The sequence below is a fragment of the Porites lutea genome, chromosome 3 (genome assembly GCF_958299795.1).
Source record: "Porites lutea chromosome 3, jaPorLute2.1, whole genome shotgun sequence".
NCBI lineage: Eukaryota > Metazoa > Cnidaria > Anthozoa > Scleractinia > Poritidae > Porites > Porites lutea.
In genome coordinates this window covers 42,996,485-43,056,071 of record NC_133203.1, presented here as the reverse complement: position 1 = coordinate 43,056,071, position 59,587 = coordinate 42,996,485, and the positions used below count along the sequence as shown (strand labels likewise).

At 39.1% G+C, this 59,587-nt stretch overlaps 1 protein-coding gene across 7 annotated transcripts; it reads left to right on the top strand.

Annotated features, from left to right (window-relative positions):
* Positions 1 to 13,965: 13,965 nt before the first annotated feature.
* LOC140931183 (uncharacterized) lies at positions 13,966 to 45,618 on the top strand. 7 transcript variants are annotated; one of them, XM_073380940.1, is made up of 19 exons: positions 13,966 to 14,111; positions 15,805 to 15,973; positions 24,659 to 24,753; positions 26,401 to 26,592; positions 27,777 to 27,875; positions 28,772 to 28,889; positions 29,060 to 29,135; positions 29,423 to 29,482; positions 30,403 to 30,546; positions 31,118 to 31,238; positions 31,986 to 32,093; positions 32,684 to 32,751; positions 33,477 to 33,610; positions 34,985 to 35,314; positions 36,243 to 36,308; positions 37,211 to 37,494; positions 40,753 to 41,681; positions 43,846 to 44,025; positions 45,153 to 45,618. In XM_073380940.1, exons 3-19 carry the CDS (start codon positions 24,673 to 24,675, stop codon positions 45,178 to 45,180), a joined length of 3,018 nt encoding a protein of 1,005 aa, XP_073237041.1. In that variant the 5' UTR covers positions 13,966 to 14,111; positions 15,805 to 15,973; positions 24,659 to 24,672; the 3' UTR covers positions 45,181 to 45,618. The 7 variants fall into 7 exon arrangements, with proteins under 7 accessions (XP_073237041.1, XP_073237043.1, XP_073237045.1 ...); XM_073380942.1 differs by lacking the exon at positions 13,966 to 14,111 and adding an exon at positions 14,771 to 15,077 and having other exon boundaries at positions 30,406 to 30,546; XM_073380944.1 differs by lacking the exon at positions 13,966 to 14,111 and adding an exon at positions 14,771 to 15,077 and having other exon boundaries at positions 30,406 to 30,546; positions 43,846 to 44,057.
* The last annotated feature ends 13,969 nt before the right edge of the window (positions 45,619 to 59,587 follow it).

Genomic DNA, 59,587 nt, shown 5'->3' with positions numbered 1-59,587 from the left:
ATAGAAAATGATGTTTTCATTAACAGTTCCACAAATTTAATTATAACGAAGGTGATTAATGCGAAGATTAACTTGTATTGGTTTTCCTCCCTCCTGCTTTCTTTTTTGTGTTTATAATCTAAATAGCGTACACGTACATCGAAATTTGTTTGGATAGTGTTTTGTAGTGTTTTCTTAACATGGAATTTGTAAACTTTTTGTAGTATTTTTGTTTTCAGTATTTACTATCTAAGCGTTAACAATTCATAAAAGCCCTTTTGTGAGACGCACTCCACCCGCTTCTTGTCATGCAACGGGCTTCTCGTCACGCAACGCTCCCGTTGCGTGACACGACACAGGACGACTACGGTAGCTGCGTAGGATTTGAATTTTTTTCCGTGTGCGCCCACCTTAGCAATATCAACTGACTTTAGTTACTTCCCATGGAGTTCTTACATATTTTGTTGCATCACTTCATAGCAGAACAATGGTGCCCACGGAAAATAACGTATTTTCTCAAAATAGCAAGAAAGTGGTATGCTCCTTAAACTGACAATAAACAAACTCAAAAAAGTCATAAAAACTCAAAGTCATAAAAACGTAGGTTTATTAGCTGTCAAGTGGTCCCAGCTGGTTATTCTTGAAACCCGGTTAAATTCACTGCCGATCAAATTATTGTGAGTCATTTTCTGTTGTGAGTGAAATGACGGGGAGTGGGCGCCTTGATTATCCGAAGAAGATTACCCACAAAGGAAGCGATTATTCAAGGAAGTGATCGCTTGAAGCGAGATAGGGAAGTAACTCATCCAGTCACTTCCAACTTCATACCCGCGCTATACATCAAACAGATGTAGAAACTCGGGGCGAAGGATCTGGAAGGATGGTCTTTTTTATTTATGTGCGAGCTGCGATGAAAGTCTTTCATTTTTGAAAGCTCCAGGACCTCCAGCTGTACGGAACAGGAGTAGTAGCCCTAGAAGAATTGAAGGAAATAATTCCTATCGATTTTTAAAAGGATACCTCTCAGCCTATGTGGTTTTTCGTGCTAATTGCCCTGATGACCACTGAGTAGATGAGGAAGAAGAGCAAAAGAGATAAAAAGGTAAACTGGTATAGTATTTAACAATTATTCCTCGAGCCCAAATGGCCTCTGAGTCAATAGCCCATGGGGCCGAAGGCCGAATAGGCTATTGACTCAGAGGCCATGATGGCGAGAGGAATAATTGTTTTAGTAAAATCCAACTAGTTGGTCAAAAATATCGAGACCAAACAACTTTAGCTAGCAAAACGCGATTTAGCCGCCATTGTTTTGATTTGCAAAGCCGACTCTGTTCGCTACAAGTGGGCAAAAATATTTAGCCTAGTAGTAGCTCAACCAATCAGAACGCAGCATTGATAATAGACCACAAGCTGGACAGTATAAAATGGTCTAAAATTATGGCGTTACTTTAAAGGGGCTATGGTGAGTTCCACATTTTTGTGAAAGCTGAGCGAAGATTAGAACTAAGTATCCTCAGTCACTTTTTTACGTACTTTAAACTCTATACAAAAGATACTCTAATGATAGAAAAACAAAAAATGACCAGTGTTTTGGTCAGTCTGTTTGAAATTTTGTTCAAAAGTGTAATACTAATCATAACAGGTTTTAAGAGATAAATTAGAACAGCGTTGTTGACAACAAACCAAACTATGGAATACATGTATAAGACAAAGTCATTTTCGTCCCCAGAGCCTGCCTTTTCTTTTGGTCACGAGGTATACAAATGAAGCCGAGTGGCCCTAGGGACGAGAATGGAAGAAAGTGACATTCGTTCTCAGACGCAGAATATCGACTAAATCATTAACACACTAAGCATAAGAAAAGCGAACAAAGTAGCCACGAGCCAAATTCCTCGAATTGGGTGGTGGAAGGTGTGGAGGGGAAAGGTAACTAAAAGAATGCTCCCTCTCCCCGTTTTCCCCGCCCTCGAGGCCCTCGAGAGAGTTTCCTCGCAGGCTCGAGCATACGGACTGGACGGGTTCAGGTTTGAGACAAGTCACTGAACCTCATGAATGCCAGCACAAAAATTATTGTGACCCAAACCTAGAGTTTGAAGAATTTGTCATGTTTACCGAGTATTTTACATTAACCCAAGAGTTCAATAAAAGCAAATTTAACAACAACAACAACAATAAAAACATTATAAACAAATAGTCCCGGTTTTCTCGATATCACCCGATGTAGAAAATGTGTTATATTTCATCTCGTTTCTGTATATTCATTTACAGGCAGTATGAAAATATGTACATCAAGTAAGACTGACTGAAGCTATCTTAACTTGACCAAAACTTTTAATTAATGATTTATGACTCTTCGTTCGCTGTTACTTTTAGTTTAAACCAAGAAAGAATGAGGTTGAGGTCGTGGCTGAAGTAAAATAAATTACGGGCGGATAAACATAAGAAGGGAAGGAATTTTAGAATAAACTTTAAAGGGTATAGGTATACATATACAGACTAATCAATTCACTTACAGGGTTTCAAGACTTAAGGACATGCATATTACTTAAATTTTTCAAGGGGGATAATTTTTAACGGTAAATACATGGTGAATATCACCTCCATTTCCGTGGACGAAGAAAAAAATCGTTTTTAATTTCCAAATGGTATATCACAAAATCACTAAAAAAAGACAACTCACCAACCGGACATTAAACAAGGACAGCCAACGATCGAAAGTTTCTAAATACGTAAGAATTATCTTAAATGGTTTTCTCTATGCTTTAGAAGCCTGTTTAATTTGGTTAATTCGTCGCTGCTCTGAAGAATATTTATCTGTTTGGATGTCTTGGAGGAACTTTGGTAGTCTCGAAAGTTTTAGGTAGCCTTTTCGTTCCATGCGTCCGAAAGTATTAGCCCCTTTTGATGGGTGTGGTCGAAAGTTCGAGGACATAGAGTAGCCATGGTTTCCTTAGAAAACTCTGGAGGACGTTTTACCTTTACACTGAAATTTTCATAATCGCAATTTCTTGGTGATAAAATGGGAAAAACACAACCTCCGAAAACCCTAAGTAAGTATGGAATAGTCATTCAGAAATTTTAAGCCTTTCTCTGACTTTAGACATTTCTGGGCAATATTTGCTCCTTCCAAACGCTGTTCAAATCTTTTTCTAATGGTCAAATCCACCAACTGCGCAACAGGCAACCTTCCTTCAAGTCTGTGAACTCAGTCCCTCCACATCCGGCACCTAGTCAACCAAAACCTGTAGGAAAATTTAAAAAGAAAGGCATGCAATAAACGCAAGCTATGTTAAAGACTCTTTTATGATGATTATAGCGTGCAATTTTAAGCAGCGCGGTTTTAAGCCTACACGGTGAAATGAACATTCCACCAGCGGAAGGCTATCGAACAGTAAACACTTTACAGTGACTAACTGTATACTGTGCTGTGTGTGAGGTAGGACATCCCTGAGTATATATGACTATTCAAATGAAAGCTATAAATCTGAACTGTAGTTTCCTGTAGTATTTGCCATTAATATGTTTGAAAAGTGTTTCTGATGAGTCTTTAGACGGCGAATCCCTAAGTATAACTACGTCGATTGAAAGCTTGAGTTCACAATAGGTGTTCATCGCCCCAAATATGCCCCAGAAGCCTTTTTGTACTTAGATTATCCTATGCACAGTGCTTAAATGGGAATTCGAGTCTGTAAATGAGTCTGTGACCATTCAGATGAAAGCTACCACGACTTACTGAGCAATAGTTTCATGTGATATTATATATTTTGCTGTTCATTTGTTTCTGACTTTTGAGACCGTATAAACGACATGCTAAACAGTGTGACAACTCGAATGAAACAATGTACTGAAATTAAATCAGCATGCAATACTTTCCCGGGGTAGGTTATTATGTAGCCTGAATTTCAGACGATTAGTAATCCTCTGAAATTCAGGCTAACTATTATGCATGATATATGCTGCATAAAGCGGTTCTAACCTTTGTTCATTTTTGTGGATGAAACCGCAAACATTCAAATGCAAGCACGTCGGTCTTTGGAAGGGGAAGTTACTCTGTTTGCTGAGTGAAAATAAAGCAGGGTGGAATTATGTCCTCACTATGTTTAGGAACCTTGATGGTCCTTAGTCCCACCTAGGCAAACTGTTTAATTCTGCTACATAAACCATTAGATGTAAGCTGCTAGGCGGTAATTTCGGTCCTACGGGTTTCAAGTTAGCAAATTTATCATGTTTTATAACGATGTTTGAACTAAAGAGACCATTTATACTTTGACTCTATTTGTTTCTAGATATAAGATAAATTTTGGGCTGACTGAGCTGTCCTCGTGTTACCCTGCGAGCAGTGGTTTCTCGCAGGGTATCCTCGTGTCTGTCCCCTACTCTATGATGAACGAATCATTTCAGAACAAGACTAGCCTCAGAGAACAGCCGACATTTCGCGGGGAAACCAGTATGGCTGGCGTCGGGAGATGTTGGCTGTTTTCTCAGAACAAGACGAACTAGTTATAGTTCACAGAACAACGGTTAAAAGACACTTGAAACAGCTTCAAACAGTAAAGCAACCCTCGGCAAAATTAGTTGCAATGTCTACGATATTTTTGCAGGATTCATCAAGGATAAAGAAATAAAGTTTTTGTTTGATTACCTAGTATCCTTCAAGTCAATTCAGTCCTATGCGGTACCGCGATAGAGAAGGAAATCCATTACATAAACGTTCGATGTTAGAAAACTAATAAAATAAGCAGATCTTACAGACAGAAAGGAATCAATTCATCCACGGCAGGTTTTGGCTCCATGTTTCATGTGGCTGAAGGTGAAGTTTTTAACAAAAGGTAACATGGAGGCGAAAATACATGTACAAGTCTGGCACTCTCTGTCGCATACCAGTTAACAGCTGTGGGCCATTTTGGAGAAGCAATTATAAACAGCCTTTGGTATAGAAGTATAACAATTTAAAACCTCGACTAACGTGCCACACCGTTAGCTGTAAAGAAAAATTTCTTGTATAGTTATCGGCTATTGTTTTGTGTCCAATTTGCCATTATATCGCGTGTAAATGACTATCAAATTTGTGAACGGAAGAAATGACGCAAGAAAGGGTTCAGTGACAAGCTGACATAATAGAGAAGAAGCGGAACTTACTTCACTGAGTGATTTCTTTTGCCTCTGCGCTAAGGGCTAAAGCTGAGACGAAATGCGAACACTATTAAAGATAATGTATATTACAAGGTTAAATTCATAATTTAGTTCAAAGTCAGTTATTTTAAAATAGCAAGCAGTGTTCCTCGTAGCAATTTTTTCATATCGTGGTGGATGTAGTTCTTGGTACATTTTTCTTCGTCTAAAATATGGCTTTTCTAAACCTTAATAAACGGATAGCATACATTGACAATAAAAAAAATCATTCTGCGAAATATATTGAAATATGAAAAGTCCAATATATTCCATTTGATAGTCGAAAGTTTTAAAAAATTCGGTAATCGATAAAAGTGAGTTCGCTTTAAAAGAGCCACCCTATTATATTGCACAGTACGCTAAACCGAGGTTTAGACTAGTCGGCTCAATATTAAGGCCGAAATGATTTAGTTAAAATCACTTTTAGCTTTATTTCTGACAATGTCAAAGGAAAGTCCTGAGAGAGAATTATGAAATAATTTTCAATTGAACGGCGTCTGGACCAAGACTGATTATTAGATACACATCATGAAGGGCTTCGACCAATCTGAGATTGTATCACAAAGTGAAACTGAAGTATATGTCTCATGGCTAATTCAAAAGGTTTTTCTCAATAAACTTCGTTATTGCTATTCAGACATTTGGTTGGCTTTGGGAAAGTAACCTTTGCGGGGCCAAAAAAGGCGCCTGAAAACTGAGGAAGTCGAAAAGAGATAACCGTGAGGGGGAAGTTACAAGCGCCCACGCTTTTAGTCTTTCATCATCCCTGCTATCGATTTTGCAATAGGTCTTGCAAACAGGAATTTAAAGTTATCTTTCCTGGAAAGAAATTGAAAAAGATTACTGAAATTGTTTCAAGAAGTACAATGATTTCTAGTTACATATCAATGAATTAAAGCAAATGTTTCCCAATTTATACTGAAAACCCGGAAAAACTGTACAGAATCGTCAAACGGCCTCCCCTGATCGTTGTGTTTGTGGTTTAGATACAGAGTTGATACACGCCAATAATTTTAAAAAAACTTACAGGGTTGTGAAATCTCTACATTTAGAAACTAGTATCTTTTGTCGGTGCAGAAATGTAAGATTTCTTTAACATTTATAAAAGGATATGTATTTTAGTGAAATGCAGAATCTTTCGATTTCATGCCAAAATACAGTCAAGTTAGAAATTGCGGTCGAAATATACAAAAACTTCAGTATACCCAGCATAAAGATTCATCGGCCTTTTTTGCTGCAATTAAGTAACATATCAGTATAATGCCCCATTTTACAAGCTGATTTCCCCACGCCCTCTTTGCAGCAATATGAATAGTTTTTCTGTCAGGTATAAAATAAAAATTTCAACTAAAACACAGGTTCAAATGGAATTAAATTGGTTGGCAAATCAATTTCTCTTAGGCTAGAGTAAAATACTAACGTATTATAAAGAAAGAAGACCAAAATATCACCATTCTACATTCCCGGCTGAGTCATGTTGCCATATTGAAGCAAGGTATGAAAACGCTCAAAACCACAGTTATATGTTCCCTATGTCAAGGGATCTTTTGTGAACGGTTTCACTTGGACTATAGGTCGGAGTCCTAAATTGTTAACACACTTTTACCGTTATTAGGTACAGTCATCGGCCGTTACTTTGTCTAAAAAATTAATCTTTGAAGTTTTTTAACGGAACTGAATGCGATATCTAAGGATATATTCTACAGAAAATTTAGACTAACAGCAATAACTGAAAATGTCAACTCTATCTCTTAATCGGGTTCAGGTTCAGGTTCTTGAGAGATCTAAGGATAACTTTGAAGACTTCCATAGTTTTACCCAGCGCATGGTCTATCAGTGTCATCTACCAAATTTTGTAACATTTATAAGAAGAGAAATAATTGTATTTGAGCTCAGAATTTGAAAATGTCAACTGAAACTGTCAACTCCATCTCTTAGTCGGGTTAACTTGAACTTGTATTAGGTTCCCTGCTAAACTGAATCCTTCTAAGACGGAATGGCGAATGTCATTCTCAGTTTCATGCCAATAGAAAATAGGCTTCTTTATCTTGCTTGTACCTCAGTATCATACTAAAGTTTTTAGATATCCAGAAAGAACATCTAGATAACTCGATGGAAGCCCAATGGTTTGTCAAACTACAATGCTGGACAGGGGCACTCAACGACTGTTTTCTGTAAAATATCTGTTCGAAGAAGCAAATATTGCCTAGTTTTTTCTAGAAGTAAGAAGTTTATCGTACACTCCCCTGCGGGGTTTTTCAGTGATACAAGACAAAGGTATAATGCTTATAAAGGTTATATATCTACCTAAAAAAGAGGGAAAAAATTACCTACGTATTCCGTTTAAAATTCCTATGGCATAATAAAATGTTAAAACCTACAAAAAGCTCGCGGGATCAAGAAATTTCTGTAACAATGTTTGCATAAGTTTCAGTTTAAAATCCCTTCAGGGGCACCCAACGACTGTTTTCTGTAAAATATCTGTTCGGAGCCGCAAATATTGCCTAGAACTTTCTATTACTTGAGAACCGTCTAAAAATTTCTAGATGGCCGTTCCATTCATGTAAAATTTTCGAAGCTCATTTCACATTTCACTCCTTAGGTTTGATTATTTTTCGTAGCAAAAAGAAACCTTAAATTTTCGGATTCAAAAATGTGATGGAAAGAGGAATCAGAAAAGTTCTCTCCTTCGTAATACGTTAAATCTTAAATTTATCGCAATAATCCTGAAGCCCTGGTAATTTCGAGGGGACTAGCTGGGACTGAAGTTCCCCTAGGATGACAAAACCGATACCAATTTTATAGCGCTACTTGAGAATGCATCTCTAGAGATCTAAAAGTACTCTGGACAGCCCTAAAAAGAGTTTTCAATGTATTTAGAGGGAAACCATCATTGGGTGCCCCTGTCCCTTTGAAGCTTGAAGGGTGGCTAAAACTTTTCAATGATCGTTCCAGTCATGTACGATTTTCTTCGAAGCTTATCTAAGAAATTCCCTTCCATTTCAGGAAGTTTATTACTTCCCTCCTCGATAAAAAGGGAAACCTGAACAATTTGGAATTTGATAGAAAGAGGAATCAGAAAAAATTTTCATCTTCGTACAGCTTTAAATTGCAGCTGCTAAAATTTTCGGGAAAATAATATTGAAGCCCTAGTAAGTTCGAAAAGATTTCAGTTGTCCTAGGATAACGGAACAGATACAAATTTTACTGATGGCACCCCTTAAAATGTATTTCTAGAGATCTAAAAGTACTCTACACAGCCTTAGAGTCTTCACTGTATTTAGGAGAAAACTGCCGTTGCATGGGAGCCCCCGAGCTTAACCAGTCGACGAACATTGTTTCCGTTGTGCTCGGTCCTGTTTATATCGGCAGTAAAATTCAGAAATCCTTTCAGGTTCTTGAGAGATCTACGGATATTTTTGAAGGCTTCTATAGCTTTACCCAGCACGTTGTCTATCGGTGTCATCTACCAAATTTTGTAACATTTATAAGAAGAGAAATTGTATTTGAGCTGAGAATTTTTCGGCGCTATGAACTTGCACGTCCTGAGTACTAGAAAACTTTGAAAACTAACTTGACCATCTGATTGTCTGATCAAATGAAGTTTTAGCTTTTAAAAAAGTGATGACAAATTTTCATTTTCAAAAAGAACCATTAAGAGCGACCAGAAGTTCCCACTCTGCTAGAGAAAACAAGGAATTTTCCTACTTAACATTACACATCACAATAAGACGAACGAATGGAAAGGCCCTAAGTTGAAGTTATTTTTTGATTTCTTTTACATAGTAAGGAAAATATTATTGCGTCCGAAGTTCTTGGCAAAACTTTAGCTATACAGAGAAACCAGTTAAGGAAGAGGTAATCCGTAAGCGAGTACCTCTAGGCAAAACCGGAAAAATGGCCAATAATTACAAAGACTGGAGCGGATCTAACCTTTTTGTTTTCTAGTAATGTACAGTGTAAACATGGTCTAAACTTAAGTATTAAAATATTTTTTCGAACGTTCGAATCATCGCAAAGTTTATAATTGGATCCCGCAGCCAGTCGGCATAATATTTGAAGCATTTCGCCGTAGACATTTGCAGTAGCCGATAAAAATTCGTCCTCGTATGTGATAATAATAGACTATGTAAAGATTTAAAATATTCCTAAAGTCTATCTCTCTCTTCGCCTCCCTTTTTTCCCGCACTTTAACTCTATTTCTTAATGTTCCTCGCTATTCCGTCAAAAATTTCTGAACTACAAACTTTGTGCAGTCAGATCAAAAGCAAAGACTCGCCTGAGAAGCAAACACCCGCCCAGCTGAGGTCTTGCAATCACCAACCTATTTCATTGATAACAACAATGAAAAACATATTATCTAATAAATTTAACAATTTGGATATTCCTTTATCATTTCGTGACGGGAACAGGGCGTATATAAGAAGAAATTGTTTTGAAACGTAACAAAACGCCCTTGAGGAAGTGTATAGGTTCGATCAGCAATCATGGGCCGCCATTTTGTAACATAGAAATCATGCTGACAACGTCTCAATAGTTCAGTTTTATTCTTAAAAGCTTTCCGTTGCTATAACTGTCCATTGATATTGATTATGAAGACGAGACAAACCCAATTTTAATAGTCAGTAGTCAATAGAATCGTTTGCTAACGGTTACGATGTAGTATCAACCAACGTTTCTCGCATGTCAATTTTGAGGGGAACACACTGTAACCAGATTAACGGGATTCATTTGCCTTAGTGGAAGTTAAACTGTCCATCTTGCGATAGCAGGCTTTTCTAGTAAGCATTTCAAGTCGCATTACGTGTTGCTTTGTGTTATCGCATCGGTGGTGTTCAGAAGAAAAGAGCTTGCAGAAAAAAGAAATGGATATGAAGTTGAAATATGACGGTTAATCAGTTGCTCTTCTTCCAGCGGGCCAAATTCGCGGGCTGCGGCGGTGTGCACGTGAGTGCAGAGTCAGTTTTTCATCTCGTAAGTTATTTTCTCGTTTGCATGAAAAGGTGGGATTACAATTCATCGAACAGCTTTCTTAGTAAACTCTTATTTCGTTGCCCAGGGCAAACGGAAAATGATGAACATTTGACGAGCTGCCGGATTGAATAAAACTTTCAGGTTTATGCTACTTCGTGAAGCATTGGACCATGCTGCGCTTTTGCTTTCTAAAGAATACCTCCTTCATCTTCACTATTTTACAAGTTGTTTTCATAAATAACCATTTTTGAATATATAACAATCCCCACAGCCTACAGGGAAGCAAAACCGCCACTTTATTTTAGCAACACAAAATCTAAACGTGTAGTTCAACGAAATGCCTCAGTCAACTCACTGTCAAAACTTACTTGATGTTTCGTTAAAGCCCAAAATACAACAAAAGGATAGTATTGATGATTATTAGTACTTTATTGTAAAGAATTATCGTTCTATAATACGGCTAACTCACTGAAATGACTTTAGGTCTTATCCTGCTGGCCCCAATTTTCTGAGGACCTTTAGTCGGCCGGTAAGCTTCATGAACGCTCTGAGACTGAAAAAGGTTAATTTTCAACTGACATCAATATAGCAAATTTACCCCCATTAAAGGTAGGATAGGTAACAGGAGTTTAAACTTCAGAGCCGACTCAAACACTCAGGCATCGTTTTGAAAGCTAGTGGATTACTCAAACTTAAATATCATACTACATAGGTCGGCTTTGTTTGGTTAAAACTGAGCCAAAGTGAGCGATGCGAAAAACTGAGTGAACGCGAGTAACAAAAGAGAACACAATAGATGTAAATTTAAAGAGATTGGTCAAGGAGCTGAAGATTTGATTCGCTAAAACACCTAAAACATAAAGTTAATGTAGAAATAAAGGTTTAACCAAGTTTTTCTAAGTAAGGAAACAGTGAAGTTAAACCGAATTAAGGGACTCATTCGTTCGACTCAGTCCGACTTCGGTGCGTTAGGGAATTTCCTTTTCTATCCATGCAAAAACAGGAGCTTCTTAAAGCAACGAATACATCCTTAGAAAATTTGGAGGTGGAGAGTAACGAAGTCATTGTCACCTTTCTCCGCTCAATTTCAAGCCCGGGACAGCGGGCCTTCATGTCCATTGAACCGGCCGTTTCAACAGCATATCGAAAACAGAATGATGTTAACATCTGCATGTTACAAAGAAGCGTGGCATTTTGTTCGACACAGTTGTAGCATAAATCTGGAAAATTTTAAACACGACAAGAATGGTTGTCGAAAGACATCAGTGGTAACAAAATTTCCGCCTGCCAAGGCCGAAGGCCACCAAAATCCGATGTTCTATCATCTCGGTTACTTCGACTGTTTCAAGGCCAATTTGTTTCGGCGGTTTGTTAAATTCTATAGCTACATGCAATTCTGAATACACTGAATAATTGTGCAAGTTACAGATGTTCATTAACTTCTAAGACGCTTTGTACAATATCCAGACGTGAAAGTATAAAAAAGCGGTTGAAAAAAAAAGTGATACGGAATCTTCACATTTTTCGGTACTTAAACACTTTCGAGTCAACTTCGTGCGTAGTTGTCCACTCATGGAATACAGTGTTAGCAGAATTATTTAGTTAAAGCCGCTTCCATAAGAGTAGAACCCGTGACAAGTTTAGTAAATTTACCCAGCCAAGTTTCCATAAAAAAAAATTTGACTAACTGACACAAAGAGAGATAGAGGAAAAATCGAGCAACGTTCCATGCAGTGCCAGTTTTCCATGCCGAAACTTTCATTCACATGACGTTGAGTCTAAAGGATGAGGCACCCCATACAATATAAAATTTATAAAACATTTGCGGCTTTCAATCGCAAAAGACAGTAGCTGCCATGCAAAATTCAAGAAATTCAACTGAATTTAAACAAACACATAAGGAAGACTGACTGACCTCAGGCTCTAGACAAGCCTGGTACAGTTTAATACTCGCTGAATTTTCCACGTCAACTTCGAATCTATAGAAACTCTCTTTTTCCTCTTCTTTTTCTGTCTATTGTAATATGAAAATATTTTATACGAGTAATAAAAAGGATATGCAGCTATAATATAGTTGACTTGAAGAGAAGAAATCTTTTAGTTTTGACTTATTTTTCACTGCAACCGTGTCTGAGTCAAATTAGTAGAAACAGAGGCTCAGTTGCTGTTAATTGTAATCTATGTTTCGAGGTTTCTTGTATAGCAGACAATTTTACGGCAGACATAATAAAATGGAATGAACAAAATAAAGTAAATAGAAAACTTAAAGCCGGGCGGCTTTTGCATGCGAGCTAAAATGCCTCAGCGTTAGGTGCATATTGAATGTCATTTTACACAAATGTCATCCCGCTAATGTCGTGGAAAAATTTTCAAAGCTTGGTGTTTCTTGTCAACCAATGTTTCTGCAAAACATTTTGCTGACTAATGCGTTTGTCTCCTTATCTTCAGTTGCACTCTTTAGCTAATAACCTACAGAGATTAACATTTTTGAGAATATGCATTGCTGTTTAGCATGTCATCTCACGAACTGAGACCCCGCGGCTGGGCTTGCATCAAATATTATGTACTTTCAGCGCTTAAAACTGGGCAATCTTTTATTCTTCAAAAGCATTATTATTTGTCTACATTACCCGAAAAGGACGCCGAAAATCTGCTGCAGTTTCGAATTTTACTTTCTTATAAGAATTTGAGACAAAATTGAAAACGAGATCCGATCTTTTACAGTCTGTCACTCGAGAAAAATCATTATCTTAATGTTCCACGAGACGAAAAACACTTTTTGTTTTGCAAATAATTTTAAATATATGTCGGGAAAAACAATATCTTCTATATACTTTTCGCTTTTCAAAGGAAAAAATCCTATTTTACGAAGAAAACGTAACGAGTCGTTGATTTTTCTCGAAACATCACCCAACATTTCGAGAACCACGATTAAAATATTTATTTTCATGCTTTTAAAGGAAAAGCTGTGTGCGGTTTCATCTTTTTGCAATCTAGAGCATTTTCCACCTGCTTCGTGGCATCATGATTCTTCCTGAAACGCAAAAAAAAAAATTACATATTTTTTTGCAATCGCTTACCCGGTACAGTGTTCAAACCACCCGGAAAAATGGCTGTTTGTGACGCTCAACCTCTTTCCAAAATTAAAACCACCCACGCACGGCTAAATCGGGCAAAAATAGACGTACACCGAGGTAAAAATGCGTAGGATTTTAAAATGGATTTTTGTCTTCAGAAAATTATGCAACAACAGCAGACCTCGTAAATTATTTATGGTCGCCTGCCGATTGATTTCTTTTGAAATTTAGTTTGCGATCAATCAGCAAGCTCATATTTGGAAGTATTCTGTTTCACTAATTTCTTGCAAAAAAAAAACGATACGAAAAAGGAAAAAAAACCTGGCTCGTCCAAGGCCGATTTGGGTCGCTTCAGCGTGTTACATTCGCAACAAAAAAAATCAAGCCCCTTAGGGCAGAGGTTATTATTCATTTTGAGCATTGTCATTAACATGCACTTTTTTTTGATAAAAAAATGTTTTCCTTTCAACTCGTTATAGACGGGCTTTATTGTGTATTTATATACACAGACTTCAGATGACGTAACGCTGACGTCAGCGATAGGCCTTATCTAGCTCGTCGCACAATTGTTTCCAACAGTTCTTCTAGCTTGGTGAATATAATTTACGAGTCAAATTAATTTTAAGTTTTTTGGTCCACATAAAGACGTGTACGTATGCATTTTTATCCTGTCTTTCCGCCGGTGGGCGTACATTTGCTTTTTGTTTAGATCTGATGACGTCAAGCCCTTCGTCCAAGTCTTAGTGAACTCTTTCTACTAAGGTTTTCATTCCATGTTGCGATTCTTGAGAGGTAGGGGAAGATTACTGCGTTTGCGGTCAAGCGTGTCATTTTTTGTTGCTTTGAAGCAAAAAACCTTCAAGAAATAGTGCCACAGGCTCGTCGAACTTGATATCTTTTCATTTAGAGGTGAGTCGTTTTTTACTTTAATTTCTATTAAACTGGTATCTTTGGATGGAAGTTCCGCACTAGATTTGACTTCAAGTAAGATTTATTTTATTCATACACGGGCGTGGTGAATAGATAGATACTTCTACCTTGCTTGTATTCACAGAGGCTTATTTGCCCCCATAAATATGCACATAATAAGGAGTTAACAAGTAGTCCGTTTAACCGAAAAATATCCCTAAATGTACGTTTTAAAGAAAAGAATATATAGTGATCATCATATAAGTCTAATAAATTGTAACGATTTAAAGCAAAAATTTGCCCCTAAAACATCGATTTCAAATGGAAAGAAAAGCAAAGTCGAGCACTTTTTTTACGCAAGTAGATATCAAATTTCCAATTTCATTGTGTCATCAAAGTTGAAATTTTATAAATGAAAGAACCAAGCAACATTTTCCATAAAATACGCCTATTTTTACTGTCAACGGTTGCAGACGAAAAAATTACAGTTTCCTATACTCTAGAGCTGGCCAAACTATACATATGTCTTTGTTGTCGCATGTGAAATTTGAATTATTTTTTTGCCTTGCGTTCAGAGCGGAAGTCCTCTTTGAATTTTTACTTCCGGTACATTTGGACCGTTTCCTGTGACGTCAGTTACCCAGAAGTCTCGCGGGTGATTGATGATGCTCGTGTGGCCGGTTGTTACATTCTCTCTGTGTTCATGGCATGACAATTCGGCTGTTTTAAGGGCAAAGTTATATCTGTTTTAATTACCGAATTGACGACGCCTTCTCCTTCAAACCAACTGAAGACGCTGCAGCGCATTTGAATTTTCCGTTGCAAATTCGCGCCCAGAAGCCGTGTCCATTCTTCACCGAGAAATCCTCGACACAAAACCAAGTGCACTTCGGTGCATTTATTCGGCGGCCTGTACTGCCATCGCTTTTAGGAACGAAAAGAAAAACATGTCTTGTAATTTTTCAGGTAAGGTAAAGTGGCCGGCAAGTGGCATTCCCGGGATTTGTTAGTTAGACTCAAATTAAGCTCGCCCACGCTCTGAAATGTGTTACGAAAATATCATCGTGGACGAAGAGAACTTTTACCTGTGGTGCCGGGAATCTGTCGTCGATTTCATCTGCAGAGCGCCACCGATTGTATGAAGTTTGCGTCATATTGAGGCGGCCTTTTGTAAGGTTTTAGATCGCGCTTTTTCTTATTATGGGCGTTGTTCACCAACTTTGGTTTTTTTTTGGCTTTATCTTGTTTGGGTCTATGTTTGGAGGGAGTGTAGTTGAGTGGAGTGAATTATTAATTAACGTTTTTATAAGTAGTCGATTTCATTTCAAGCAAAAACATTTTCCAGGAGTTGAGCATATAGTTTGCCTTTGTACTTTTATTAATTTCATTTAACTTTCTTCTGGGTAACAAGAAAAGTTAATTTTGTGACTGAATCCGGCTCTAAAAGGAACGAATGTAGGTAGAATATTCTGTCAGAAGAAAGCTTCAGCTTACCTTTGGCTATTTATTTCCAGCAATATGTTTTATCTCTGTGCTTCTCTGTACGCTATTCGATACGTAAAATATATAATCTTCTGTTCCTGTTTGCAGGTTCCTGGCTATATTTTGGTCTCCTTGTATTGTATTGCTTTTTTAGCTTTAGGTTGGTTGGTTTTAAAAATCTAATCTCGTCTGCTTCTATTTCCCGTTTCAGATTTAAGACCGTGAATACGCCGGGACTGGTTTAGCGTTTCTGGGCGAGTTTTCTTACGTTTTTCTCGTCGCTTCACTGTTATCCATAACGTTATGATTAAAGGATTGCAAGTTTTCTCCCTCTGCAGCAACGATGATTGAACATGGACTTCAGCTGGATATTTTCTGAGGTAAGGTCTGTGGAGAAACGACTTTGTTTTGCTTAGGATTAAAATTATTAAAGGGCGAGCAGCCTAAAACAATAGCTGGAATAAACAGGTTGCAGCCCTTTAAGTTACATCCGTATTTTTATATCTTATTATCCCGAGCTTTTAAAGGCGAACACTTCCTCTCGTGGTCTTTGATCGAGCAGTTGTTTTGAAATCTCAGCCGGTTAAAATCTACCCACACTTTGTCGAAAAACATTCTGATACGTTGGTGTGAAACAGATTAATTTCATGGAGAAATTCAAACTGTTTTTAATGGTTGTCTGGAAGTTGACTTAAGCTTAACCAAAAGACTTAAAATGTTGTCGTAAATGACAAAATGAAATGTGAATTTTTGGTTAACCAAAGGCTACTTTTCCTGAATGGTGAAAATGTCTGACCTATTTTATATCTAGAACGGCAATATTCTGGACACAACCTGCTAATTACTTTATTTATGCCATAACCATCGTTTTCTGTCTCTTAATGCAACGTGTGAGATGAAAATAAACACTTAATGATAGGGCATAATCTAGCAATTTTTCTTTCAGAAGCTGCAATTTGCAAAATTTTTTCCAATTTCACAAATCTCAGATGAAATTATAAGCAAACTTCTTATGAATGCGAATCAATTCAGTTTTTGTTTGTACTGCTCCTGATTGCTCGTAGTCAAAAGATCCTGTCGGGCGGAGGTTTTGAATCCCTGTGGAGATATTCACATTATGTTGAATGTGTGGCTGCATTAACACAGTGTATGCTAGTGTTTGATTAGAAGTTTGAAGGTTTATCAAATAGGCTGCCATATCTAAAGTTGTTCTTCTGTTTTGCCCTAGTGTGGCTTACTTCCATTGGTCTTTTCATTCCCTGCTCATTCTGTACCTTTACAATATCAATTTTCTGCGTGCTAACTCTACTGAAAAGTAACCTTCACCTTGAAATCAAAACCACCCCTTATTTAATATTCATGGACATTTGCATTTTGTCAAATTCTTGATTGCATGCAATTACTGCAAGCTTAAGTGTGTAGTGTACAGTTATCCTTTGTTAGGATGTACAGATAAGCTCTATAAATTATGCTTATATAAGAGATTAACATTGTCTATAGTTTTGATACAGACAAAAACTGATTAGGTTTCCATGCCTTTTGAACAGCAGTGATTTGGTTGTTTTGTGGTTGAGGACTTGAAGTGTAGATTTTTAGTTTGTGATTGGCCCAGCTCTTATTTGGAAAGAGCCATGTTTAAAGTTTGCTACAATTCAGTTATTTATTTTCAAAAGATAACTGGCCAATTTGTGTCAATTTGTCCAAAAAGCAAATGTGTGTCTTAGTTCAACAAATACAGGCACATACACCTTATTCCAAAATGGTGAAGGCTTTATTATTCTTTTATATTTATGTTAATTAGCCCACGATGCCTCGATTCTAGCTAGCAATTCTTTTGAATTATCAAGATGCGATCAAGACATCGAGGGCCAATTAACATAACTATAAAAGAATAATAAAATTGTTGGCATTTTGGAATATGGTGTATTGAAATGTGGGAGTGGAGTTAGAATGGTGCAGTCAAATTTTATTCTTTGGAAACAAACCCTGAGTGTAGCCTGAAAGAAAAAAAGCCGTCTCTCCTCTCTCCGCACTGCTAGGGACATTTTGCTAGGAGGGGCATCTGTTCCTCAGCAACAGAAGAACCCATACTGATGACTTAAATCAATGTTTACATAATTAATTCAGTAGTTATGAGGTTCCAGATGTAAATTTTTTTGATTTTATGTTTCTCCTGATCAATTATTGTAATGTTTGTGTTCTTCTGCGAACGAGCTCCAGCAAAACTCCCATTTTTTTTTTTCTAAAGAAGAATATATTCCATGAATAGTTGGTTAATTGCATTTACTTTTGACCTTTGTGGCCTTTTGTCTTTTGTCTGTTATTCATGAACGACAGCAAAAACAATGTAACTACTACATTGACCAATCAGAGCCCCTGACCAGTTGCTGGACAGATTTTACATCATCAGTATGGAATTTCTATCACTCAGGTGCAGACATCCCTCCTGGCAAAGCAATGTATTTGTAGGCTACCTGAATTGGGTTTTTTGATAAAACTATGGTAACAGTGTGCATTATACTTTCTGAAACCTTGACTTTATTTGAGACCAAAATGTGTGATTTTCCCCACACTAGCCTTTTACACACCTCAACCATGGTGTTCAAGAGATAAATAAGAAAAAAATGCTTACAGACCCTGTTTCCATAAAATGCAAGGGTTTATAAACAAAATTTTACAGTAATATTGTAATTTGAAGCTTTGATGGTCTCTTTGTAAAACTTTGGGCTCTTTTTTTGCACAACTTTGGGTTTTGAATTTCTGTACTTCTAAGGTACTCATTTAAGCATTGCTCAAGATACAGACTGTAGAATGAAAGAGATCTAAAATGGTTCATACACCCAGAGATTTATCTTTTTTGGGGGGGGGGGGGGTCAGTTACTGTGACAAGTTTTTTATTACTGCCTCTACCGTTTTAGTTTATGGAAGAGAATAAAAAGGCCGGAAAAAGCACAATGGTATTTTTTTTATTGTTGGGTCTCCTCTTAGTCTTATACAGAGTTTTCAAATGGCTTGCTGCAGTTTTCCTGAAAGATAATTAGGTATGGTAGGAAAATTCTCTCTGCTGTCATTTGATGTAATGTGCATGAAATACATGTACAAAGGTATTATAATTGATGCACTTAGAGTATTTAGGCAATTTTAAGCCTCCTTGCTGAGAAGCATTTTGTATTTAAGAGATGACAATTTTACCAGAAACTTCCAAAAGCTGTTGGATTTGGTTCAAAACACATCTGAGGTTGTATTGAAAGGATTTTGTGAAAGAGATTCAAAGCTGTTTAATTGACCATCATATAAAAATTCCAAGGGTTATTTGTCCTTATCTACAGTAAGGTCTCTCAAGTGTTTATTAAAATAATGGTATATGGACTGCTTTTTTGAGAAGATAAGTGTACATTTATGTGTCATCCCATCACAATATTTTAATTCAAACCAAACAACATTACCGGTAATATTAGCATTCTGTTCCACCAAGATTATTTTCTAAAAAATTCTGTGCCTAAGGTTGGACATGTCTCTATTACTTATTTAAAATGTTAGAACATAGTCTGATTATCTGAATCATTTCCATTCTTCACTGCAGACATAAAAAAGATTGTCCGACATTTTAAAGTCTGTGCTCACTTATAACGTCCACAGTTTAATTTGATTTCTAGCCTGCTTCAATGGGACTTTGTTAGCTGAGTTGCAGATTATATTCATTCTCTTTTGTGGTACGTTGTTACGGTTTTCGCATATGTAACTTATTTTGGTTCTAAAGGTAAATAATGTAATAACATCAGAAGTACTTGTAGAAAAAATATATGGTAAAGCTAAGAGTCTAGTTTGTGCACAGTCACAGCATTTTAGTATTCTGTGGTATATATTCTTGAACATCTTCTAAGGATGTTGGCATAGGTCTCCCAAGATTTTTTTTTTCAAACCAAACATAATGTGTCACACCATTTGTCAGGGTAAAATATTACCGCGGTGCATTCACTTTGATAGTGTTTAACACTGTTTACAAAATTAATTGAACAGAGTACACTGTCCTATTTCCAACACTTTGTTCAAGGAGTTATCTATCAGATTTTACAAGCCTTCCAAAGATTTTCCTATTTTTGTAACATGTCTTAATTTAGTTGTAGTGTGTATGTACCTTTAATATGAGGTTACTGCCACCATAATATTGGTCAACATACTCTTAGTGAGCACTTACATCCCTGTATGTTGAAAGTAAGCTTTTAATTTATAAAATAAATATCGATATTGTTAAGGGTTTGTTATTTAAATCAGAGTCATCTATTATTATAAGGACAGTTGTCACTTCAACTTAGTTTTATGCCTTAAGTCACATGGCATGATCTTTCAAGATAGTGAAACCTCCCAGCTGTAAACCTTGTAAGGTATTATCTGTTATCAGTAAATTTACAGGAAAACATTGTGTCCTTTCTTGAAGCTAGCATTTTGGCACCCTACAATTTTGTAGCAGTGACAGTGTTCCATGTTGGGATGTTTGGTTTGTTGTCCATTACTGCCGGAGACAATCCTCTCCACAAAAACTACTTGACATTTTATTTTCTTAATCAGTAATTTAGTTACCCCTGCATCCTGCCTCCTGCATCCTGCATTCCCAACACATAAAATCCCTAAAGATGCAAGATAATTGAAAGTGCATGTCCTCAGCGTGCAGAGAAAGGCATATCCTATAGCCCAAGGCTGGTTAATTGTATGTTACAGGCTAGTGAATTCTGTTCTTTACTTCCCCGATGGGCTAGTGAATTTTTGGGGGGAATTGAAATTATAGAACTGTAATCAATCCTGCTCATCCAAAAATGTTTCCTAGCTGGAAATGCTGTAAAATGGACTTTCTTTGCTGCCTGGTCCACACAAATACTCCAAAGAAATCTTTGGTTTTTGGACTGGGGCTAGTGATTTTTCTTGTTACAAGTCATGGGACTCATCATGCAGCTGTAGCAATTTGAAATAAACATACTGCTCAAAACAATTACTTACTCAAACTTAAGGTTAGGTTACACCATGTAGCTGTAATAAAATACATTTGTAAGGTTTAAAGAGGTAGAAGTTTTGTTAGAAATGTTAGGCCCAGGTCAGTCAACGAACTTTTCATGAGCCAAACCTAATTCGAATTGAGGCCAACCTAAAATAATTATTTAGACCGGCTGAATTGATTCAGACGCCGATCATAATAGCAGCTGAAGTAAGTTCAAATGGTTCAAAAGTTCAAATGCTCATTTTGGTCAAACTGTTTACAAGATATGTTATAATAATTTATGCATTAGGTCCGGTACGTGAAAATTTCAGCATCTGAATTGAAGCCGTTCCAAAGACGCTCCAAAGATGCAATTCCCCGCCGGTGTAGGCAAAAGTAACAGCTGAGCTTTTCCAAATTGAAACAGGCATTCCTAATTGACTCAGACGCCGAACTTTTCAGGTACTTGATTCAATGAATTAGGTTCGGCTCATGAAAAGTTTGGCGTCTGAACTGGGCCTAAGTGGACGTCATGAATAATTTGCATACAGATTGTTCAAGAAATAAACATGACTACTGGAAGTTTATATGCCCCCCACCCCTTACCTCTACTCCTTTCCGGTCTGGACCTCAGTTGATGGGAAGTGTTAATGCTTGTTTGCATTTTGTTCTGGTATAGTGGCAGAATTAAGACCAATCCAAACATACTTAGACCTGTCTTACCAGCTATTGGTTTGTCATTAACCATAGCCCCTTATTCCTAACCTTGTTTGTCTATTTTGAGACTTCTACATTGTAGCTAAAAAGTGCATGCAAATTTTTGACATCCTGCCAGTTTCTGTATAATAAAGCGTAATTATCTTCTGCTTACAGCTGTATGTAAAATTTGGGAGGAGGTTGCTCTGTGCAAGTCTCACTATGAGTACACTGTATGCCTGAGATTATACCACTGTCTACCGATAAGACATCACTAAGAAAAAACAATGCAAAATAAAATGTATTTGTTACACAATAAGCTAGGTGTATCAAAGGTTTCACTCGAACATCAACCAAAGCACATGCACAAGTTACCAAAAGAGAAAAAACACAAAACATCAAATAACCAAACTTGTATGTTCATGTACATCCCGTTGAAAGGAGCAGAAGTGACGTGTGTCAATAGAGTCCTTATATTACTACAGTCATACCTTTGTACAACGGCCACCTTTGGGAAATGGCAAGGTGACACTTGTATACAGGGTGGCAGCTATATACAGGTCAACTTTGCAGAAAATATAAAGCATCTGAAAATTTTGGGAAGTTTTCTGGTGACTGTAAGATACAGGGTGACTGCTATATACAGGGCCGTTATATACAGGTTTGAATGTAGTGTGATCAATTTTGTCAGAAATAGTGTTAGGCAACACCCCATGAAAAGAGATTAGCATGCAAATGAGGTAGTTAATAAGCCCTCTGTACTCACTTTGCAGTTCTACCACCAGTGTACTTTTTCTATTCACAAAGTTTTTTTTAGGCTTGATTACCAGCTGTTGTTCGGGAAATGATTCCACACTCCTCCCACAAAAAGACGCTTGGAGGGGTGGGTTTGCTATTAGTAATTACCTATTTCCACCAACACTCATCCAGCCATTTCTTCTCTGGGAGGAACAAAACCCAACCCAAGAGAGTGGCAGAAAGTGAAAAGAAAACTTCTTGTTTTGCAAAAAAGATGTTATCAAAGTACAGAATTTTTTGCCTAAAATGTCAACTTCAGTGACAAAAACTTCAAGACATACCATGTTTGTAAACATATTCCAAGTTTCTGCCATCCATTAAGGAAAGAGACTAAATAGAGAATTTGTTAAAAGATCAATGGAAGCATTTTCTTGATGATCATTTCAGTATTTCTCATAACCATTTCTTTGATAATGTATCGCTATTGTCAGGAGAAAATTGATCTGTATCACTCTTGTCTTGGACCAGCAGGAACAGGCCCTTTGTAGGTGGTGAGTCATGTGGTACAAACTGCTATGCCAGGATGCTGAAATGCAGTGGAACAAGACTGACAAAGAAGTAGCCATAAATAATATATAAATAATAAATAATATTTTTTCTGGTTCACTTCTTGTCTGTCCTACAGTGTAGCATGGCATGCAGTGTTGTACCATGTGGCTGATCACCTGCTGGCAGGCACGTTGGTGTTTGCACCTGAACCAAAATGTTCTCTTTGTTGCCTGTTTTTTTTGTGTGTGTGTCTTACAACAAATTTCCAGGTGCTATAACTTAAGAGCACTTGTTAGCATTTTATTTGCTTGAGAAGTGTGCAACTGCCATGTTATTAATCTTCTAAGGTTGTAGAATTTTTAGTTGTGGCTTATATATTACATTGGCATCTGTGGTGTTTAAGGAGTTTCATTTAATCAAGATGTGAGTGACTTTCCATCATCACTAAAATGTCTTATTCCTTGTATTTTTTTTTCACTGTTTAAACATTTTATGTTAGGGAGTTAATACCATTTCCTTTCATTCATGGCATGCATCTCATAGGACAGAAAGATCGATCAATCAAACTGAAGAGGTTTTTGTAGAAGAATTTTGTGATTTCTGTGGCTGTTGTTTATTAATGATGCATTTATTTTAGTCTTTTTTGTGCTTTTAATAGAAAGACTATATTTCAATTAAATTATAAATTTTATATGTATATTAAACTGTAACATACGTAAAAGACCCAAGCATTTTCAATTTAGGACTCACTGTGTTTTGAACTGGGACTCATGATTTTTCACAAGAGGAGTCCCAGGACTCACCTTAACTACATGTATTTGTAACAAAATCACTGATCATTCTTACGTGGCTGACATGATTATGTTGAGTGTCAATGGTGCCTGCAGATGGGCTCTTAACCCATTCACCCCTGAGCCGCCCGTGCAGATCCACGTCCTTTCTACCCTTTGTGACGTCATCAGTTTTAACGGTCAAGGACAACTTTGCCCGCTAACATGTGCAGAGTGAAGAGATCTTTCAAACCATGCCAGAATGAGCACAATTCAGTCAAGGATACCGGAGAAAGAGGCAAAAAACCATGTAACATTGACCTGAAAATCTCCATGAAAATCTTGTTAAGTTGCCCACCTACCTTTCCTTTCACCTAATCCTAAGATCCTGAAAGCTTTCCTAAAAACTATTCCCACCAAAATGAAGCCTACTAAATGCCCAGCAAGAGAAAAAAAAAAATGAGGCAAGAAAAGCGAAAAAAGAGGGGAGGAGAGAAAGCGAAAAGTAAAAGTCAAGACTGCTGTGTCACTTTTAAACGCAAAAACTATGTCGAAATTTTGCTTTCTGCGCATGCCCGAACTTCGCAAGCTGATATTTTGCATCTGGATCAGAAGGCCGCGAAGTGTAGCTCTTTATAGCACGACAGCGACCAGAAAACCACTTGACTAGCTTCAAAACGCGTTTTTCGGCAAAAACTCCAGGAGCGAATGGGTTAAACAGTTTGCTTCATTCTTTGTTTTCCTTTGCTAAAGAATCAGAATAACTGATTTCCTGTCACAGAAAAAGTCATTAAGATGGCCAGTTTTCCATCCATGGAGGATGCTAAACTACCACTTCATGTACTACTGCTATTAACTACTTAGCCAACAATCTTTTTCCTATGAAATGTTGTGATTCACCAGTTATATTAATAATTTACTACTAGTACATGCGTATTTCAGCCTATGTACATTTACTCTAAGATAAATGAAATGTTTGAAAGTTGTTAATTTTTGCCACTAATATTTGCATAGATAGGAATGTGGAGATTTGCAATATTGTGGTGTAGGGTAATGAAATGTTTGAAAGTTGTCCTTGCAAGTTAAATCTTGAATCGCGATATTACTGCTGGTCAGTTGATTGGGTGAATGTTGCTTACAACAGACATCTTTTTTTGCTAAGAACTTGACGTGCAAGGTATTTTTTTGAAAATGACAAAATAACAACTTCGCATCAAACAAATATCTTTTCCAAAGCGTGCGTAATACAACTGTACATTCAGCAATTGCTTTTGGCTGGTTCCTAACACTAGTTTTTAAAGTCTTAATTTCATGCTGTGTTTTTTTTTCTTTTTCCACAGCATTGTTTTTTCAGATGATGGATGAAAGATTCCCTATTGATAATGGTACAAATATGACAAACCACCAGGAAGACGGCACCCATACTTCTGTTGAGGTCTAGTATTAATTTTCATGTTGTTGTGTGGCTTAGGGCTTGAACAGCCAAGTTAAGGTATTTGAACTGCTATAAAGTGAAAAATTGATCATGCTTATAAATTCGCTTATTTGAAATGTACTCTTAACCTGAACTCAAATTCCAAAAATGAAGCATTTTCATTAAATAGAAGCCATTAAAATAAAGGCCAAAGTTGGTATCTAAGAGCATTATTTTGGAAATATTAATAATCAAAGGGCTAAAATCTGAAAAGGTACTTTCCATTGTTGACAGAAATGATGCAATTTTGACAACCCGACATGCGATAAGGCATTATGAGTTTCAAGTAAGCTAGCGCAAGTTATAGCAAAATTTGCTTACATTCTGCGCATGCTTCCCCAAATAAAGTACATTCATTTTGATATTTCTAAATCGTTCCTATGGCTGTAAAAATCCTTCTAGAGACAGATTAGATAAATGATACTTGCAAGGTCGATGACAGATAACACCACAGTTAAGTGGCATATTATGCAAATTACTACGTTGCTAAGGTTTAAACATTGTTTGGGATACAATATTGAGAGTATGTCACGAAACAAGTTGAAAGGAAGATTTCCACATTTTCTCACCATATTTCTTACTACAATCGGGTCAGTGTTACAACAAACAATAAGAACAGCGGTTTACTCGAAAGAATTCTAGCTAAACAGTGAGGACAGTGCTTTGCAACAAAAATTTAAAGGCCAATTTTGCTGCTGTGTTGGACTGCACTGAAAACAAATTAATGTAAAAAGAAGAGGATTCATCATACCATGCTGAAACTTGCCAGGTTTATTCACATAATGTTAAGGAAAAACATCTTAAATACCTGCCAAAGGGGGAACAGTTTGGAATTTTTGGCGGCAGTCTGAAGTTACAGGGCATTACCAAAAAATTCCACCTCTATAACTCAGGAAAAAATTGCAAGGCACTGCCGGGAACTTGCAGGTAAATGAACAATCTAAGTATAAGTTAGTTCCAATTTTTTTATTCCTAGCTATCCAGGGAATGTCAGAAAATTATTTTATATGCAATTCTTGATTTTTTGAGCCTGCAAAATAAATCTGAAACAACACCTTAGGTGTGAAAATTAACACCTCATATATCAATTTTCTGAAAGCTCAACTCTCACTCGATAGATTATGTGAGAAAAAAAATTCAAATTTAAGAGTTTATAGCAGATCTGATACCTTAAGCTAACATGTTCCCACCATGCATGAGCCAATGCGAGGTCAAAGCTAACTACCACCATCTTTAGGCCACTGAAAATAGGGTTCCGCCTAGCTGTTTTGAATTATGAAATGATAAGTGTAATTTCTTTCGCCTGACAAGCTCCCAGAAATCACTCAACACTTAATAAATTATTATAAGTAACTCTTTGCTACTTTAGAAAAAGTTAGGATTTGTCAGTTTTGATTGTTCATCACTTGCCATGTGGCAACACCAGGCATTTGTGTGGTCATGTAAAAGTATCTTCGACCAGGAGGTATCAGGTGTTTTATAGGTTTGAAGAATGAGAAAATGAATGACTTTGTTCAGAAGAAAGTAGTTGTAATAACAAAGTGGTTGTAATTATGGAGTAGTTTTAGGGCAAGGTTCCTAGGTAATAATGTCCATCTCTTTTCTCAGAAATCTAAAACCCCAGTTGTTACCACTGCTGAGGTGTCCAGCGACGAGAGCACAAAGGCAGATTCCCCTGAGCAGCCTCAAGCTGTCACCATGGCAACACAACCCAAGGCTTCTTTGAGTACGGTCCATGTGCAGCAGAGTTTTCACAGTACGCGTACGTCAATTCCGGTTCTCACTCATTCAGTTTCTGAGGTAAAACTGATGTCATTTTAAAATGAGCATTTCAATAAGTGTATACTCGGGTGCCACTTTACAATGTACTGTACTACTCAAAAGTTAGCTACTACTCTCTTGTGAGAAGAGACTCTCATTACCAGAGATGAGTCTCATCGTAGCAGACAAAAGTCTATACCCCTGTGGCCATCCCCTTGTTTCCTCCATTTAGCGTTGTCTGACTGACCCAAATTTCTGGCATTTTCGAAAAAAGGCATTATGTAGTTAAACCTTTTTTGACTTTAACCCATTCGCCCCTGAACCGCCCGTAACCGCCCGTGCGGATCCAGGTCCTTTCTACCCATTGTGACGTCATCAGTTTTAACGGTCAAGGACAACTTTCTTCACTAACTTGTGCAGAGTGAAGAGATCTTTCAAACCATACCAGAATGAGCACAATTCAGTCAAGGACACCGGAGAAACAAGCAAAAAACCACGTGACATTGACCTGAAAATCTCCATGAAAATCTTGTCCCATTACCCACCTACCTTTCCTTTCGCCTAATCCTAAGATCCTAAAAGCTTTCCTAAAAACTCTTCCCACCAAAATCAAGCCTACTAAATGCCCAGCAAGAGAAAAAAAAAATGAGGCAAGAAAAGCAAAAAAAGAAGGGAGGAGAGAAAGCGAAAAGTAAAAGTCAAGACTGCTGTGTCACTTTTAAACCCAAAAACTATGTCGAAATTTTGCTTTCTGCGCATGCCCGAACTTCGCAAGCTGATATTTTGCATCTGGATCGGAAGACCGCAAAGTGTTCGACCTGTAAACCAGTTTGTGGTAAGTTTTAGCTCTTTATAGCACGACAGTGACTAGAAAACCACTCGACTAGCTTCAAAACGCGTTTTTCGGCAAAATCTCTAGGAGCGAATGGGTTAATTAATTTTTTTAATCTTAAAAATGAGTTTTGTAACAGCATTCCCAGGCATTGAGGTTTTGGCAGTCTATCATTTTTACTTTTTGCTGTAACATCGACCGTCATATTCCCTCCATCAGAGATGCCAACTTCTGGAAATCTAAAATCTGGAGACTCTCTTCTTTTACATTCACTCATTATTTGTCATCACAGGTTTATGTTTAATGTTCCTGAACTATGAAGCTTTAGAAACAAAAAATGTGTCTGCTCTCCATTATTGTGATAATGACAGAACTTTCCTTTTCCTTGCAGCCCTCTCACCACCATCCTCGGAAAACTCTTACGCGAAGTACTGCTGTGACAACTGTGCCTTCACCCCCACCCCCACACTACCCAGATGAGGTCACTGAGGTACTGAGTGAATCATGATATATTGTGTGTTGTGTGCCATAGTCTCCAGTGATCAATAGAGTATAGGGTCACTAAAGTAAGAGAACAAAACACTAGACAGGCATAAGAGACTGAGGGTCACTTTCTAATTAAGCATAGGATAAAACTGGAAACAAAAGGAGACATTGTGTAAGAAAACAAGTTCTACACTGTAGAAATTGGTACAAAAAATATTAATAACAATCAACAGTGATTTAGTGAAATTGAAACATGTAAATATAAGCATAGAAAGTTAACGTTTCGCTCTCACTGTAATCCCATTGTCAAAACTATCTACAGCACTGTGAGTAATAGCCTGCGAAAACATCCGTTTCTCCTCGCTCTTCGAAGCTGGGAAACGTCCCTAGTGGTGAAGAGCGTGGAGAAACGGATGTTTTTGCAGGCTATGTAAGTAACAAATTATGTGTGTGTATTTAAATAGTTCCGAGTCTCAAATAATTGGCATGCTAACCAAAGGAAATTCTTTACACAAGCACTTAAGCATGAACAGAGTCAGCTTGCACATTGAGAGATGGCTTAATAATGGTAAAAGCAGAAAGATTAGATCCTCTGCTATTCTGTCATTTTGTAACGATCAATGTAATGTCTTTAAAAAGTAAGTTGACTGTTGCAAGTCTCCATTTTCAACTCATTTCTCTATACACAAATTCCTGCGGGCATCAATGTTAGCTGTATAACTATTATTCAATAGATTTTAATATGTCACAAGTTAGCAAGTGCATGTACAGTGTAGCTCAATAATAAGTTTTTGTTTTTTGTTTTGTTTTGTTTTGTTTTTTTAATGAAAGCACTTTGTTTTATTTACCCTGGTCTCTTGTAAGCTTCTACTATGTAACAGATTATTCTTTCTTTGCTAGGGGACCCCACCTTACAAGAACACAAGTTTTGATTCCAGCGATAGTGGAATAGCTGGAGAATTGCCGCCAAGACTGGAGGCTCTTGCTAGAGCCTCTAAACAGAGTTCGCTTTCTAGAGGTACAGTCTAAGAATGTTTTGGCTTGGCAGTGGTGTTGAGATTGGAGAGGTTTTTATTACCCATCTTCATGACTTTTTCTACCAAAACATTGACTATGAATAATTCTTTTGTTTTCTTTGCTAATTATTATTGCTTTTGTTTTTGTTTTTTTTTGGTTGCATTCTTGCAGATGGTTCTTTTGAATATACAGATTCTACGGGAACAGATCTCCATGATTTTATTATAAAGACTTTAAAAAATCCCAGGTGGGCATACACTCCTTTCTTTGATCTTTACAGAAATAGCATTTTACTTTTCTCCTGACCACTAGCTGGATTTGTTCTTGGTAGTCCCGAATTCAAATCCTCTGCCATGCTTGTAAATAGCCAACTGGTTCATGCCACCTCCTACCAGTTGGGATTCTTAGCCACATTATATTTTGTTTTAGTTATTGGTTCATTATCCCTGAAAAGCCCCATAGGTGAAAGGTTGTTAAGTATTCATTCGTTCATTCATTCCTTCATCTTCTGTTCTTTTTTCTTCCAATTTGTAGGGATCGCAAATTTCTAATGAGACTAGAACAGGACTTCCTTAATTTTATCCAAGACCCAGCGTAAGTAGATTTTCTGTATATGTTGAACACTTCACTCACTCTGTTCTTAACAAGCCAAACTTGTTACCAACAGTATAAGGTGATTGCCATATTATTTTGTGCTCTTTTTACTTCCATTCCAATATTTTTTTATACTGTAAAATTGACATGATACACTAAAACCTGTATTTAGTAGACACCAAAGTGATCGTGACTGATGTCTGCTTTAACGGTTTCCACTCAATCCTTAAGCTTAGGGCTCACCCAGGGTGTCTGCTTAATATGGGTCCACCAAGAGCCCACAACCTAGAGTGAGCATTTTGCTTGTGCCCATGCCAGCAACAGCTTTTTTACAAACATGTTTTTTTAGATCAATTAATTTTACTTTGAATTTCGAGTATGAAATAAGAAAAAAATTAACTAGAGACCAGGCTCCAGTTGTTCAAAAGGTGGATAGCGCCATCCTGTGGCTAAGTCTCTATCATGTGGATAGTGCAATATTGTTTTTCCTAATGATTATTCACTGGATAGTGATTTATCCGGTGGATAGCACTATCCATTTCTTAACAACTGACTGGCCAGAAAATAGTATTATTTGTGATGTTTTGATAACATTTACGTTCATTTTTCTTTTCTTCATATATCATGCCACAAATTTGCACACATAATAAATAATGCTTTAATTTTTGTGTAGAAGAGTACTTCAAAACGATGCTAGAACTGATCTGTGAAAACACTGTTGCATAGGCTAAGCATGGGAGTTGCTATTTTCCTTTATGGCTTCCATGTCCACATAACACAGGTTTCACTTTCCTTTAGTGATGTGAGAAAGTGAATGTATAAAAAACTTAAGGCTTCAGATATCATGTATTTTTCCTCAATTTTAAGGTTACTCTCTCCTTTTCAGAACATTGTGCTATGTTTTTATTTCTATTTGTCAGCAGCCTCTTCCTTCATTACCCACCGATGACATCATACCATCGCATGATTGTACACAGAGTGGCAGCATACTTTGGTATGGATCACAATGTTGATCAGCAAACTGGAAAATCGGTCATCATAAACAAGACTATAAACACTAGAATGTGAGTATCATTGCTATATCTAAATTAAAACTCAGTTTGTTGCTGATTGATTTAGTGATCTATAATTTACTGTGCAGCCCCCATTTGTGTTTTCATAACCTGTGTGGTGGAGGGTGTCCTAAGGGAAGAGAGAAATCAGGGTATAGGAGGTGCCAATCAATTGCAATTACATGAAAAATGTTGCCTGCTTAGTTCGCTATGAGTTTGTGAGGTGTTGCTGCTGGAATATTGGCAGAATTACCCTGTCCTGGTTGACTTTCATTTATTAATGTAAGCACTCATCTTACTGATTAGGGTTAAGCACTCATTTTACTGATTAGGGTTAAGTGCTGTTCAGGCTTACACTTATTTTTGTGTTACGCTTTTTTCTAATTTTGGGGTGCATAATTTAACTGTAAAAGAAGGGACAAGTGCCCTTAGTGATCAAAGAAACCATCTGGTACTTTGCAGATACCTACATGACCTAGTAATAAGTTGTAATTCACTAAACGAAATTTAAAAAAAAAAAATTGTTTTGCTTTTTTGAGTACTTTCCAGAAAAAATCTTGTTACTGTTGGTACTTATTTGCAGACCTGAAAGCAGATTTTTAGAGTTAATTCCAAGAGAAGAATCCGAGGACTCTGAGAGTGCTGTTCCGAGGTTAATTCTCAGAAGACAAAATACACCTTCAGATGATAGTACACCTCCAAAGGTAAATGTTGTTTAAAATTGATTTTATGATACAGTGAAACCCCCTCTTACAGGCACGTCGGTAATACTGTCACTTCATTATTATGGCCACTTTTTTTGGCAGGGTGCCTGCTATTGAGGTGTTAGGAGAAAACTGACATTAACGTAAATCCTCTATTAAGCCCCCCCCCCCCCCCCCCACCTCTCAAATAAGCCACCCCCTTTTTTCAGGGGAAAAATTAAGTTAATAAGCCCCCCTCTCTATCCCTCCCCTAATTATACCTCACTAATAAATAAGAGACTGTATTACTCAATCACAACTGTAAAACTTCATGTGGACTGATCCGGGATGGTTTATTTGCCAACTGGAAGTTTGGATTTGATTCTGAACCTCAGCTGCATGACCTCCAACCTTCTTGTTCTTGAGCTTCTCCACTTTGTATTCTAGTTCTTTATGGAGAACTGATACCATCGTCTTTTCTAAATGAAATAAGCTCCCCCCCCCCCATCTCTATTAAGTCTTCCCTCAAATGGGCTTGAAATAAATAAGGCCCTAGGCAGCTTAATAGAGGATTTATGGTATTTCATCGTTGCAAGAGTAATTTAGTAGGAGTGGGGGCAGTGTTAGAGCTAATAGAGGATGGCTGTGTGTATTGTGGATAAATTTGTAGCTGATCATTGGCACTGGAAGCGTGTAAACATGTTCATGTTATGGCAGACACTTTGTAAATTTTGTTTGCTACGTGTATGTATTTTGTCGTGTTCATAGATTGATAGTCCAGTTCTTATACATTCTATGGAGGATAAACGTTCAAAATCAATTGAAGAAAGGGAAGAGGAGTATCATAAAACAAGGGAAAGAATATTTAATCAGGACGTAAGTCTCTCCCAGTGCTGCTAATAAACAATTATTGGATGAGGTTTTTGTGATATCCGGAATAATCAAGGTCGAGGTAAGTGTTATCAGCCGAGCCAAGGTCGAGGCTGAAAACACTTACTGAAACATAGATTATTTAGGATATCGCAAAACCGAATCTAACAAATATTCATTGTTTTGAAGAAAATAACAATAAAAACACCTTCACAAGGAACATAAATTGATATTGTTATAAAATCATGCATTGTGTGCACAACCTACAGACTTGTCAGTTATCTGCTAGCAGATAACTAACTAATCTGTAGGTTGCGCTGATCTCTAAAATTAGCTTTAGACTCTTAGCCAATGAGAAGACAGATAGTGAGTACAAGGTATAATGATAATAAAAAAATCTTTAAAATTGTTAACCCTTTAGTCCCAAGTGTGATCAACATCAAAGAAAAAGTTGTGAGAAATAATTAAGTGATAACCTCAAGGAAATTTTGTGTAAAGATTACTTACAGCCTTCATCGATTCTTTCCTTCATTCACATAATCTGCTTTTTTTGATTCTCTCAAAATATTGATTATTTAACTTCTATTTTGTGACAGTCAATTTCGTCGCAGTCTTCGCAGTCTTCAAAAGATGGTGATTTGCTAGCACCACAACTTCTAACAAGGTAACAGTGCAGATATGATACTGTAGTAAACTCCATTATGCTTATTCTTGAACTTGGTAATCAAACTTCAAAAAATTAATTCTAGTCTTAAATTCTCATCCATATCAGACGCCAGCATCTAACCCTAATTAGTAAAATCCAACTAGTGGTCTATCATCAATGCATTCTGATTGGTTGAGCTACTACTAGGCTATATGTTATAGCCCACTAGTAGCGCAAAGCGCCGGATTTTTGGCGACAAAAAAGGATTAAAATTTTGCTTTAAGTTGTTTTGTCTCGATATTTTTGACCAATTAGTTGGATTTTAGTAAAACAATTATTCCTCTCGCCCTCATGGCCTCTGAGTCGATAGCCCATTTGGCCGTCGGGCTCGAGGAATAATTGTTAAACAGAGATAGAGGCTATGGACTCTCCCTGCGATTTTTACGTGAACAATTCACGCGACCACACTGAGTGTTTATTGCTGATGAAGACTGGTCGATGCAGTCAAAAGCTACAAAATTAAAATCTGAGACTTTGAGACTAGAATTTGTGTTTTCATGTACTGAACTCTTGTTGAACAGGAATAAATGAGCGTTAGTTCTTACCTGGGATAACCATTAGTGATTATTATATATTTCTTGGTATCTACCTGTGGGTCTTCAGTGCAATGCCATTGGGCGAATCAACTTTCGGGCGAAACGACCTGATACCGATTTACAAGGGGGAAAACTTTTTTTTTTCAGGGAGGACATTGATGATGTTGAAACTGAGATTTCCAAAGAAGAAGCTCCAGGGAGAAATCCTATCAGTAAATTAGGCAAATCCAAGTCAGAGGAAGTAGATACTCATACTGATCGATCATCTTCAGGGCCGACTGGTAAGAACTACCTTAACTTTTCCAGTAATGAGTCCCCTTCGAGAATAAGTCTCTAAACAAGCCTCCTATATTATGACATCAGCCAAAGGTCATTTTACAGTCGTGTGCTTAGTGCTGTGGGCTTTGAATAGGAGCGAGCGTAGAGGTGACCTAATTATGTTAAAAAACCTTCCTGCTTCTTATGTGCAAATTGTGTTTATTCTTATGTTAGCAAGGTTTAAAGGCGAAAAACAGGGAGCAGTGCTCGAAAAAACTCCCGCCTGGTAGTGCGAGGCAAGTGGATTTTCTTGCTACAATAGACAAGTGTCCAAACAACTCATTCTCTAACAAATACATTGACTAAGACGGCAAGAAGTGGCCCTGGGCAATGGAAATGCTAGTTGCCCAAAGGACAAGCTGGAAATCAATTGTTTTTTCGAGCCTTGTGAGAGGTTTATAACAAAACAAGGTCACCTTGAGCCTCGCTTCTATTCAAAAGCCAGGGCACTCAGCACACAACTGTAAAATGGCCGAGCCCTTAGGCGAGCAACACACTAATCTTAGCGGGTGTCCTGTTGCTATTTAGGCGTTAAAAATGTGCATTTATGTTTGTCAGGATAGTTTTTAGAAAGTATCCCTGGGCTCCACTCTATTATTATTGCAAGTAATATTTTCATATGACTGTAAGCTGGCCAAATCACAAAGAACTCGTGATTCGAGTACGAGAATGACTGCACTACTGTACAAGTACGAGATTTGACTGACAATGTTTTCACCTATTTTCAAAAAAATAGACACCCCAGAAAGCTTCACTGTACTTTTTAATCACCAGAAAAGTAAGCCCTCTCGCTATCGCAAAATAATTAAACTTCTTGCATTTGACATTTGTTTCCGCCACTACGATATTCTCCCTAAAACACATAGTAGAGTGACGACGGCTGCCCTTTTTTTCCCGCCAAAATGACACTGGTTCACGCACGAGCATTACTTAGTATTGAGAAAATTTCGTACTCATAGTCGTTTTCGTCTTGGAATCTTAAGGTCTCTACTGACACAATAAAAGTAGCCTGCGAGCAAGCTCTCCTATTTGAGCGAGTGAAACGAGTCTCGCGAGAACGCGCGCGCGAGCGAGCGGCCAAGCCGCGAGGGGCAGAGGAAACCTCGGCCCCTCGCTCGCGTGTTCTCGCGAGGCTCGCTTCGCTTGCCCAAATAGGAGAGCTTGTTCGCAGGCTACAATAAAAGGGCCGTAATTAGCAGGTCAGGTCGTCGTTTCTCAGATGGTGTTTAACTGCCCAGCATCTGTTCGCAGCATTATAATTACAATTTGTTACCTCTAGTATAATTTCGTGAACGTGTTCTAAAAATCTCTGAACAAGCTCTATTGTCTTTATCCAGGCATAAGAATTATGACCAACAAACCATTCCTAAGATCAAGCAGTAGTCCTGGTATTAGTAATCTAAGCAGCTCTCCCGCCTTTGAGCGTGTGTCCAACCCATCTCGCCGAGGATCTGATGGAAGCCAGAGAACAAGTCGTCATGTACCCAGCTCACAGACTGTGATGACACCTTTGCCTTACTGGGCAGCCGAGGGCGTGCCTTTGGTTGCTCATACCCTTCCTTCTGGTGAGGTTCAGATGGTACCTGTCCAGACAGTAGCTCCAGGAATGCAAGGCGTGGTTCCAGTCATGGCTGCTGCGCCTAGTACCACTACAACTCAACAGCCTGGTAAGTAAGATTACGAACGCAAGGACACTTCCCATTCAACAAATTTTGGAAGATCCACGTGTCGAAAGGTACGGAAAAACGGGCATTAAAAAACGTGCAGCTTGTTTTTCAACGTTGCTGCGAAACGAGTTAAATAGCGATTTTGTGCGTTTTACCACCCACATAAAATCTGTCTTGCAGCAAATCAGGTTGTTAACAGGATTGAACATAGGTAGTAATTATAGTTAAACTGGATGTAAACGGCTGCGATTAGCATGCTACAAACCAATGAAAAACAAAAACGCTGGTCCCAGTTGTTTAAAAGGTGGACAGCGCTATCCACCGTATAAATCTTTGTCCAGTGGATAGGGCAATTGGATTCCCTAATATTTATCCACTGGATAGTGATTAATCCGGTGGATAGCGCTATCCAGCTTTTGAACAACCGGAGCCTGGTTAACAAACCCAAACAGAAACTTCAGCGAGACTAATGAACCAAGGTCAGCTCTGACCTCACAAACACGACCGCCTGTGAAAAACTTACACCCGACGAGGACAAGCCAAGAATACTCCAAAAATGGAAGTAACTAAATTTGTGAGAAAAGCATAAATTCAAGTGGGAGTAGAATCATAAGATAAAAACAAGAAAAAAGACCCATGAGGACAAAATCAAGACCAGCCTTGACCAACTAGAAGAAACGAAAACGAAACTTTAAAGACTGACAAATTTTAAAAATAACTTTTAAAATACTGCACAACAATGTTCAGAACTGGTACTGTTGCTGTGATAGCATTAAATTACATTTTCATTTAACCTTCATTATGAACATAAATATTGTTTCATATTTACACCATGATGATTTGTATCGCCTTAACATTCCCTACACTATGTTGCGGTGTCTTTGTTTGTGGTTTGTTTTAATCCATAAGTGTACTTGTATTGATGCAGGTGGAGTTATGTGGGCCATGTCTGATCCTGTTCAACATGGGGTTATGCTTATAAACCCGTCTACAGGTAACGCCACGTTGAATTTGTACCCTTTGCGACCAAAGGCCTCCTCCAAAAAAATTAAGACAACATAGCTTTTTTTTTACCTTACTAATAACAACCGTTTTCGTAGCATACAACCATTCAGTTACAGGCGAAGCTGTATCAAGCAGTCCGGCACCCTTAGGGAGTGGCTTACTGACCGGTTAATACACGTTTACCGTTAAATACAGTGGTGTGGCAAACCTAAGAGTTTTTCAAGAAAATAAAAAAAGGTGAAAGAGCGAAATATCTATCCCTTGACAAATTGACCTCAAAATGCCTCTACCTCTTGTGCCAAAGGAAAGGAGGCAAAAGACTACTTAAGGCCGTGAGTAAATGTTGCACTTTAATAGCACATCTCGACGATATGACCGTTAAATAGAAGCAAACATAATAAAAAATCAATCGGTGGGATCTCGGAAAAAGTGACCGCCACCGTTTTGTAGAGGGGACCATTCAATATCGGTCAATTTTACAGCAATGGACCCTTAGTCATTTAGGACTTAGGACTTAGTCACGTTCTTGGATACCACTTAGGAACGGCTCCCTGGATCCCCATCCCAGCGTCCATTCTGAGTTTTGATTGCGATCGAGCGAAGCATTCCTAGGCTAATTATTTTATGTTGAAAATTAACCGAAATGACTGGACTAGAAGACGTTTGAATTAACCTAGGAATGCTTCTCCCGATCACACTCAAAGCTTTGTGATCTGAATAAACTCTTGGGTGGCTTGCCATCCAGCGAGCCGTTGCTAAGTGGTATCCTAGCACGTGACTACAAAGGGCCAATTGAGGGAAATGATCTCCGGAACTTTGATCATTAGCCTTTTAATAGTTTTTTTAATACACGCATAAAAGTTGACGATTTTCTTTGTAATCTTTCCACAGGCACGCCCTTACTAGGAGCCGACGGCAATCCACTTGTAATGCAACCCACATACCAACAAGTAATGGTCAAACCCGGCACAACACCAGTCTACGCTCAACCATCTTCAGCCCGCGCCGCAGTGCAAAGTGCACAGCAGTCTTCTTCAATAGCACAGCAACAGCAGCAGTCGCAGCAGCAGCAACAGAATCCTGCTCAAATGGTGATGCCGCAGTATGTTGGCGTGCCGCAGCCGATGTACGTGATGCAGTCTACGGCTCGTCCTCCCTTTGCACAGCAACAGGCTGTAAGTTTTCCTAGTCAGTTTCAAGCTTCACCGCACGTATATTCTCTATCTAGAGATTTTAATTCACTTTCCTTTAGAAAATATTAACACCTTGTTGTCCGTGACCACGAGGTTTTGGTTTTGTTGCAGTAGGCAGCGAGAAATAGTAGCCAGTGTAGTATTTAGCCAGAGAGCACAGGAGTAGGTAGTTATCATTTTCGATGTTGGAAAATAAGGTTGGTTCGTTAATGTAATTTAATTTTGTGAATTTGGATGCGACCAAAGAGTGAGAACAATTTTTATCTCAGTAAAATCTCAATATCTGCACTATGTTTCAAGAAAGACATGGAATGCCACATGTATGCAGTAAAGATGTCTTAAAAACCAATCACTTGTAATTGCGTTTTAGTAGAAAATGAGGTAATAAAGGTTGTTTTTAACCTTTGAAATCCCCAGTAATGTCTGATTGCTTGCATTTTTTTTTCTTTGCAAAAAAGATCTGTCTTTCATATCTATTTACGGATGGATGAATGCAAAGACAGCGCGTGGAAACTCGGGGGAAATAAAGGACGTCCTTGTACGTACTCCTCCCACGCGCGCGCGCCTCCGTGTCAGCCGACTTTGCCATAAGATAGTGCAGGAAGTCAGTTATAGAACAGGGTAGCTTCTCTATTTACCTCAATTCATTCTATTCCTTGCCATATTTTGAATTCATTAGCTTCGTTCTCGTGCTCTAACACTCGATCTGCGTTCATAATAGCTGATATGTTGGCTCAGAGCGATTTCGTTTGCAGTACAGCCTGCCAACAGACTTTAAGCTCAACCAAGGGCACTAATCCAACTGTTTAAGTAAATACAAGGAATTGTCGGCAGTTTCGTATATTTACTTTTTTCAGTCCCAAAAAAGATCCCCTAAATCCTCTATTAAGCCCCACCAGGAGGGGAGGGGGGGGGGGCTTATTTATTTCAAGCACTTTTTAGAGGAGAGGGGCTTATTTGAGAGGGGTGTTTATTCGATTAAGCAAAGAAGATGGTATCAGTCCTCCATAAAGAACCAGATTGCCAAGCTGAAATGCTCAAGCACAAGAATTTAGAAGTCATCCAGCCAAGGATCAAAAACAAATCCGAACTTCCAGCTGGTGAATAAGCCATCCTGGATCAGTCCTCACGAGGTTTTACAGTCGCAATAGGCTCCTCACAGTAGTGATTGATTCATACAGTCTACCATTTATCAGTGAATAATGATAAGGGGGAGGGGAGTGGGCTTAAAAGAGAAGGGGGGCTTAACTTTTTTCCCCTGAAATTGGGGGGGGGGGGGGGATTATTAGAGATGGGGGCCTTATTTGAGATAGGGGCTTAATAGAGGATTTACGGTAGAGGTATCCGAAAGGAAGGTTCAACTTTACGTTAGAGAAACTTTAGATTCTAAGACGAGTACGACTACGAGTACGAGATTCTCTCAATACTAAGTAGTATACGCGCGTGAGCCTGCGTCATTTTGGCGGAAAAAAGTGGTAGCCCTCGTCATTCTGCTACGAGTTTTCGCGCGAATGTCGTGGTGGCAAAAACAAGATGTCAAAGTTTAAAAGTTTTATCATTTTGGGATCAGGAGAGCGCGTAACCTTCTTCACTACAGATAACAATGCTAACTTTTCTAGTGAAAAATGGTAAAAACTGAAGCTTTCTGGGAAGTCTACATTGTGAGGAAACGCGAGAATACTTCAAGTCAAATCTCGTACTCGTAGTCGTCCTCTTCCTCGAATCTAAAGGTCGCCATTAGTTTCGGTCTTGTGTCTATCGAATACCAACTCACCCTGTTCACTTCCCCCACCCTTCGTTCCTTACACTTCCTGTTTAACTACTCAAAACATGAATGAAAGAGTTAGTAAAGTGTGATTTGTGATCTGAAATTCTGCAACCTTGGTTACCCTGAGTTGGCGTCGCTACTGTCGGTATCCTGCGTCAAAAACAAATGTTAGCTGTTTTAGTTACAGTCATACGAAAAGACGTTAGGAAGGTTACCACCTTTTACCTCTCTTTTTCTTTTTCCGCCCACACCGTGGCCCAGGTGTTTGTGTTCGTAATTCTCGGTATATCCCAACATTGAACAGGGCAAGGCGGGGGAGGGGTATTTTCCCAAAGACAAATTACCCTTTTTAAACATTACCACAAACTCTATAATTTGGAGAAATGATTCGGTTAAGTTGCATCACCCTCATGAGGAAATACAGTTTCATTGTCCGGAGGGTTGTTTTTGACATTGACGTTTCAACAACATGTGCGTTAGCCATATCCAGAGTCAAAGTAAGTTGTATCACGTCAGTTGATGCAAACAAACTCAGAGTTTAATACCATTAACTTAAGTTTCAATTCACTTTGACTTTGACGATGACTATCGCATAGGTTGTTGGAACGTCAGACACTGTCTGGTAGAATGTGATTTGAACTCGAGACTACCAAGCCCTGCGGAAACAAGTTCAGCCAGTGGTCAGAACAAAACTCAAACCCCGGACCACCGTGTTGCCACGCTGTGGCATCTGAGACCTCTTGGCTCTTTTGCATTTTTTCTCCTACTTATCGATCTCTTCTCTTGAGCCTCTGGTAGCTCCGCTAAAGATACGCCGAGATAGTTAAATGGGTAGTATTTTTTAGCTGTTTTTATTGTAGTATAAAGTAGTTAAAGCCTGTAGGTTTCTGGAGTTCCCCTCCCACTTGATTACGAAGCAACGTGTCCTGAACTAGACACAATTATCCAAATAAATTGATCAATCTAGTTAGCCAAACAAGCACTTTATAATATAGCCTTATGACAACAACGATGAGTGACTGGAAGAGTTCCCTCACAAAGGTAATTGGTTCAATAGACAGTGAGAAAGCCAATGAGACGAACCAAACTCTAATGTGGGCTGACCTAAACTAACTTAAGATCGTCTGTTGGGTCAGACGTCGAACTTAGGACTCGTCGAACCAATCAACTAAATCACACCAAAAAGCAATATTAAAAAATTTTTCCCCGAACGGGGCTAAATATACATTGTCATCAAAGTTTGTTTATTAGTTTAGTTCGTGGCATGTGAAGGTCGGCGTTTGTCTCGGCGACGATCTTCAGACGAACCTAACTGAGCCGGACGTCGAACTTTTCATGAACTTAACTCGATAAGTTTGGTTCGTCTCATGAAAAGGTCGACGTTTGGTGTAGGCCTAAGCGAACCACAATAAAGGTCTTTTTCTTCATATGCGACTTCTGTTAACTTCTCAAACGTTTTTATCCTGCTTTAGGGAGCAGAAGGAACTCCGGGAAGCCAGTGGACAGGGGGATCTGGACAGTCAGTGACGCCATCAAATCCGGGATATCAAGATGTGACTGCTCAGTTTAGCGGGCTTTCGTTGTCAGGGCAACAGGCTTCTCTCGATCCAAGCTCTTATCAACAGTACGCCGAAACTGTCGTTCCTAGTTCAAGTTCTACAACCCCACCTATGTATATAAACAGTGTCACGCAAGCTGGTATGACGGGACAAGTTCAATACGTTGTGCTGCCCGCTCATTCTAGCGTGTCACAAATAAGGCCTGTATTACAAGGCCAAGGTTATGCCGGGCAAGCGGTGCCTCAAACTGCCTCACCGCAGCAATACCAAAGTTACGTAGTGTCTCCAACACAAACGCCTTATCAACAATTTCCTTACGGTGCCATATCCAAAGATGTCACGTCATCCGTTATTCAACAACACCCACGTTCTCAAACACCACCCACCCCTCCCCAGACTGCGTCACCTGTCGTTGCAAGTCAGTTCTTACAGCAACAGCAGTTGACGCTGTCTTCGCAAATCCCTGCACAATCTCCGCAACAATCACACACCTCCCCATACCAGCAACAAACGACCTCACCCCACACCCCACAGCAAATTATGCGACCTATGGTACCAGTAGTCATTCAAGGAGGTCGAGGAGTTACTATGGCAACTGCTGTTGGACAGCAAAACCCAATCCCTTCACAATACCCACAACCTCCAGCCCATGTACAAACACAGTACCCATCTAACCAGAGGCGAATGTATAATATTGATAGACGCGTTCCTAAGGCGGGTGAAATGTACGGCTCCGAGGCTGTTATGCAAGGTTCCTCGTTGGTGTCTTACGGCGATGGTACGATTCCAACTGGATATGAGATTCCAGGCGAGAGGAGCCAGTACAACTTTCAGTATCAAAGGTATATTCATAGTTGCGTATACAGTAAAATTCCGAAAATAAGCCCCTGTATGTATAAGCCCCTCCAAATATAAGCCCCCCAAACCGGTAGCGCAAAAAACCCTCCGTTAAATGTCCGCTCCGAATATAAGGCCTCCAGGGGCTTGTACTTGGAAAATTGCCCTCAAAGACAAAGTAAAACAAAGCAAAAACGCTAGATTTACTTCCAACTATAAGGCTAGCCCAATCGATTTTAAAACGCAAACTTCCCTCCATAGGTAAGCCCCTCCAAAAATAAGCCCCTCAAAAAGGGCTTTTGAAAAATATATGCCGCGGGGCTTATTTGCGGAATTTTACGGTATACACAGAAATCCTATGGGTGGTATTGCAGGAAGCGTTACATTTAGGGCCTCTCCACATGAGCCCGGTTGCCTGGTCGGGCCAGGTTACCGGGACAAATTTCCCCTTGGGTTCATATGAGAAAATTCAGCCCGGTTTCAGAGATGAGATACGGCCAAAGATCCTGGGGACGAGTTCTGGCGCCAAATTCGGGGAACAGCAAACGTGGCGAAACACAAAAATTATCACTTTCGCGCCTATCATAGCTTCGGCAACTCTTAAAGCTGTATCACTGCAGTTAAATGGGATGCTTATGATGTGGAAAATACAGCGGGTAATGCAAGACGATGCCATCCGGACCGCCAGAATTCATCCCTTTAACCGGGCTGAAGTGTTCATATGGCAAAATTTCCAGCCCGCTTACCCAGATCCGGGTTGGAAAAACTGAGATCTCGGGAACCGAGCCAGCCCGCCCTCTCATATGAACACATCTAAAATTTTACTAAGGATTTAGAGGTAAGGCGAGATCTCGGACCCCGGGGGCGCTTTCCATTCAACCCATTCACTAGCTCGAGGAAGAACAAAGACAGAGACTGTTATTATTGCCTCAATCTGAAACCACACTGTCAGACTTCTGGCGCCCCATCCTCCCAATGTTTTTTTATTTAACGCAGCTAGCTCACCAAATCTTGCACACCAACATTGGGAGGGCAAGAAGACAGCAAAGTGTCCCAACAATTTTGACTAAGACTGTAGCTGAAGGGAATGCGCCATAGTTTTCACTACTGTTGATAGCTTTGTTACAGATCTCCAATATTATTTGATTCAAGAACAATATCTAAGTTTAAAAGATACTAGTTGAACGAGCTTAAGTCTAAAAGGATTTCTCCATTTAACTGTATGTACTCCAATAACCGCCGCCCCCGGAGCACCTCGCTAAGATAAAAGAATATTGATATTTGCAATAGTGCGTCGCTTTTCGATTGTAATCGTTTGGTAACATTTGTTCATGTTGACATGAATGATTAGCAGGGAAAAGAAACCTAAAAAATAGACCCTAACACTCTCTTTTGTTGCGCTTCTTTCCTGGTTCGTGTTGTTTTTGAACGTAACAAAAGAAAAGAAGAAAGATATGCAGTGCCGTGTGATTCGTAGCCTCCAACGCAGTCGTTTTTTGTTTCGTCACGCAACGCACCTGTCACGTTGCGTGACGTCCCAAAGAACGCCCCCAGAGGAAACTATGAAATTCGCGAATGGTTAAATTTATGTCAGCGTCGGACCGAGAATTCAAGAACTTAACAGGCGCTATGGCTATTATTTAGCCTTTCCATAGACATGCTCGAGGATCTCATAAATAGAGGGACTGTGAACAAAAGAGTGATTATTCCAGTTATGACCAGAGAACCGGTCACATGGTATAAAAACCACCTTGCTGGAGGGCAAACAATGCACTGGGAGCTGAGGGATATTTGATTTTTGAATGATGTAATCTCTTTGTTTTTCTTGCCCCACTGCGGCGTTTGCCATCCAGCAGTGTTTTTGTAATGTGACCATTTCTCTGCAAAGGACGCATAAAGGACGGGAGAGGAAAGAAGACGGCAAACCTTGTGTGACATGCGTGATAATAATTTTGTTTGAAAAAACTTTTCGCCAAACTTCACCTTCCTTTAATTAGATCTTTTCGTAAAAGACCAGAAAACATTAATGTCAAGTGATGATCACGACAAACACGCAAGGAATAGCCATGTAACGGTTGTCACACTCAAGCGTTTTACCGTCGTCATCTTCCTGCCGTCCTGTTGCGTAAACTCATGATTCATTTACGACAGTGTGTCTTTTATTTCCAGATATGGCTCCTCAGGGCAGACTACGAACTCGTCAGGAAATCAATATCAGCCGTACAACAAACCAAAAACAAAACAGTACAAGGATCGGAGGGCCAGTCCTCGAGGACAGCAACAACAGCAAGACATGGGCAAAAAACACGGTCGTAAAACACCCGAGACCGACCGGACGACGAATGAACAGTAAGGAACACTGGCCAAAGAATTTTTAATGTGTATGTTGTTTACTTGAAATAATGATCGTTTGCTCCTAATTTTTTAACAGTTCTTTAGAACTGATTATCAGAAGGCTGTGGGTTGTGAAACCGTCATTTTAATTAAATGTTTCATTTATTCAAGACCTATATCCTAGAAAACCCAGTATAAATAGTACTTACAATCAGTTTTAATCTACTCCAAGTTTATCCGTCCTTCCTTTCTTTTGTATTTGCAGGGTTCGCGCAGTCTTGAAAAGTCCTTGAATTTTAGGGGAAGTCCTTGAAAAGTCCTTGAATTCCATTTTTCCTTGAAAAGTCCTTAAATTTCCATGCAAGTCCTTGAAAATTCCTTGAAATTTCTTCAACTTTGAATGAGATGGTCTGGAAAGAATTTTTTAATGCTTTTTGGTTTTCCACGACAATATAAATCATAGCTCAGCGACGCTCAAAGTGATTTACGTAAAGCGTTTTTTGTTTCGCGAATTCATGCAAGAATTAACCATTAATTCAAGACAAGTGAACTGAAAAATGCAGAGAAGTTGGTAAAGCAAAGGGATCAAGCCTTAAAGTCTTATTAGAATAGACTGGGAATGTGGATTTTTGTCAGATAGTACGCATTTTGTACAATATGACAAATTATATTCCTAGTTGGTGGTCCTTGAAAATGTAATGTGGTCCTTGAAACGTCCTTGAAAAATGGTTGGATTTTTTGGTATGAACCCTGATTGGTTGTGTTATTTATTCTTTCTGGCTTCTAGTGTTTTGAACCGTTTTTTTTCCGTTTTATTCAGTTTGTTGGCAGCTCTCAATGTTTAAATAGTTCCTTTCGCGTCTTATGTAGGCCGTGGCCAGATTAACCCCAGCTTAATTTCCACCATCCCAGGGCCACAGAAAATTGAGTTCTATCTTTAAACGTTGCTGTTTTAACGAGGTTTTGGGATTACGGAATAACTGCCTGATTTTTGTTAATATGAATCGAAAAAATGAACACTGACAGGATGGTAGCGCTTGAATTGCGCTGCCTCCACTGTGCATAATTTCGGCATTTGCATATTTCCGCTCTTACAGATCATTAGTGTACCAAATAACCTCCTTTTTCGCTTTCTCTTGCAGGAGTGAGCAATATTCTGGAAGTGCTTGACTTACGAAAACGAAAAAAAAATAAAGATGATGAATTATTCCGGGAACTTAGAGAGACTGATGCGAAAATCAAGTAAATGAACGCTTCCCTTTGCTTCGGGAGAGACCACAGGCCTTCCAATATCTTCCTCACCCGAAACGGGCAACAGCGCCTTAAATTCTGCGCCGAATTCCATATTTAAACTTCGTCTCCATGAAAACAAGAGTTGCTTTAGTGCTTACGCAGATTTGAACATTCCTATTTCGTTACGGTCTTAAGCGTTTTTACGTTCCGCTCCCTGGAGACTTTATTTTTATTTTGTATTTGATTTTTTATACGAAATACTGCGGCGGAAAATCTCCCTAGTAATGGTATCTTGATGCATGTGCTTCAGCTGTCTCGAAGTATTGTTCTAGTTGTAAGAAATGTTATCAAATTAAACTCAAGTAATTAGAGAAATGCAAGCATTATTAGTTTCTTTGTCAAATCTTTTTTCTATTCTGCAAAGTTTCACGAGAGAGGAAAACACGCGTCCTCGGTCCTCGCGCGAGCCTGCGGACACATACGTATTTCCGGTCGTCGCTTCTCCGGCTCCACCACCCGGATGGAGAGAAGCGACGACCGGAAATACGTCTGTGTCAACAGACTATTCTTGCGCTTGCACTGCTTGCCACTTTAGGGCACTGTAACCTGGGCTTGTTTCTCAACAGTCCCGGTAACTTTTTGGGCATGGAATCTTGTTTTATGTTTTAACAATTTTGAAAATGATATAATTAAACTATCAGTTAGCGAAGCGGAATTGACTGATTTGTGAGCTTAGAGCTGTGCTACCATACTAGTAGGCCGAATAGCGTGAGTAAGGACTTCCTTTCGGTAGTAAGACCTAAAGAAATGAGTTTTATATGCACATGGTCGCGCATTTCAGCAGCGTTACCAGTGGTTATACAAACCAACATCAACCAAAGATATCTTAGAGTCCTTTTAACGAACCTTAAGAGCCCGAAGCGTTATTTATTGTGGCCAGAAAAACGGCCGACCTTTCGTGACGCCACCACCGGTTTTTTTCCGCGAAATGACGTCTTAGACATAACTGCAGAAATTCCATACTGATGACGTGTCACTACTCAGATCTGGGTAGTCCTTCTGATTGGTTGAATCAAATTTCCCACGCGGCACGACCAATCAGAAGCACTACCCAGATCTGGGTAGTGGCGCGTCATCAGTATGGAATTTCTGCGCTCGTTTCTCAGACGTCATTTGGCGGGGAAACCACGTCCTCTCCCTTTATCTCTGTAATCTGTTTTTTCCCTCTCGAGCCAAAGAAGCAAAAACAAATCACCTAATCTCAGGTTAGGGAAACCAGTAGAGCGTCTCCAAATGTCGGCTGTTTTCTTAAGCTAACGTTGGTCAAGTTAACGGCAAAAAAACAAAGATGGCCCCTAGAGAATTTTGTCCTCGACCGTAACTTAAAATGAAAACAAGGATCACCTGGCCTTAAATTCCTTAAAAACATCCAGCAATGATGGCAGGATTTTTAAGTCCACGCAGACGTCCTAAAACAACTCCCTCAAATCATGCTAAACACCAATCATCGATTGTTCGGCTCTCAATGATCGAATCGAGCTACTCCGCGAAAGTTGGAACGAGAACAAAAGACGAACTCGCGCGGATCAAACGCTTCTACACAGGCTAATAAACTCAACTCATTTGTAGAAAAGGATTTCTTCTACCACATCTCGTGCTTTTATGGGGCTATGTACGCCATTTGTTATTACCCGGCCTTCCTTTCAGGAAGAGACGGGTATAGTTCTCGGCTTGGTTTTTCCTTCGTCGTCTAATCGCCCTCTAGTCTTTAAAGCGCATGCCTGTACTGGCGGATTATCATGTGATCAATTTCCGGCAAATTCATTGGCTTAGAGGCAAAATCAACTTGACATGTTGTCGAGAACAAAAGGCAGCTTTTTTCCGGTCCGTTGCGTTAACGTTGTGGTTTTATTGCCTCTATGAGTAGACCTTTTTACCGATACGGGGGCCATACTGAATTAATTCGATTTAAGGAGTATTATAGGATGCCCAGGGGGCATGAGCACATTTTGTTTGTATTTTCGAGCGCTTTTCGGGACATTTTTTCTTAAAGTTTTGTCAGAATAAGATTTTAATGAGAAAAAAGATCTTTGTGCCGTGTTTGGATGTAATAATGATCGCCTTTTTTCCGAGAAATATACAGTGAAGGATTATATTTCTAATTCTAAACTAGACAAAGGTCGAGTTAAACTGATTTCACGGGTTGCCAAAGAGTCGAGCGATTCCCTTTTCCCAGGTGAGCGCCGACTCATTTCGCTTCAATATTCAGAAATGCTCTGCATCTCTTTACGCTTTCATTGCCTTTCGCCCGACATGTTTTGCATGGCGTTTAGTCATGCGAAACCTCCACCAAACATCCACGAAGCGCGCGAGGTAACTTTATCCCGATTCTAAAAATAACTCGAGACGAATTACCTATGGAGTAGGGTGTGTATGGGGGATGCCTTCTCTCTCCCCTTTATCCTCTCTTGCTTGTATCGATCGATATCGAGCTCGCACGGAAGTGGCAGGTTTGTAAAGCACGTAGAGTTGTTTGATGCTAAAATTCGACATGATTTTAACAACATCTCACTGTTAAATTAAATCAAAGATTACATGCTTATAGCTTTTTAAAAAATGGGCGATTGCTTACTATCGAATTTCGATCTTGCAAAACTCCATTTTGATCGATCCAACATTATTAGAAATTTCAAAAATCTATGCTAGAAATTTTTCTCTTTGCTGTGTTCAGCTACTGTACATTCAAACTTGCAATTAAAAGGATCGACAAATCGATTCGATTATAATATTCTGTATTTTAAGGTGGTTTTGGGATTATCCTCAACGAGGCACACAGGGGTATAGGTTTGGGTTTTCTGTGGTTACTTCTTTGCTTGTTGTTGAATCTGATAACAAGGCAATGAAATATTGATAAATCCTTCATTTATTTACTTTTTTTCAGAGAAGATGAACTTGATCCCAAATCAAACGACAAGTGCAGCAACACTTTTCGAAGTTTTCTGATGATGAATTAACTTAAAGAAGATGCCGATAGTTTCTCTTTGAAGTACCTGTATCAGAGTGACAATAATATGAATAAAGATCTTACTCATGGGTAGATCTGGGTTTTTTACTCCTTTGTAGTAATTTAGCGTGTACAATAAGCACTTCAGCAACCAGGAAAAATTTAAGATCCTGGCATAATTATTCCAACCATTATGTTCTCTTGCTTTTCATATAGGGTGTTATTTCAAAGATTTTTCACTCAAAATATTAGTTTACTACCTAAGATTGTGACTGAAGCTCATGCTAATATGAAGAAAAAGAAAACTAGCTGCAACACTACTTTGAAGCATTATGCTGTCATGGTCAAGTAAACCCCTTTGGAACGTTCGAGTTTATTTTCCAGTCTTATTTGCTAGCCGGTAGTATTTTTTTCCATTTATTCATCATCAATTCATCATCAAAGTTCATATGGGTTGTGGTGCATTACTGCATAGTACACATTTTCCGGGAGCTCTATCATTTTATGAACTAAAAGAAGGCCGGGTTCACGCACTCGTGCATCTTGTCTTTTTAGAAATCTAAGACGCAGCAATCAGATTCCAAAATAAGTTGTTAAAGATGTCCTTTCTTGTCGAACTTTCACGGCTATCGGCGACTAACTCCATTGGGATTAGTCCAGATGCAGGTTTTGGCAAACATGCATGACGAAAAATCAGTGAACTTCGAAATCAGTAAAATTTGGAAATTTGTTCAATCAAGCTATCGTCTTAAAAATTCCGCGTCGAAATCTCTTAGAATACTGTGAAAGAAATATAATCTGATCAGCACAGGGGTAATATCAATATAATTTGCAGCCATTAAAAATCAGTATGTCTGTCTCAAAGACAGTTGAGTTCTTAATTTTTCTCTGGCAGTTGTTCGATAATTCAATGATTTGTACAAGACCAAAATGTGTCATTGCTGAATATACTTTATTGCTTACTTTCTGTCCTGATAAAAAAATATTGAAAATTAAGGTTATTACATAAAAAGGGTTGACAGACTTGACATACAAATAATCTAAGGAAAAACTTGAATTTTACTTTTTTTAATACGCAGCGTCCAACTAAAATTATTTATAACTGAAAAAAGGACAAAAAACATGATTAGATAAAATAATGAATTTTTTACTCCTCTCTGTTTGTAGAGAAGAAATCAAAAATACACAGCCGGAATTGCTTTAATTCTAATATGTTTATCTAGATGAGCTGTCGTTTCTGAAAGCCGTTCGCTCTATTTTGCTATATACACTAAAATTAATGTCTTGGTTCGCTGTTTGGCTTTATCCCTTGGACGTGTAAACAGCGACGGATAAACTCAGCAGAGACTAATGATCCGTCCCCGTGCTTGGCTGGGACGTAACTGAAAGAGAGAAAGAAAAAGGTGTTGGCGTTTTGACCCGCGGTGTTCTATAAGTTTTGGCAGCTTCCATGGTTTTCATACCCCACTGTAGGCTCGATTTCAACCTCGTCCCCAGGGTCTTCTCGTTTTCAAATATGGCGTTGGTAGGAAAACGAGAAGATCCTGGGGACGAGGTTGGGCTGGATTTCCGCTGCTCTCTCGCACGGGCTCATTTCCCGAACAGCGGCTGGTAATCGAGCGTAACCCCACCACAGAACCAATCAAAATCCAAGATGTCTGGAAGGCGGATTCCGAGAAATTCACTGAAAAATATGAAAGGAATAGAAATGAAACTTGTCAGAACGCAGGACTCCGACTTGAGGACATCTTGGATTTTGACTGGTTCTGCAATATGTACAGCCCATCAATCTATTAAAATACTTGTAGTTCGAGGCAACAAGATATTGTACAAAGGCTTGTCTAGTAGCAACGGTGGCGCAGTGGTAAGTATAAGCAGTGTTTATTAGTGGACGACCATTTGACTGTCGAACTCTCGAAGGGTTGGGGGAGGGTGGAAACGAAAAAAGTTAATACTTAAGTTGAGTCAATAGTCTTATATTTACACCAAAAATTAGGAAAAACGTGATCACAGGAATGGCCTGGGAAAAAAATTCTAGTTCAAACAAAGTCACCTAACTCCTTCCTCCCTCCCTTGCTAACGAACTACACCGATCTGGAATATTGTTGCGTGAAAACTTGTTATTTAGCCTCCACTTGTAGTTCAAATATCCCAGACTCTTTCATCTCTGGATTAAACAGAGTACTCTTCGGGCAGTTGTTTGTTTCGCAAATTTTGCGAAACAAACAACTGCCCGAAGAGTACTCTGTAGTGAATTGTTAACGAAACTCCGGTTTCATTTCCAGTCTAATGATCAAGGACTAGAAATCAAAGGGTTTAGGATTAAAGCACTTTTCGTCTAAGAATCTTAACCACGTGATCATCATTCTATCTCAACTCGGTGTGACAATCTTACCTTCATTGGTCAATAATGAGAAATCAAATGTCACGTCATCACCAATCAGCACGAACGGCGCCCATTGCCTCACTTCATTGAATTCACCAGACTCCCGCATCAATTTCATGGCTTGATTGAGAGACTTACTTGCGCTATGGCCTGCAATCAAATGTTCGTAGAAGTTTCTCATAAACTCCATAGTGGCTTTGTCTTCGATTGCCCACAATGACGCAATAACAGAACGGGCACCGGCCCCCAGAAAAGCACGTGCAATACCAACCACTCCTTCAGCACAGATCTTCCCTTTTCCAGTGTGACAGCAGCTTAAAACAACAAGCTTAGCACGCAGCTTTGCCTTCAGCACATCTTCCATTGTCAAGAGAAAGTCCTGCTCTTTGGGTGCGGGATTAGCATGATTAGGGGACAAAAGAATTTCACCGGTTTCTGACCGACCATGAGCTGCAATGTGCACTAACGAAACTGACTCGAATCTGCGCAATACTCGTTCCTTGGTAGCGTTCTTTCCTGTTAGAGGCTGAACGTTTAGCATTTTTTCAAGCATTTTCACCTCTTTCTCGGCCCAAGGGAGCTGCCCAAACCTTTTGCGGCCTAAGCGAACAGTTTCCACCCATGGATCACCAACAAGCAGTACACCAGATGTGCCATGGCGGTCCTCTGCACACTCTGCCAGCAGCACTAAGCTGGTCACAGATGGAGCCAATCGAATTCTCAGCGTTTCAGACAAATACCTGCCTTTCTGGTCCACAAGGGCAGCGTAAGAAATCAAGAATGATGCTCCATTAGGGACAATGACAAGTTCATCACCATTTATCAAGTGTAAAGACGGAGCAATGATGATATCATACAAGTTTTTCAATGCATCATCTCCCTCTTGTGGTGGAGTTGATTGTTCCTCATTTGTGCTCCTGTCGCATGACTCCTCGATCTCTCCATCTTCTATTCCATCCAAGGAACGATCTTCGCACCTGACAGGTTTTTCAACTTTCATTTGTTGATATGCTTTCTTAATTAAACAAACCAAGGACTGATTGGTTTTCTTTCGCACAAACTGCCACTGCTGACCTTTCAATAGCAACCAGAAATTCACTGATTTTTCTGGGACCTCCGCGATAAATATCGTAGGTGATGAAATATGGGTTGAAATGCAGGATATTCTTTCCATCTGCTCCTCCGACGATAACTGAGTTAATTCGACGCTGTATCTTGATTTCATGAGATCGGTGAGAGCTTGAGCTCGTCCCCGCTCGGCTGTAAAAAAGGCCTCGATGGTCTTGCCGTTACGTAACTGAAAACACCATAAATTTGTGTAAACTTCAAATCGATCTCGAAAACTGATTTTCCATTCGTCGTTGTCTTGCAGAAGATCTCTCATTTCTTCTACCAGTTTGATACTAGACTTAAAAGACTCCTCAGCTCTCGAAAAGTCGCCGGGGAAATTCTGGCAAACCATCCCAAGTTTTTGGTACGCAGAATGTTCTCCTTGTTTGTTTCCAGTCTCTTTTCCGATACTAAGAGCATACTGAAGGATTTTGAATGCCCTTCTGAAATCTGAGAGAGAGGCATAGGCATCACCAAGGTCCCCATATGCCACTCCTTCTAAACATTTATTTCCAGTCTCTTTTGCGATTTCAAGACTCTGCTGATAGAATTCGAATGCCTCTTCGACATCACCGAGACTGCCATAACACCGACCAAGGTACACATAGGTTCTTGCTTCTGAATCTTTGTCTGCAGTATCTTTTGCGATGCGATAAGCCCACTGACAGAATTCGATTGCGTTTTGAAACTGCCGAAGAGAGTAGTAACCAAAAGCAAGGTTTCTACATGCTTCTCCTTCTGAACTTTTGTTTCCAGTCTTTCTCACGATACGAAGAGCCAGCTTACAGAATTCGATTCCTTTTTGGAACTGCCCCAAAGAGAAATAAGCACTGCCAAGGTCACTATATATTGTTCCTTCTAAATCTTTGTTTCCAGTATCTTCTGCGATACCAAGAGCCCGCTGATAGAATTCGATTGCTTTTCGGAACTGCCCGAGAGAGTGATAAGCACTGCCAAGGTTACTATATATTGTTCCTTCTAAAACTTTTTTTCCAGTATCTTCTGCGATACCAAGAGCCCGCTGATAGAATTCGATTGCTTTTCGGAACTGCCCGAGAGAGTCATAAGCACTGCCAAGGTCACTATATATTGTTCCTTCTAAAACTTTTTTTCCAGTATCTTCTGCGATACCAAGAGCCCGCTGATAGAATTCGATTGCTTTTCGGAACTGCCCCAGAGAGTCATAAGCACTGCCAAGGTATAAATATGCTGTTCCTTCTGAATCTTTGTTTCCAGTCTCTTCTGCGATACCAAGAGCCCGCTGATAGAAGTCCATTGCCTTTCGGAACTGCCCGAGAGAGGCATAAGCACTGCCAAGGTTTCCATATGTTGTTCCTTCAAAATCTTTGTTTCCAGTCTCTTCCGCGATACCAAGAGCCCGCTGATTGAATTCGATTGCTTTTCTGAACTGCCCGAGAGAGGCAAAAGCACCGCCAAGGTTTAAATATGCTGTTCCTTCTGAATCTTTGTTTCCAGTCTCTTCTGCGATACCAAGAGCCCGCTGATAGAATTCCATTGCCTTTCGGAACTGCCCGAGAGAGGCATAAGCACTGCCAAGGTTTCCATATGTTGTTCCTTCAAAATCTTTGTTTCCAGTCTCTTCTGCGATACCAAGAGCCCGCTGATAGAATTCCATTGCCTTTCGGAACTGCCCGAGAGAGGCATAAGCACTGCCAAGGTTTCCATATGTTGTTCCTTCAAAATCTTTGTTTCCAGTCTCTTCTGCGATACCAAGAGCCCGCTGATAGAATTCCATTGCCTTTCGGAACTGCCCGAGAGAGGCATAAGCACTGCCAAGGTTTCCATATGTTGTTCCTTCAAAATCTTTGTTTCCAGTCTCTTCTGCGATACCAAGAGCCCGCTGATAGAATTCCATTGCCTTTCGGAACTGCCCGAGAGAGGCATAAGCACTGCCAAGGTTTCCATATGTTGTTCCTTCAAAATCTTTGTTTCCAGTCTCTTCTGCGATACCAAGAGCCCGCTCAAAGAATTCGATTGCTTTTCGGAACTGCCCGAGAGAGTGATAAGTAGCACCAAGGTTTCCATATGTTGTTCCTTCTAAATCTTTTTTTCCAGTCTCTTCTGCGATACCAAGAGCCCGCTGATAGAATTCCATTGCTTTTCGGAACTGCCCGAGAGAGGCATAAGTACTGCCAAGGTTGAAATATGCTGTTCCTTCTGAATCTTTTTTTCCAGTCTCTTCTGCAATACCAAGAGCCCGCTGAAAGAATTCGATTGCTTTTCGGAACTGCCCGAGAGAGGCATAAGCAGCACCAAGGTTTCCATATGTCTTTCCTTCTAAATCTTTGTTTCCAGTCTCTTCTGCGATACCAAGAGCCCGCTGAAAGAATTCGATTGCTTTTCTGAACTGCCCCAAAGAGAAATAAGTACGGCCAAGGTTTAAATATGCTTTTCCTTCTGAATTTTTGTTTCCAGTCTCTTCTGCGATACCAAGAGCCCGCTGAAAGAATTCGATTGCTTTTCGGAACTGCCCGAGAGAGTGATAAGCACTGCCAAGGTTACTATATATTGTTCCTTCTAAATCTTTGTTTCCAGTATCTTCTGCGATACCAAGAGCCCGCTGAAAGAATTCGATTGCTTTTCGGAACTGCCCGAGAGAGTCATAAGCACTGCCAAGGTTGAAATATGCTCTTCCTTCTGAACATTTGTTTCCAGTATCTTCTGCGATACCAAGAGACCGCTGATTGAATTCGATTGCTTTTCGGAACTGCCCGAGAGAGTGATAAAGAGCACCAAGGTTTCCATATGTTCTTCCTTCTAAATCTTTGTTTCCAGTCTCTTCTGCGATACCAAGAGCCCGCTGATAGAATTCCATTGCTTTTCGGAACTGCCCGAGAGAGGCATAAGTACTGCCAAGGTTGAAATATGCTGTTCCTTCTGAATCTTTTTTTCCAGTCTCTTCTGCAATACCAAGAGCCCGCTGAAAGAATTCGATTGCTTTTCGGAACTGCCCGAGAGAGGAATAAGCAGCACCAAGGTTTCCATATGTCTTTCCTTCTAAATCTTTGTTTCCAGTCTCTTCTGCGATACCAAGAGCCCGCTGAAAGAATTCGATTGCTTTTCTGAACTGCCCCGAAGAGAAATAAGTACGGCCAAGGTTTAAATATGCTTTTCCTTCTGAATTTTTGTTTCCAGTCTCTTCTGCGATACCAAGAGCCCGCTGAAAGAATTCGATTGCTTTTCGGAACTGCCCGAGAGAGTGATAAGCACTGCCAAGGTTACTATATATTGTTCCTTCTAAATCTTTGTTTCCAGTATCTTCTGCGATACCAAGAGCCCGCTGAAAGAATTCGATTGCTTTTCGGAACTGCCCGAGAGAGTCATAAGCACTGCCAAGGTTACTATATATTGTTCCTTCTAAATCTTTGTTTCCAGTATCTTCTGCGATACCAAGAGCCCGCTGAAAGAATTCGATTGCTTTTCGGAACTGCCCGAGAGAGTCATAAGCACTGCCAAGGTTGAAATATGCTCTTCCTTCTGAACATTTGTTTCCAGTCTCTTCTGCGATACCAAGAGACCGCTGATAGAATTCGATTGCTTTTCGGAACTGCCCGAGAGAGTGATAAAGAGCACCAAGGTTTCCATATGTTGTTCCTTCTAAATCTTTGTTTCCAGTCTCTTCTGCGATACCAAGAGCCCGCTCAAAGAATTCGATTGCTTTTCTGAACTGCCCGAGAGAGTGATAAGCACTGCCAAGGCTAATACATGCTTTGCATTCCCTATCCCTTTCTTTGTTCTTTTTGGCCTGCTTGAATTCTAACTCAAAATACTCCCGGGCTGCTCTAAAATCACCTCTTTCGAATGCTTTGATTACAAGGTCACAACTGTCCATGCCATCCTCTTTGAAAGCGCTGCTGTGTAGTCCTTGTTGGCTTTTGCTTTTTTGGAAAGACTAGAAACAATATCTTAATTAAATTCTATGAAACCTTTTAAAAGCTTTCGGCGACAGTATTAAAAGTTGTCTATAATCGTCTACCGTCTTATAATAATAATAATAATGGTCGATATTATGCAATGGAAACAATTTTTTTTCTCTCAACATTATCAATATTTCATCAAGACAACAGGTTATAAAAATTGATAAATTGAATAATTACCAAAGGGGAAATGCTTAGATCTTTTATCAAATTCTTAAAACTAATTCTTTAAGGAAACGTATGGAGATCACTCTAGAGAATGTGTGTGACATGAAAAAGCTGGTGAGAAAGTATAATGCAAGCTATAGCTTACTGTTAATTCATAAAACGTCTTGAAGCCCCTAGTTGCGACTGTTTTACTATTATTAATAATTTTTTAAAAACTTAAAATTGCTGTCAAAATAGTTTAATTTTCATGTGTAGCATGGAGTAATATAGAGTCAGGGGCTAAAACTTTGAAAGGGTTTTCGGCCCAAGTTGTGATCACTTAGTTTCAGGGGAATTTTTGAAATAGATTCCCAAAGCTACATTGGCACTTAAATACCAAAACAACTGATATATCGATTGTTCTCGTTGCTTTCTTTGCCTACTCTGTTCTCGGTCAATGTATTTCGGTGACGTAACCGAGACGAATAACGTTCAGGCATATAATCAAACAAAAACGTTTTTTAAAGAAAGTCACCTTGTTGTCGATGACTGTATTTCCTAAACGATTGTTTTCTCTTTCTGCCCATGTTAACGCCTGTTTCCTCAGTTCCAGCAAGGTTTGGTTTTCCTTGTCAATCTTAAAAAATTATTAAGGAGTTAACAATGAAACTAGACTTGACCTTCCTCCACGCTTCCTTTACTCAAATTAGAGGTTAGTCAATAACAAGCATGCACATCTCTGTTTAGAGAATCGACCTTTATCTTCTTCCCTGCTTTTAGTTCCACATATGAACCAAAAATTCGAGAAAACACAGTTCTTTTTGCAACCTAGATCGTAAGGCTACAATCCGGCCATAATTTGTTGAAACACTTCCGGTAAATACATTTCAAAGAGGACAGACGGCAAATTGTTGTTGCTCGAAATATCTAAAAGTCGTAACTGTTCTTCAGTAGGATCAGGAGCCTGTGGCTCCTTGTAGGATGCCTAAAAACGGTGTGCAATTCCATAATTGGTTTCGGCTCCATCAAATCCTATACCAATTGTAGAAAATTTTAGGAGGAGCCACTCACAATGTGAGCACAGTCACGGACAAGGTATATGAGTAGGAAAACAACCCAAAAAAACTGTAATGCGTTAAACACCCGTCAATTAAATAATAAAAGAGAGTGTGCGCAAATTTTAAAAGTGCCAGTCTCATCTGCAGTGAAGTTTGATACTTATCGATGATAACCCCATGGCCCTGGAATAATTTTTTAAAGAATTTGAGAAGTAGAGTGGATTTTTAAAAAGCTGGGCACTCAAAACGGTAAAGAAGCCGTCGATGGGCCGGGTTGTTCGAAGCTGGGTTAAGATAACCCAGGGTTAGTGCTAAATTTGAACTTAAATATGAGAGTTTAAAAATCAAATTCAGTTTTATTCTCTTTGCCTACAATTTCATGATTGGATACTCTAAAAAGAAAAAAGAAAATTATCCGAGAGAGTGCTTTTGATAAAAAGAAGAAGAAACCTGGGTTAGCGCTAACCGGCCTTCGAACAACTGGGCCCAGTTGTTGATTTAGACGTAGACGAAAGTGGGCAAAGTCTATCAACAAAGTCCCCCTTTGACGTGCAGATCCTAGCATATCTTACCAGTTGAGATACTGTATAAACACAAGAGAGACCCCTTTATCCTCACTTGATAAACACCATAGGCCGGTTTGATGGGGATGTTACCGGTCCATTTGCGGAAAATTCAGGATCCCGAATGCAAAGTCAAGATAAAATAAGTCGTTCCACGAATACACGTATTGTTTACCTCTTCTTCCCCCAATGTTTGTGTCACGGGTTTGCTTACGCATAAAACGTCTTGGAACGGGGAAGGAGAGAAGAAATTCGCAGACGTTTCAACAATTTTATCCGGGAATGTAGAATGATGCGTATAATGAACACGTTGCAACACCTTTTTACAATGGAGTTGAAAAGTATGAACTTAAGGATACTTCTAATCCTCTTTCACACCGCGCGATCACCTTTTCAAACATATTCATCTTCAAAGAGGCATTAGCTCCTGAAATATGAAAATCACTATAATTCAGTAAAACTAAACTGCAACATACAGCAAAGCTTCCTCAAACTGGCATCTTAGGCTTATCCATCCCTGGCAGTTTCTGATAGGAAACTAACAAACGCTCGCGGACAACAGTATTCTTTTTTTTTTTCTTTTTTTACAATAACATTGACAGTTATTAACTCCACTTCCCAGCAAAGTTTCTTGGAAAATCACGCGCGGGAGACAGACAAAAATAAATTGCGGCTCATCACGTCGTATTCATAGTCTATATTCTTACTAAATGTGCTATACGCTTATTGCCATACGCCCTTTTTCAGGCAACCGTAAACATGGACACAATGACTACCACGTTGACCCTAATACTGAACCTTGAAATTTCGGCCTCAAAACGCTTTGCATAGTCAAACTACGATATACAAGGGTGTGGTGCTTCCGAGAGGTCCTGGTAATGCGACCTCTTCTCTTTTAACGTAATGACATTATCAAGGTAAACCTAAGAGACTATTGTAGGTATAAAAATTACCTGTTATTATCGCTTTGAGTGACGATGGCCGAATGTCAGTGGCATCTTTTGCATCTCTCAGTGAGTCACTGTAATTTCCTTTAAAAAATATTGGAAAAACAAACCCAAACACAGTCACAACAGGTGCGGCAAGGTAATCACAATTTAAACCAAATACAATCGGTTAATGCGGGATAGTTTTCGCAAGTGTAAAAAAACTGGGAAAGCCCCCAACACAGTTCCACGCGGGGAGGCTCCGCCCTGAGGTCCAACGCCTTACGCTTTTATATACCATTTTTGACAGAAAAGGTACCCCCGTCGTATACCTTCCATTGAAAAATAATACCTAAAATATCGTGTGCCTTTTCGAAATAATCAAAAGATACAGATTTTTCTACCATTCCATATAATTAACTCCTGAATTCCCCTCTCTTTCATATACCTTGGCCTGAAAAACGTACCCCTTTCGGGCGGAGCTTCCATGTATAGAGAAAGAACCCCCCACCGGGTGTCGTAGTGTAATGAATAACTAGTATATTTTGTAATTTTGAAATATTTGAAAAACGTTGATGAACCATGCCGGTATAAGACTTCAAATAAAATATTATCTTGTGTTGTCAGCAGACCAAGTCAATCAATCTAACAACACGTTATGTTCATTTTTGCATCAAAACAACAGTGAGGGCTTTGAACAAGCACAACACCTGATAGCAATTAATTGAAAGTCCTACAAGTGCGCAACCTACTAAACCGTGGAAAATACAAACAGCCTCACCCAAACAAAGGTGTGCATGTGCTCTGTTGCTGTACAGCTCAGCCATCAGATCCTTGTCGTTGCAGTTCACTTTAATCCCCTCAGTGTAAAAGTAAACGGCGTTGCTGTAGTCTCTTTTGTCGTATGCTTCACTACCTTCATCATTGTAAACCTGTGCAATTGCTGAAAATGAAGCAAATTGAAGTATCGTTAATTACTACCTTCAATCATTCTACATTTTATTTTTAGCTCATGGTTTGAGTAGAAGAAGAGAGGTAGATTCAATTAGTCAGTTGCTCACTTGCCGCTAATTCTTTATGAATTTTCAGCTTGTTTCATTCTCCTGATCTGGTTCGGTCTGTGTATTTGCCTTGGTTGTTCTCGGTAGCCTCAAGCAATTTTTCGCCCAGTTGCGATTCTAAAGGTACAGTCCACAGACCCTTTCACGGTTT

What these genes read in the sequence shown, in the direction of transcription:
- LOC140931183 (XM_073380940.1), top strand. Translation starts at nt 24,673, where the DNA reads ATGATGGATGAAAGATTCCCTATTGATAATGGTACAAATATGACAAAC. An exon ending in AAGACTATAAACACTAGAAT is followed by an intron (nt 30,547 to 31,117) that starts GTGAGTATCATT and finishes ACTTATTTGCAG; the next exon opens with ACCTGAAAGCAGATTTTTAG. An exon ending in CACTACAACTCAACAGCCTG is followed by an intron (nt 35,315 to 36,242) that starts GTAAGTAAGATT and finishes GTATTGATGCAG; the next exon opens with GTGGAGTTATGTGGGCCATG.